This window comes from Zootoca vivipara, chromosome Z (genome assembly GCF_963506605.1).
Source record: "Zootoca vivipara chromosome Z, rZooViv1.1, whole genome shotgun sequence".
In the NCBI taxonomy this organism is placed as follows: Eukaryota; Metazoa; Chordata; class Lepidosauria; order Squamata; family Lacertidae; genus Zootoca; species Zootoca vivipara.
Window position 1 is genome coordinate 16,957,174 of NC_083294.1, and position 72,089 is coordinate 17,029,262.

At 45.6% G+C, this 72,089-nt stretch overlaps 1 protein-coding gene across 2 annotated transcripts; it reads left to right on the top strand.

Annotated features, from left to right (window-relative positions):
* The first annotated feature begins 3,699 nt into the window (after positions 1–3,699).
* On the top strand, positions 3,700–52,975 carry OLFM1 (olfactomedin 1). Of its 2 annotated transcripts, none has more exons than XM_035113493.2 (6): positions 3,700–4,155; positions 32,646–32,795; positions 39,357–39,512; positions 42,118–42,337; positions 49,735–49,841; positions 51,293–52,975. In XM_035113493.2, exons 1-6 carry the CDS (start codon positions 4,090–4,092, stop codon positions 51,965–51,967), a joined length of 1,374 nt encoding a protein of 457 aa, XP_034969384.1. In that variant the 5' UTR covers positions 3,700–4,089; the 3' UTR covers positions 51,968–52,975. The 2 variants fall into 2 exon arrangements, with proteins under 2 accessions (XP_034969384.1, XP_034969383.1); XM_035113492.2 differs by lacking the exon at positions 3,700–4,155 and adding an exon at positions 24,539–25,207.
* The last annotated feature ends 19,114 nt before the right edge of the window (positions 52,976–72,089 follow it).

Genomic DNA, 72,089 nt, shown 5'->3' on the forward strand with positions numbered 1-72,089 from the left:
ACTGGAAAGGCACCCAAGGGTCACCTAGCACAGATAAATAATCCCTGGCAGATGGCCACCCAACTTCTTCTTAAAAATCTCCAGTGAAGGAGAGTCCACCACTTTCTAAGGGAGTCCTTTCCACTGCCAAACAAAACCCTTACCACCAGAAAGTTCTTCCAAATTATTCAGATTCTCCTTTCCTGTCATTTGAATTTCCTTTGTTGGAGGTTTTTAAAGAGAGGTTAGACCAGTGTTTCCCAACCTTGTGCCTCCAGCTGTTTTCGGACTACAATTCCCATCATTCCTCACCAGTGGTCTTGCTAGCTAGGGATGATGGGAGTTGTAGTCCAAAAACAGCTGGAGGCACAAGGTTGGGAAACACTGGGTTAGACTCTCACAGGGATTCTTTAGCTGTGCTTCCTGAATTGCAGGGGGCTGGACCATTCGATGATTCCATGAGTCTGACATGAGGAAGGTGTGTTGTGGTTTGGGATAAATGTCCTCCTTGGCCAAATTGGGAGCCAGTGCTAAAGGAAGCTGTGGTGCAGCTGCTCACCCTTCTATGGATACCTACAGTACTCTAGATTTCCAGAGATCATTCTTTGCAAGCTGTTAGAGCATTGCTGCCTATACATTATGCCTCTAAAGCACATTCTTTACCTCAAAGAAGTCTGGGTACAGTACTTTGTGCCTCACATAATTGTGATTTCCAGAAACCCTGAACAAACAACAGCGCATGGGCGTACCCAGCATGGGGCAGGGGGGGAGCTGCCCCCAGAAGCAGTATATATATATATAAATAAAGTGAAGATCACGTGGCTCCTCAAGAAGCACAAGGCGGCCGCTGCAGCTGCCGCCGCAGTGTCGTCGGACCCGCTGGCCCTGCTCAGCCCCTGCAGCAATGCCTTGGAGCCGTCGTGACTGCGGCCCTGCCTTGCCTCACCCTCGCCCGCCCCGCCACCACCCCCTCTCACTCAAACTTCTGCCCCGTGCTCAGCCGGAGACTCCACTGCCCGTTTCCCTCGAAGCGGGAAAGAGAGACGGCTCTGGAGCAAGTGCGAGCCTGCCTTGGAAACGAACTCCTCCTAGCAAGGCTGCAGTGCGCGGTGCGGCGAGCAGAGGCTGTGCTTGGAAGCAGCGCTCGCCGCGGCTCCAGGAGCCGAGCCGGGCCGGGCAAGCGCAGTCGCTCGCGCCCCTCGAATGGCAGAAGGCGAAGCGGAGTGCTCTGCCAGGCACCCTTCTCTCTGCCGCCGCCAGCCAGGGATTAATTGAACATCCTGAGAAGCGATTGGCTGGAGTCTTGGGAGATATTTGCATGAGCACCAGAGCCGAGGGAGGAAGGCTCCCCTTTGGATTTCTTTCCCCCTTCCCCTCCAAGGGAGGCTTCTTGTGGCTTTCTCTCCCCATCACTCCTCCCTCCCTCCCTTCCCCACGCAGTAGACCCTCAATGCCCACATTTGGAATGAGCAGCTGAGGGAATGAGACCTGGCGCAGTTCGCCACTGTCCCTAGGATCCATCCAGGTGGCTCCCGGGGAAGAGGCACCGGCCGCTGGCTATGGGACAGCAATCCAGCCCTGGGAGCAGCACAAGCGCCGGTCAGAGGAACCTGCCGGTACGCTAAGCAGGGGCGTGGGGTGGGGTGTTTGGAGGCTGCAGTTCTGGTCTGTTTGCACTTCTTTGGGAGGATGGCGATGCCGTCGGGCCCGCTGGCCTTGTAGCCCCACCCACGTTCCTACCCACTTCATGGCTCCTCCCCTCCCGTGCCTTGGCCCCACCCCTAAACTACCATGTCTCTCTCCCCCCCCCCTAGTTTTGATCCTGGGAACGTCCATGCCACAGCGGTCACCATCTTGATAAATTGTGTCCTATTTTTATACAAAAAGTATAAGACACCATATGATTTTCTTCTGAATTTGTAAATATTGGTTGTTGTTTTTAAGCGCACTGCTGCTGCCATTGCAGATAGTCTATCATTAGGGTGTGATTCCTGCATTGCAGGACTGGATGAGTCTGTGGTCACTTCCAACTCTAAATATTCTATGATCCGATGATGATGATGATGATGTCCATATTGCAGTTGGAATGAACAAGCAAAAGGGGGAAGATGCTCTGAGTCAGGATCTCATTGGAAAATCCTACCACTGTGAGTTTCTGGGTGGCAAGAGGCAGCAGCACCAGCATATGGGGAGTCAGGGCTTTGGGATATAGGACACAGTTCAGAGGCATATCTAGGGGTTGATGAAACTGGTCCCCGCCATGGGCACAAGCTCAGGGTGGTGCAAAAATGCCAAAGTGATATGAAGGTAGACCACTGGAGACTATGGCGTGTATAATGTATATTAATGTGGTAATGTGACACCTCTGTCATGGTGGGATCTTGCACCATGGCACAAAGATGCGTGAGTATTTTCACCCTTCCTCCTTGCCAAACAGTTACTCCAGATGCTTCGAGAACTTGAGTAACTTAAAATGTAGTCATTTCTAATGTGGCTATTGCAGTAAAGTGTTTTTTTCCCCTGTGGGGGTGCTGATACAGCTTGCCAAAGGCAAAAGGTACCCTAGGTATGCCTCTGAAACTTCCTTTCTGTATAAGGAAGTTTCTGTATAAGGAAGTTCTGTATAAGGAAGTCATGCTGGTCCAGCTAGCACAGTGGTGTAGACACTGACTGGGAGCAGCAGCAGCAGCAGCAGCAGCAGCAGCAGCTATCCAGAGTTTCCCAGCTCTATGTGGAAACACCACTAAGCTTGAACCTGGGAACTTCTGCAAGCAAAACAGGTACTCTTCCACCAAGCTATACATCATCCCAGAAATATAAAGTATGGTTCTAGTCCTCGTGGTTCTGAATAAAGAACTGAATGAAACAGGGAGAAAGCTGCCTTATATCTCAGCATTAATTATCTACACTGACTGGCAGCAGAGCTCCGGGGTTTCAGGCAGGGGGCATTTCCAGCCCTGCCTAGAGATGCAACTGGGGTTTGAGCCTGAGACCTTCTGCATGCAAAGCAGGTGTCCTGTACGCTGAGCTACCTCTCTTCCACAGAGGGACTGCTCTTCCTGGAAAGGCTATTACTGTACTGCCAGGGCGTGTCCGCTCAGTCGCTGCCCCCACCCACCCACCCACCCAGCTCCTTCACCTTGCATATTCAAAGCAAAGCAGTTGTCATTATTGGAGGAGGGGCACCCAATATGTCCCAATTTATCTCCAGTAAAGGTTCACTGACCGCGTGGACCTGCCCCTGAACTCCCCCATCCGTGGGAATATTGGGGTGGAGAGGGCATGAAGCGTAGCTGAAACAGGAGGTTTAGACGAGGGGCTACGTTTTCCCATTTGGAGCTGGGTGCATCTTCAGACGCGGAGGTCGGACCATAGAGAGCTGCTCTCGATCTGGGGGGAGGGGAAGTCTTTCCAAACACCCTGGACCCCTGGTCAGCCCCCTTCCCCTCCCACCCAATGCATCCACCCACCCGATCCAGCCTCACTTTCCCTCTGTTTAGTCAAATTCACCCCGCCTTGGCTGATGTCACATCCTGCTCCGACAGCCCCCCTCCTCCCAGTCAGTGCCTTGCAAAGCTTCCTCTCTTTCTCTCTTTTTCTTATTTTTAATCCCTACTTTAGCCCCCCCTTCTTTCCTCCTTCCTCCTCAACCCCCCCCCCCCCCGCGCGCTTTTTTTCCAAGGCAAACTTTTGGCAGGAGAGAGAAAGGAGAAAGACACACCATCCTTTGGGGTTGGCTTGAAATCCTTCCTCTCCGATGCTTTTCCGATCAGGGGAGCCATTGAAACACCCAGTGGGGGGGAATCATATAACCAGAGACCGGGAAAGGAAAGAGCTCTGAGAAGACGAGAGATAGAGGGGAACTGGGGGGCGCATTGCCAGAAATAGAGGAAGATGCCCGGGGGCGCTGAAGCTGGTCGCTGTCCCTTCCCAGGGTGGTGCTGAACCTCCTCAAGAGAGGCAGCGAAGCATCCTTTGCAACGGGCTGCGACGGAATCTGGGAGCTGAAGAGGCGGCGGCAGCAGGAAGGAAGAGACCCCCCCACCCCACCAAGCCCCGAGGACGAGGTGGCTCAGTCTATGCCCGAGCCTGGAGCCCCCCGCAAGAGCCATGCGACCCGCCAGCAAGCTCCTCAGCCTCATCTTCCTCCTCCTGATGGGCACAGAACTCACCCAAGTAGGTGCCTTTCACCCTAACGTCACCCCATCCTTCCTTCCCCCCTCCCATTAATGCCATGCACAACCAACACCACTCCACACACACACACACCCCAAAGCACAGAAGCTTTTCAGCTGTCCCCTCTCCACCGTTTTCCCTCACCCCACATTTCCAAACCAGCATGCCATTAAAGGTCATTATTTTCTCCTCCTCCTGTGTGTGTGTGGGGGGGGGGCTAAAATTGGTCTGGAGAGGGTGGGGGTGTCTAAGGCTGATGTATTTCATTTGTGGAGAACCGCTGCATCTTTGGAGATCAGGTGCCTGAATGCTCCCCCGCGCGCGCACACAAGCTGCAACTTCAATTAAAAGTTGAGGTCCTGCCCCAAAGGGCAGAGTCCCTTTTTCTGTTGTGCTTTCGCACTTTTCGTTTGGGGCGAAAGAGTGGGAAGGAGAGGAGACAGAGGTCGGCAGTGGCAGGAGCTATCCAATGTTCTGAGGCCGGGTCCTAGGTGCTTCCCCCACCACCCACAAGCTTGGGAGTGGTGCGGAGCAGGTGGGACGCTAGGGAGGAAGGGGGGAGGGGGAAAATGGGGGCGTTGCTTCTAGGGGAAGCCTTTAAAGGAAGTCTGGCCTGGCAGACACTTCTCAAGTTATTTAGCAAGAGGATCAGAAAGGAGGAGATGGGCATCCAAGACTTGAAACTGAAAAAGAGCTGCAGATCTCAAAATATCTATTATTTCATAGTTTTCAAACCCCTTGGAAGGGACCCAAGGGGTTTTCTACTCCAACCCCCTGCAATGCTTCTGAATATATATGCTTCCGAGTTCAGATTCTACAACCTGTGTCTTTTCCTGCCCTTTCAAGAAAACCAAAGGAAGTGGAGGGTGTTGGGATTTGTAGAGAGTGCTATTCAAATGCCACTTTGATGTTTCTTGCTGGAAGAGTGTGGGAGCCCCTCCCCCACCTTCACCTTCCCCTCTCCCAATCAGGTAAATGAGTCTGCAAGGGAGAAAAAGATGACTTTTTTCATTGGGAGTTATTTGCTTTTCTTCAGCCCGTTTTCCCATCCCGAGTTGGGGAGAGGGGATGGCGAGAAGTCCTCTGGATATTTTGTATCCGAGCTGTGTCTAAAGAGAGAAAGGAAGGGAGTAAATAGGAATAAGAAAAGGACCCTTTCCCCTGTTCAGAGGGGGAATCCTGCCATTTTCCTGCCTTTTCCTTCCCTTCCTTTGTTTCCCTGCCTGGTTTCCTTTGAACCTGAAATGTATTGAAAAGAGCACATCTTTAAAACTGCTTCCAACACAGGTCTGTTAATAATACAGAGGACTGGTGGCTGACTGGGTGGGTGTTAGAAGGTTGTGGGTTTTTTAAAAAAAAAATCAGGGATGGGGAGAAAAGGTTTGGGAGTGGGGAGGTCTGGCTTTTGGGGGGAGGCTGAAGAAGGCTTGCACCTGGCAATTAAAATTTCGGTGTGAGTGTGTGGAGAGAGAGGGGGGGGTTATCATGCCTATCAAGGGAAACTGCGCATGTCCCAGGGTTGGACAAAGGCAAGGGTGAAACGGGAAAGACTTGCCCTGAAATTGACAAAGAGCAGCTGGTCTGTTAATGTGCTGAGACTACACTGTGTCAAAGTATCCTTGCTGAATGGTACAATTCTCTATCTCCCACCTATCCCCATAGATGAATAGGGGAGGCATTTCTTACATGTATTGTCTCAAACTGGTAGCTGATGCCTCTTCCCCACCCACCACCCCCACACCTCCAGTGCAGCCCATACTCCTCCAAATTGCATATTGCATTTATAACCGGAGGCACCTGTTCTCCCCACACTGATCCCCCCATCTTTTTGGTCAAGTACAATGGAGGTATTTGTCAGGGAGAGAGGGAGGGGGACAGGTCCTTGCATTCTGCATCTGGACACAGGAATAGTGAGGGGAGAGGCAGGTGGGAAAGTATATGAGGTGGACAGTCTTCAGTCAGCATCACTCTCAGTTTATTGCACATACCCCAGAGATGGAGGGTGTTGGGTGAACCGGGTGGCAGAAAGGGCATGGCTTGTCTCCTGTGTCCTGAGACTGGTGGTGGTGACAATAATAAGAAATCAAATATCACACACACACACACACACACACACACACACACACACACACACACACACCATGCTTAATTGGGGAACGGCCATGGCTCAAGTGGCAGAGCACCTGCTTTGCATGCAGAAGGTCCCAGCTTCAATCCCCAATGGCATCTCCAGGTGGAGATGAGAATGTTCTCTGCCTGAAACCCTGAGGAGCAGCTGCCAGTCAGTGTCTAACTCAGTACAAGGCAGCCTTCTGTGTTCCTATTCAAATTAGCTTTTTACTCAGAACCATGAATCTTAATTTATTTGGGGGGGGAGAGGGCCACACAGCTCAGTGGCAGAGCATCTGTGTTGTATGCAGAAGGTTCCCCCATTCCTAATTATTCAGAACAATGAGGACTAGGTTGTTACTTTTTGTTTAGGGGAAGGGCCTTAGCTTAGTGGATTAGCATCTTATTTGCATGCAGGAGGTCCCACGTTCAACCCCCAATGGCATCTCCAGGTGGGGTTGCCTGAAGTCCTAGAGAGCTTCTGCTGCCAGTCAGTGTAGACAATACTGAGCTACATGGACCAATGTTTGGGCTCTGCACAAAGCAGCCTCCTAGCTTCCTATTAACTGAATTATGATTTGATAAATGCATATCAGGAGATTAATATTAATGTTCTTATTATTTCCAAACCAGAGCATCACTGATGATGACCACAAGTTGCACCATAGTTTACGGTACTGAAAGCATGTTACAGGGATTCAGTCATCCTTACATAACAACTCTGAGAGGCAGATCAGTATTGTTGTTATTTATCCCCTACAATGCAGGCTGAATGGGGAGAGGGGGTTGGCAGATAGGCCGAAATGAATTTATGGCTGAGGTGAGATTTGGAGGAGGGTGTCTCCTGGTCCTCTGTGCACTCTTGGCCAGAGAAGTGGTGCTGTGATAATGATGGCATTGGAAAGAATGCCTCCGGATGTGTGGGTTTCATTTTCCTGGCTTGCACTGCTCCAGTCCCAATGCAGGCCCACTTCCAGCATCCTGCAGACCTCCTGATAGGACAGTGTCTGCAGGGTGCCTTCTCCTGCACAACACAGGGCTTGGTGGGAGATGTAGGGGATTTTTATTGGTTTATTTCATGAATTTTATACACTGCTGAATTCTTTTAAAATAAAAACAACCTCAACATAGTTTACAAAAAAAAAATAGGTGAATGAAATTATCAATAAGTAAAATTAACAGTGATTTAAGACTTCCAAAAAAGTTAAAATAACAGTACGGTAAAATCAGATTAAAACTTGGAGCAACTTTCTAAACATCCAAGTAGGTTTGTCTAAACACAAATGCTTTTAGCAGGTGCCGAAAAGAGATGAAGATGCGTGCCCATTTTCAATAGGTAGGGAGTTCCAAAGTGTAGGTGCTGTGACACTAAAATATCAATTCTTTACAAATGCACAATGGTTATTATGTGGCACTTGTCACAGTGACAGTTCTACCCATTACAGCAGTCAAGTGGGCATATATGAGGGATGGTGTGACCTTTTGGGAAATCTGCATAAGGCTTTATACACCAGTACAAGCACCTCAAACCTAGTCTAGATTTATTATGTGAATATTGTGTAATGGATTGGAAGCCGTGGTTGTGTGGGCTTCCAGGAGAATAGCAAAGGTGCCTGTCTGATGTAGTTGGTTGTTGGGCATGCAAATAGATCTGAGGTGAGGGCTGTGGAAATATTTCCACTTCCACAGTTCCAAGTTAAAAGCAGCAGGGCAGTGTAGGGAGCTCACTTCTGGAGGAAATGCTTCTCTCACACACAATTCTGACCGTACATCTGACTGGACACTGCTAAAGCTTCTCCAGGCTCCCAGTTAAATCCTGGTGAAGATAAGGGTATAGGAAGATAGCTAGATGGATAGTCCGTCGCTGTATACGGCAACTTTCTAAATTCTATTGTAATCTCGCCCTTTGTTCAGAACAATGAGGACTGGAATCTTGCTTTATAGAGGTGAAGGACCACCGCTTAATAGTAGAGAAACTGCTTTGTGTGAAGAAACTTGAAACCCTGCAGAGCTGTGGCCACTCAGTGTGGACCCCACACTGAGCTAGATGGGCCAATGATCTAACTCAGTATAAGACAGCTTTACTATGTTCCTGGGAAGGGCAGTAGCTCAGTAACAGAGCATCTGCTTTGCATGCAGAAGATTCCAGATTAAACCCCTGGCATCTCCTGGTAGGGTCAGGAATTTTCCCTGCCTGAAATCCCTGCTTAGATGCTGCCAGTCAATGTTGACAATTCTGAGCTTGATAGACCAAGGCTCCTATGTTCCTGCTCCTTGCTTTGCTAACTCAATGCTATTTGATTTCTGCAAAGGAATCTTCCTGGGCTGTTCAAATTGAAGCTTTTGCTCTTTCACCACCTAGCCCAGTTTCTAATTCCTGCACTCTGCAGGGGTTTCAGGTTTCCATTAATCTTGCTCACCTGACACACACAGTCCTCACTAATGGCTTTGTTCCGTACTCCACCCTGTCCCCATTGCCTGCAGGATCTCATTTATATTTCTGTGCCAAATCTACATTTCCAATTCCTTCTCCTGGCCTCTCTCTTTCTCCTCCAAGCCACTGTCTTCCCATCCCTGCTGAAAACCAGCCCAAGAAAGGCATTGTTGACCTTTTAAGGAGATACTGTACAATGTTTTGGTCCACGGGGAAAGGTTTGTGTTTGTTCATGATGGCTCAGAAAAACAGTGTTCATGGCTAAACGCAACAATGTGCATTCTGCTTTCAGAGCCAACGGAACAGACATTGCAATAGTGTAGCAAAGGCGCTGGGTTTACCCAAAGATTGGGGGGGGGGGGGTTGCACGTCGCACTCATGTGACATCATACACGTATCCCAACACTATGTAGGCCAGACCAGTGCATCCTACCAGAAAGCTGCACCAGCCTATGTGGTGTAGGGAGACACCACGAAGGCCGGTGCAGCCTTCCACTAGGGCTCACTGGTCCCCATGGTGTCAGAAGATGCTGCAGGGGCTGGCACGGCCTAGCATGAGGTCGCACAAGCCTGTGCAGCATCTCCCAGGCTAGCGGAGCCTTCTACTGTGTCAGGAGATGTTGCACAAGCAGGTGCAACCTTGCATCTCCTGACACTGTGCAGGCCATTGCAGCCTTCCATTGATGCTACGCTGTGCTCGGCTTGGCAATTTGGCCTTCTCCACCCTCTCAGTATTTGGGGGACTGAGCCCCCTGCTAAGGAATATTGAGGAGGCTGATGACGCCTCAACCCCCTAGAGTCTACAGCACATGCCTGAGTAGAGTAGGAAGATCAGCTCATGAGAGCATAAGAAGAGCACTGCTGCTTGATCAGGCCAACGGCCCATCTAGTCCATCTAGTCCAGCTTCCTGTTCCCACAGAGGCCAACCAGATGTCTCTGATAAAATGGTGAATGAAAGCAGACCCGAGAAGGATGAAATGGGAAGTGGAATTAAAGAGGACTCAGAAACTTTGGAGAACAATATGGATGAAGGATTGCTAAATTAGGAGGGCGAGGTGGTAGAGCTGGAGGCAACAGATGGTGAAATGGAAAAGTCCTTCACACAGGTGTCTCGAGGAACAGATCAGCCAAATGGCAGGGCTGTGATGACGTTGGAGGAGTGGAATGGAGCCATGGATAGGGAGATGGAGAGAGATTCTGAGCTGGCAGAGATAGAGTTGAGAGGGAAAGGACTCTGTGTACAAGTTGGAGTGAATTGAGAGGGGAAAGTTATCAAACCTCTGGTGCTTTTCTTGGAAAAAATAATGAAAGAAGCGTAAATGGAAGGGATAATTTTTAAAATCAAGATGTAAAACCACTGCAAATACAACAGGAAATGGGAATGGAAGATACGGATTTGGGTGCAATCTAATTAATACATAATAAGTAAAGAACTATGGAATATTATTCAATATATTATCACAATGGAGGGACTCTTGTGTGGACAAGGCTCAAAGGACTTGATTTGATTAGAGAAAATCTATTTCTGGCATTTATTAATAATAATTATTATAAATAAATTTAGGACTTTATTGTATAAAAAGGAAAATCTGTTTTGTGTATAAGGGAATCTGGGTCTGAAGACTAGGAAAATATTGCCTAACAGAAAGTTGATCGGTTGGGTGTCATTCTAAAGTGAATATTTTGAATAATTTCCTTTATGTAACTGACAGGTGGGAAACTGGAAATCCTTTATATTTTCCTATTTTTTGTGTTTCCTTTTCTACCCCCCATTTTTGTTTTTATTTAGATTTGTTTATTTTATCTTATTGTAATACAAAGCCTTATTAAAATCTTATTTAAAAAGCAACAACAATGAAAAGAACCAGGTTCGATCCCTGATAACATGCAGCTAAGGCTACGAAAATAAAACCCTGGAGAGCCACAGCCTATCAACAGTACTTAGCTAGACAAAACAATGGTCTGACTCTGCCTAAGGCAGTTTTCAAGGTTCCTGTTTAATTCAGCTATTCATTCCAAACTAAGGGCCACAGCTCTCTCGTAGAGCACCTGCTCTGCATGCAGGAGGTCTTGGATTCAATCCCTTATGGCATCTCCAAGTGAGGCTGGGAATGTCCCCTGCCTGAACCCCGGGAGAGATGGTGCTAGTCACTGTAGGTAGAGTTGAGCTAGATGGACCTGGGGTTTGACTCGGTATTAGGGAGCTTGCTTGCTCCCTACTTAATTCAGTCCTTTATTCAGAACTAGGTGGAACAGAATCGTCTTTAATTTGGTGGTCAAGGGCCATAGCTCAGAGGTAGAGCACCTGCTTTGCATGCAGAAAGTCCCAGATTTAATCCCCAGTGGCATCTCCAGGTAGGGCTGTGAATGTCCCCTGCTGAAGCCCTTGACAGATACTGCCAGTCAGTGTAGACAATACTGAGCTGGATGAACCAGCGACCTGACTCAGTATAAGGCAGCTTTTTACATTCTAGATTTGTCCATTCATAGCAAGTCCATGACTGAGCTGGGTCTTTTCATGCTTTTGATTGCTTTATTCCAACCTGCTCTCATATGAGGTGTGGAAACATATAAACTGAGATGATGCACCAGACATGTCACTAATGACTAGCACTTAGTAATCTGTGTGCAGATCACTTTGCATTCATTATCTTAATAATTTTTATAGTAATCAATTATGGTAGGGTGTGTTTGGGGGCCTTTGCTTTATTTTGCCACCCCTTCCCCTGAATCAAACTATTTCATTCCATTTCTCATTTCTCCAGTCATAACTTTATTCCCAACCCCTGCCGTTTCTGTATCAATATGCAAAAAAGAAATATCGCTCATAAATGTTTGCCTGTGTTTTTGTGCACTTCTCTCCTAATATGCATCCAAACATGTACATTTTTGCAAGAAATTTTCCTTAATCAACATAATGTTACATGCCACCCCAATCTCCGTGAGTGGTGCGAGATTCCAGAGTTTGCAAGCAGGGCCAGATTTAGGTTTGATGAGGCCCTAAGCAACTGAAGGTTATGGGGCCCTTTATATGTCCAGCTGTCCTTTGTCAACAACAAATTGTCACTGTTTTTTGTGTTGAATATATGCTATATGGTAATTTATAGACCTAATAGGTATTTAAAGCCATTTGCACATAACAGATACGAGCCTACACAACACAAAACACTGTTGCTGTGTGTAGGTTTTATTTTGTTTGTTTTTATCTTATATTTTGGAAGTGTAAATCCAGGGGGTTTGTCCTTTAAATTTTTGTGGGGCCTCCAAGTTTGTGGGGCCCTAAGCTATAGCTTGTTTAGCTTATATGTAAATCCGGCACTAGTTGCAAGTGGTTTATTTACACATACATACAACCTGCACCTAGATGGAGAAAGTGCAGGGCATTTACATCCCAAGAGGGTCCTGTTTCTCCCATTTCTGGAGCCTCAGATTCCAAGAGACCCCAAACATCATGTCTGACACTCAGACCTGAAACATAAAACAGACTGCCTGACTTCATTCTCTGGGGCCCCCTCCTGCTTGCAAAAGAAACACTTCTTTTCCTATATTGCTTACCTCATCACCCACTGTAACCCAGGAAACTTTCCCCACCCATCTCTGGTATTGTCTTTTGCTAATTACCCAGAGTTCAGGGCAGGGTGTCCTCACACATCGAGCTCTGCTAGGCTGGCCTGGGTCATAAGCACTAGCAGGGTCTAGAGATTTCCAAGTCTGGTACAGTTTAATCAAACCTTGATTAACTCTAACTTTTACTAAATCCAAAATTTTTTGGGGAGGATCTGGCACCCAGGAGTTTAGGGGATCCTTGTCCCCTCAAAACTTATAACAATAACATAAGCATTTTGGGTCCACATTCTCCTCTAGTGTTGGAGTCAGACTGTGTACCAGCTATACTCGGAGTAGACTCATGAAAAGGAATGAGCCTAAATCAAGCATGTCCACTGCTTCTCTCTCTCTCTCTCTCTCTCTCTCTCTCTCTCTCTCTCTCTCTCTCTCTCTCTCTCTCTCTCTCTCTCTCTCTCTCTCTCCTTAATTTCTTAACTTATATCCAGTGTTAGAAACTGAGATATGAAAGCTAGGAGCTAACTGGCACCTTAAACCTAGGTTATGGGCGCAACAAAGGAATGTCTATGCACACTTTTTTATAACAAGAATACATAGCTGAAAATGAATGAACTGCAGCTAAAATATTATGTTCATTTTTCACAAGGTCTAGTCCTTCCCCTGCCTACCCCCCTAATATTCTTCACAGGGTCTCTTCTCCAGTCTTCAGGGAGTAGCTGGAAGAGGAGAGGCAGAAAAAAGGTCCTCCTTTCCTTCCACTCTCCTTATATCCCTGCCTTTCCGCTCGAAGGATCCCAGAGTGGCAAAGAACAGGCAATAAAATCGTAATAAACATCTTTAAAACAATTATAGTGCAGATGCAGACTGGGAAAGATCTCCATTTCAAAGGCTTGTCAGAAGGGGAAGGTATTCAGTGGATGCCAAAAAACAGTGCTTTTCTAATACCAAAAGGAAGTGAGTTCCAAAAGGAAGGTGCAGCAACGCCAAAGAACTGATTCCTTTCACTGTGCAGAACAGACCTTCTGATAAGATGGCATTTGCAGGAGGCCCTCTCCCACAGAACACAGTAATTGACTGGGTGTGTGGGACTTTATGCACCAAAATCAGCACCTTGAAATTAGCCCATGGTCAGGTGTTGTGTCTACCCAGAGAGCCAGCCAAGAGCCTCCTCCCTTCATCACCAACAGTCCAAGAGAGGGAAGGACAGAATGGATTCCAGGATTCAGCCATGGACTAGAATGACGTGTATGTGTTTTGTAAGCAAAGTTCCGTTTATCTTGAGTGTAGGTAAGTAGATAGATAGATGATAGATAGATAGATAGATAGATAGATAGATAGATAGATAGATAGAATTTCAGTTGTGACTCCACACTTTTATGAAAGTCTTGGTGTTTTCTTCTATTCTGCTATGGTCTACTCTAGGGAATAATGCAATAAACACAATTCACTCATTTGTGTTGATTAAAAACTCTGGAAGCTCATATTGAAGAAGGTCCACTCTTGTGGGGAAATCCACTTCCCTTCAAAAGTGGTCCCAGATATATATATATACGTATATATATATAGAGAGAGAGAGAGGGAGGGAGGGAGGGAGGGAGGGAGAGAGAGAGCCGGCCCCTGGAACCCAGAGTGGCTGGGTACTGAGATCTCCAGCCTCATCTTGGCATGCACAGGATTGTGTTGATTGTGCACTCCCACTTTGTTAAGCAGCATGGAACCAGGTGCCTGGTGTTGTGAAAGAGGGTCTCATCCATGCAGGATTGAGCACCGGAAAAAAGGACTGGACTCTGTGGCCCTCCCCACAGCTCCCACCATGCCTGGTCATTTGACATGATGACTTGAGTGCAGCAACATCTGAAGGGCACCGAGCTCCCTGACCAATGTTAGAAGACTTGGGTCTTGTCCACCTCTCTGCTTGTTCTGTGTCTAGAAAGCATGGGGTTAAGAGGGTTTTTTGCTTGTCCCATGCTTTCTAGCTAGCCACAGGCCTGAGTGGTTTTTTCTGTTTGCCCCACTACTTTCCCCAGGAAAACCCACTGTTTATGACTGAATCAGAGCAAACATCAATCCATGGAAAACCCAACAAGCGTATGCTCTAATTCAGTGATAAAGAGTGGGTTTTCCCAGAGAAAAGCGACTGGACAAGTGTGGAAGTGTGGATGAGCCCTTAACCCAGGGGCAGCAATTCAAATGGGCAAGTTGCAAATTGGATTGTGGTGGATTGAGTTCAGATCTTGCCTCTCTGCCACAGATCAGGCCAACCAGCTCCATATCTTTGCTGCTCAATCAATTCCAGCAATGCCTGTGGCTCAAATCTGGGGCACTAATCATGTCATATGTTATTCCTTGCCACCTGGCCATAAAAGAGCAAAACAGATGAAGATCAGGAAAAATAACTATGAACCCCCCAAATTTAGGATCCTCTCCAAACTGGCACCAAAGTTTTGCAGGATTTTTTCCTGCAGCATTTTGCAGCGAAAAAACAACAACCATGTTTCAGTACTCCACAAGCTGAGCAATTGATATATCAAACACGGGTTTGTACTTTGCATGAACTATGAACCCCGACATTTTGGATCCTCTCCAAATGGTGCCAAAGTGTGAATCCACAGCCAAGCAAATGGAATAGATGGCTTCTTGTTCATAAACTAACCTTGGACCCTCTCCACATACAGAGAGAGACACACACAGAGAGACACAGACACACACCCCTCCACTGGTCAATGCCTCTTATGCTCTTCACCTGTCCAATTCAGTTCAATAGCAATTAGTTTGGCATCACTTTGCACAAGGACACTAATCCTGATTATGAGGACAGATAAGACCAGTAATAAATATGACCTGAGGCTGAAAATTACCTCTCTCTCTCTCTCTCTCTTTATTGGTGAAAGCTGAAGTTGGTGAAATGTGACATGAATTGGCTCATGAGATGAGGCAGCTACCTCAAGTGATGGACTGGAGGGTTGCCATTTGATTCTTCCTCCGTTTCCACGGGTATCCTCCTCTCATCATGCTGATAACACACAGGTGCGGGGAGGAAACAAGGGCAGAGGTGCCTTAACAGGCAAGGCAAGATTTGGGCCATCATTATAATTTACAGCATAGCAGGGTGAGAGGCAGGCAGGCATGATATCTGGGACACAATCTGCTAGCAAAAAACGGAAGTTAGCTGCCAAACAGCAACTGAGCTAAAGTTCAAGGCACTGTTTCAGTTTAGGACCTGGAGGTGCCGATCGACCACTGCACTCTGCAAGTGAGGACATCACCCCACGATGTCCCTTATGCACAATATAGGAATCAGGCTTTTAGTGTTGTGCTGCCTAACTTTGGAACTCCCTGCCCTTGGATGTAAGATAGGCTCCATCTCTGCTGTCTTTTCGGCAACCACTGAAGACCTTTTGAAAAGCCTTTTAAGTGGAGATCTTTCACAGTCTGCATCTGTAATGGAATTCTTTTAGCATGCTTTTATTGCTTAGCTTATCGCTTCCTGATTTCTGCCCTGGGCTCCTTTTATTAAATATAAATTTAAATAAATAAATAAAGCTATCTAATCATCTCTTCCCTGCCTCTTCTTCTGGCTACAGTATAAGGCAAGCTGACCCTATCCACCTTTTCCTCTCTGGTCCTGATTTCAAGGCCACACAACATCTTTGTCCCCTTCCTCTCGGGACATGCTCCAGTGTGGTCCATACCCTACTTAAAACATGGAGTCTAGGTCCTGAATAATTTAAACCCAACAGCACAAATTATGCAAATATTATTTGGTCAGATGCCATCAGATTTGATTTATGAGGCAGACACCTGAGCTGGTGTCATCTCATGGATCAGTCCAAGCTTTGCTTGCGTGAAGACGCTCTATGCCGAGCCCTGTGTGCCAGAGGATGACGCAGGAAGCCCCATCAGTCTCTAGTGATCTTGGGGTGCTGAGACCCCAAGTTCTTTGAGGGGAAGAGTCAGTCAATGACCAAAGTTTCAAGAGAAAGAATAGAAAGGAAAGAAAGGGAGCAGATAAAAGAAAGGACTGCTTCACACAGTGCATAATTAAACCATGGAAATCACTTTTTCTGCAGAAGGCAGTGATGACCACCAACTTGGATGGCTTTAAAAGAAAATTGGATAAACTCATGGTGTTTTCGTAGAAAGCTACCAATAGCTACGAGCCACAGTGGCTCTGCTCTGTCTCCACAGCTGGAGGCAGCAATGCTTCTGAATGTCAGTTGTTGGAAATAACAGGAGAGAAGTTCTGTTATTGTGCTCAAATCCTGTTAGCTGGTTTCCCACAGGCAACTGTTCAGTCACCGTGAGAACAAGATGCTGGAATAGATGGGCCCAGTCCACAAGGCTCATCTTATATATTCTCAAAGCTTACTCTCCCACCCCAGTCCAACTGAATGACTATTTTGCAATTTGTCTTGCGGTTCACATCTTTAGCAACTTTCCAACTGATCCAAGTTTCATTTTGCTCTTAAACAGCACAAAGCCTGATCAGCTGGAATGTTGCTAAAGATCTCACGAAACCCCCAGCTGCTTAGGCATTGCCTAGGGAGGGCTTATTCCAATCAACTGAAGCCATGGTTCTCAAAGCAAACAGGGGCTAGGGAGGGCTAGAGGGCTTTAAAAGAGGTTTAGACAAATTCATGGAGGAGAGGTCTGACAATTGTTATGACAGCTATGTTCGTCCTCCACAGTTGGAGGCAGCAAAGCTTCTGAATGCCAGCAGCTGGAAACTGCAGAAGGGGAGAGTACTGCTGTGCTCAGGACCTGCTTTTGGGCTTCCCATTGGTTGGCCACTGTGAGAACAGGATGCTGGACTAGATGGACCACTGGCCTGATCCAGCAGACTCTTCTTGTGTTCTTATGTTCAGGGAGGTACTGAAAACTTATTGTAGGGAGTTTTTCCCTCTCTTTTGCTGAGTTTGCCGTGGGGGGGGGGACGAATTGCAAAAAAGAAAGGGAATAGGAAGAATGGATTTTGTATGTGGACCTTTGGGAAAGCAGGATGGTCACGCCCCATCGATATTTGCAAAACCATACCAAAGTAGGCACCTCCTAATTCAATTTCAAAATCCTGATGGCGAGCCACCTGTTCCCATTTAAAATTAATTGTCATTTTTTCATGTACTCAAAATGAAATGAAGACTTTCCCCGTCAGCTCTGCTTTATTCTGGGGCCTTCACTGCTCAGCCTACATGCTTCTGCCATATGTGGCTTGTTCCATTGCTGATGTAAGGACCAGCTGCTCTGAGAAAGGAAACATCCTCCGCACAGAGCAGAGACATCTGCCAAGTGGGAAGAGGAGCATCACTAGATGGGCTTTAAGGATTTCAAAAACATCAAAACATGTCTTGATGTCCCTCTGCCAGTCCTCAGAGTGGCAGGTGGTTGGGTGGGAGGCAGGTTGGAAACAGAGCCTAAAGTTGCATGGAAGAATCCCAGTTTCATTTTGGGGTTACCAATTGCAATTTCAGAGGAGCAGAAATATTTATTGACAAGAAGGAAAGAAAGAAAAACAATTCACACGAACTCATGCAATACTAGGCTGCATCAAAAGAAGTCTGGTCTCCAAATCAAGGGGCGGAATAAGACTGCTGTATTCTGCCTTCATCAGGCCCCACCTGGAGTCTTGTGTCCATCTCTGGGCACATTAGTTTAAGAAGGATATTGACAAGATGGAACATGTGCAGAGAAAGGTGACTAAGATGATGAAGGGTCCGGAAACCAACCCTTAGAAGGAATGGTTAAGGGAGCTGGGTATATTTAGCCTGAAGAACAGGAAACTGAGAGGAGCTATGGGGGCAATCTTCAAATACATGGAGGTCCGTCCCATGGAAGACAGAACAAGCTTGTTTTCTCCAGTCCTGGAGGGTAGGACTCCAAACCAATGGATTCAAATGAGAAGAAAGGGGATTCTGACTAAAACTTAGGAATAGCTTTCTGGGGGTGAGAGCCATTTGACAGTGGAATGGATAAGCTCAGAAGGTGGTGGACTCTCCTTCACTGTGGTTTTTTAAGCAGAGGTTGGATGACCATCTGTCAGGGAAGCTTGAGCTGTGATTCCTGCATTCAAGGGGGTTGGACTGGATGATTCTAGAATTCATTCTCTCAGGCAATTGTTTTAGGGCTGCAGAGAAAAGTCTTTCTCAGTCATAAAATACCTGGGGTATTGACAAGAAGGAAAGAAAGAAAAACAATTCACACGAACTCATGCAATACTAGGCTGCATCAAAAGAAGTCTGGTCTCCAAATCAAGGGGCGGAATAAGACTGCTGTATTCTGCCTTCGTCAGGCCCCACCTGGAGTCTTGTGTCCATCTCTGGGCACATTAGTTTAAGAAGGATATTGACAAGATGGAACATGTGCAGAGAAAGGTGACTAAGATGATGAAGGGTCCGGAAACCAACCCTTAGAAGGAATGGTTAAGGGAGCTGGGTATATTTAGCCTGAAGAACAGGAAACTGAGAGGAGCTATGGGGGCAATCTTCAAATACATGGAGGTCCGTCCCATGGAAGACAGAACAAGCTTGTTTTCTCCAGTCCTGGAGGGTAGGACTCCAAACCAATGGATTCAAATGAGAAGAAAGGGGATTCTGACTAAAACTTAGGAATAGCTTTCTGGGGGTGAGAGCCATTTGACAGTGGAATGGATAAGCTCAGAAGGTGGTGGACTCTCCTTCACTGTGGTTTTTTAAGCAGAGGTTGGATGACCATCTGTCAGGGAAGCTTGAGCTGTGATTCCTGCATTCAAGGGGGTTGGACTGGATGATTCTAGAATTCATTCTCTCAGGCAATTGTTTTAGGGCTGCAGAGAAAAGTCTTTCTCAGTCATAAAATACCTGGGGTAAAGAAGAACATTTAAAAATTCCTCCTGAAAGTCAATAATGTTGGAGACAGGCACACCTCACAAGGGAAGCCATGCCACAAGTGAGGAATTTGCACTGAAAAGGCCCTGGCAGGGGTTAAAACCAGCTGGTTAGCACCCCAGCGGTGTCACCTCCAACAATGCCATGTCTGTCAATCATAGGATATTATTGTTACAGGTATTCAATTCAGGCTTGTGTGTGCACACTACAATTTTTATTGCATTGTGTTTTGCTATGTTTTATCATATATATATATTGTAAAGAACTTTTGAGACTTCTTTTTTTTTAACGTGTATTGCAATATGCAATAAATCAACTCAAAATCAAAGCCCTGTACACGTGCGAATCACACACAGAGATACAAGAAGGGTTCTCAGAAGTATTTACGTAAGCATCTAAAGACAAGTTGAGCATAAGCCATCCGTGTGATGCAGGAGTTACTAAAGCTAATTCACTCTTAAGGCTGTGTTAACACAAGTGTCATGTCCAGATCAAGAGAAGCCATAGTTTCATTCATATTTGGAGCTGGTCAGATTAGTCCTTGAGCTCTGCATCAAGGTGTGGGCACCACTTTTTTGACAAAGAATTGACATAGGAGCCTGTCCAGAGAGAATGCATAAACCATGATGTTTATGCAAAGGCTTTATTAAAGGAGAATCAATGGGCATCAAGAATCAATGGGCATCAAGAACCCAAAAGGGAGGTGCTGTAGCTCAGTGGCGGAGCAGAACACCCCAGGTTCAGTCCTCAACTGCCTCTCCAGGTAAGACTGGGAGAGATTCCTTGCCTGAAACCTGAGTCCCTGTCAGGCAGTGTAAGAAATCCTGAGCTATGTGGATCCAGGGCAGTAGAAGGCAGTTGCCTATGATGATTTATTTACACATTTAATCATAAAATATTTATTTACCACTATATCACAAAACAGGTGGCGCTGTGGGTTAAACCACTGAGCCTTGGGCTTGCCGATCAGAAGGTCAGCAGTTCGAATCCCTACAACGGGGTGAGCTCCCATTGTTCGGTCCCTGCTCTGCCAACCTAGCAGTTCGAAAGCACGTCAAAGTGCAAGTAGATAAATAGGTACCGCTGTAGCAGGAAGGTTCCATGCGCTGCTCTGGTTCACCAGAAGTGGCTTAGTCATGCTGGCCACATGACCTGGAAGCTGTACGGCAGCTCCCTTGGCCAGTAAAGCGAGATGAGCACCGCAACCCCAGAGTCATCTGCGACTGGACCTAACAGTCAGGGGTCTCTTTACCTTTACCTATATCACAAAAATATATATTAAAACAGTTTACAATAGTAAAGCTAAGACATAACAATACAATAAAAGCTTAACAAGCTAAAAACAAGAATGCTTTAAAAATTCTTTTATATACAGTATTGTAAATAACTCTTCATTCCTTTTTTATGAATACAGCCTTTTTTCGGGTGAGAGCTGTAGCTCAATGGTAGAGTATCTGCTTTGCATGCAAAAGGTCCCAGGTTCAATCCCCCAGTGGCATCTCCATGTGGAGCTGGAAGTGTCCCCTGCATGAAACCCTGGAGAGATGCTGCCAGTCAGTGTTGGCAGTACTGAAAGAGATGGACTGACGGGCCGACTCAAAACAAGGCAGCTTATCAATAAATAAATAAGCTGCCTATACAATTATATTTATTTATACTCCATCTTTTCCCCCCAGACAGGGATTGAAGGTGGCTTACAGCTAAAATAAGGACATGGGGGGAATAATTAAAAATCAATTAAACATTAATAAAATAAAATTATATCTATATACACAGAGAAAGAGAGATAGCTATAGCTAAATAAATAAATAAATAAATAGAGACGTATATAGAGATATGATATATTAAAAACATACAGGCCATCCCAATCAAAACAGCACAGTACCACCCACCTCATTAAAAGCAGTCAGTTCCCAAAAGCCTGTTGGAACAAGAAGGTCTTTGCCTACTGGCAAAAAAGCAGCAATAAAGGGAGGCAGCCTGGCTTCTCCAGGGAGGGAGTTCCAGAGTCTGGGAACAGCTTGTTTATTTAGAACCATAAGGACTGGGATCTTAGTTTTGAGGGAGAACCATAACCAAGTGGCAGAGCACCCATTTTTCATGCAGAAGGTCCCACGTTCAACCCCCACTGACATCGCCAGGCAGGGCTGGGAGAGATTCCCTGCCTGAAACCCTGGACAGCCACTCCCAGTCAGTGTAGACAACCCTGAGCTAGATAGACCAAAGTTCGGAATTGATATAAGGCAACTTCCTTTGTTCCTATTTAATTCACCCCTTCCTTCAGAACTCAACGGTTTGGTTCTAACTGCGGCACCTCCTGGGGGGAGACTGCAATTCCAGTCTATCCTAGAAGGTGGCACCAGAGCCCAGCAATTCCTCAACATCTCTTGTGGCAGATGTGTGTCATCCCTCCTTTACGGTCCTTTGTCTGCAAAGAGAACAGAAACTCTGAACATCTGGGTTTTGAGGGGAGGTTACTGTTTTTGTTTTGTTTTCTTGAGCAAGCCTCTGGGAGGAAAGAAAGAAAATGAATTATTATGCTGTGCTCTCTCCCTTGGCAGCAAAATATTGCACGTACTTGAGCAAATATTAGCCCCTCCGGAGTTCATGGAGAATTTCATAGGGAAACGGGTGTAGGATTGCAGCCTTTTCTTCTGGTATCTGAGGAGTTGAGGAAGAGTTTGGTATTGGCATTGAGGGACACTCTAAAGTGACATTTGGGGCTTCTGATCTTTAATGATAAATTCAATGGGGAAGCTTCATTTCACAGAATCATAGAGTTAGGAGGGACACAAAGGGTCATTAACTCCAACCTAAGAATGCATCAAAAGAGTCAGTGTGTGCCTCACCAGGTAGCTGTAGTGTGTGTGTGTGTGTGTGTGTGTGTGTGTGTGTGTGTGTGTGTGTAAAAGGAAAATACCAGTCGGTCCTGTAACTCCCAGACCACCTTTTTGAGGAACATAACTCAGTGGCAGAGCATCTGCTTTGCATGCAGAAGGCCCCACGTTCAGTCCCCTGCCTGAGACTCTGAAGAGCCAATGCTGCCAGTCAGTGTCGACAATACTGAGCAAGTGGACCATTTGTCTGACCAGGCAGAAGGCAGCTTCCCATAGTGCTATTAGATTCAGCTCTTTACTCAGAACTATGAGGACTAGGATCTTATTTTCTTTTTATGAGACAGGGTACAGTTCAATAGTAGAGTGCTTGGTTTGCATGCAGAAGGTCCCAGATTCAGTCCTCTGGCCACATCTCCAGGTAGCGCTGGGAATTCTCCACAACTGAAACCCAGGAAAAAGTTACTGCCAGTCAGTGTTAACAATACTGAGCTACATACTAGAGCTTTGTGTCTGACTCGGTATAATACAGCTTCCTATGTAAAAAGAACAGCAGGATTGCAGATCCTGAAGAGAACTCATGATCCAATGCAGCTCATGATTAGACCAGATTGAATCATGTCAGCCTGTTTTGGAATCTGACTTTGGCAGAAACCTCTCCCATCCCTTATGTGGACTTTTGCATGACTGAGGTGTGTCACCAACTGTACAAGGGCAGGTGTCATGTCTGTGGCACCACCCACTTTTTCCTCTGGCATAGCCCATGATTTACAGGAAGGGTCAATTGTGAGGGGAAGTGGCCCTTGTGCTGAATCAAATGTTCATAGCCGTTTGGAGAAAGTAAGATGCTTGCATGATCTTTGACGACATTTTGGTTGGGCTCATTTCTTGGTCCAATTAATGGATTTTTGAATTTAAGGAACAGGAGACTTTAAAGTTGCTGAGGGTGGAATGATATTTGCAGGGAGGGACACGAACACCAGAAGAATCCTGCACCTGGATCAGGCCAGCACCCTGTTCTCAGAACAGCCAACCTGAGTGCAACAGACATTCTCCCTACCTGTGATTCCCAGCAAGTAGAAGCATAGAATCACAGACTTGGAAGGGGCCCTGAGGATCCTCTAGTCCAGGGGTCAGCAAACTTTTTCAGCGGGGGGCCGGTCCACTGTCCCTCAGACCTTGGGGGGGGCAGACTATATTTTGAAAAAAAAAATGAATGAATTCCTATGCCCCACAAATAATCCAGAGATGCATTTTAAATAAAAAGACACATTCTACTCATATAAAAACACCAGGCAGGCCCCACAAATAACCTAGAGATGCATTTTAAATAAAAGGACACATTTAACTCATATAAAAACATGCTGATTCCCGGACCGTCCGCGGGCCGGATTGAGAAGGCAATTGGGCCGCATCCGGCCCCTGGGCCTTAGTTTGGGAACCCCTGCTCTAGTCCCTGCAATGCAGGGATAAGCAACTGTCCCATACCGGGATCAAACCTGTGACCTTGGCATTATCAGCATCATGCTCTAACCAACTGAGCTAGAGATGACCCCCCAAGGTACACTGTCTCCAACGGTGGGGATGTCTGGCTGCAAGATCAGCACAGAAGCCCATCTAATCCACCAGGCTGTTCCTATAGTGGCAAAGCAGGTGTCCCAATGGAATGCCCACCTCAAGACAGACCTGAGCACAACAGCAGCTCTCCCCACCTGTGATTCCCAGCAACTGGTATTTAGAGGCATCCTGCTGGGAGCAGAACATATGTAGCTGGATTAGACCAAAAAGGGTCCATCTAGCCCAGCATCCTTTCCAGACAGTGGCCAACCAGATGCCCTAATGGAAAGAAGTCTACAAGCAGGATCTTAGTGTAACAGAAACTCCGCAGTTGTTGTTCCCAGTCATCTGGTATTGAGAGGTAGACTGTCCCTGGGCATGGAGGTTCTGCTAACCCAAGAGACTTCCATAAGAAAAGCCCTGCTGGATAAGGTCAGTGGCCCATCTGTTCCAGCATCCTATTCTCAAAGTGGGCAGGCTGATACCCATTATGGGAAACCTGCAGGAAGGACCTAAGTGCTACAGCAACTCCCCTCACCTGCAACTCCTAGCAAGTGGTATTCAGAGGTAGAGTGCCCCTGAGCATGGAAGTTCTGCTATCACAATAGACTTCCATAAGAAGGGCCCTGCTATTACAGGCCAGTGACACCCATCCTGTCCATCATCCTGTTCTTTCAGTGGCCAACCAGGTACCCCACAAGCAGGATCTGTGTGCAACAACGCATTCCTGTGCTTTCCAGCAACTGGCATTCAGAAGCATTGCTGCCTCCTGATGCAAGGAAGCTGGATCCCTGCTGGATTTTTCTTTCTCCCCTTTCCCTTTCCGCTTAATCTGATATAGTTCCTAAAATTTCTTCTCCGCGCCTTACCAAGAGGTCCCCTCCTTTCTTTGCTGCTGAATGCCGCCAGGGGGCGTCAGCGGGCGTCTGAAAAGGCCGGGCGGGAAGAGGAGGGAGGGAGAAGAAGGTGGGCTCTGGAGGACGGCAGAGTAGAAGGATGCTTTAACACCAGCCTGCGCTTGCTGGGCACGGCGGCTCCTCCTCCCCTCTCTCTCCGCCATCCGTTACATCCCCGCCCCGCTCGCCCAGGCAGAGCCAGCGCAAGAGGCGCAGGAACAGGGGATGCTTTTGCAGAGCGGGCGCCGTCCAGGTTTGCAAAGGCGAGCAGAAGCAGAACCGTTAGCCTCCGCCCCTTGCGTCTCCATCTCTTCAATCTCCTGCTTTTTTTGCAGAGCTTCCTGACAACCATCAGCCTGGTGCGACGCCCAAGAGCGGGTGAGGAGCGCACAGGAAGCCTAGAGGGAGCTTAAGAGGTGGTTGTAGTAGCCACCAGGTAGGGACCAGGTTGCCAGGCGCCAGGGCGAGCGGGATGTGGCAGGGTTGGCCGGCTGGTTTGGGTGGCTGGTGGGCGGCGGAGCCCAGCCTGGCGCGAAGCATGGAGCCCGGCTCAGAATGAAGGCGGCGGCGGCCGGGCTGCCCGTCGAGGCGAGGAAGGGGCGAGTCAGAAGAGGAGGAAGGAGGTGGAGGCGCCCCCCGACGACGCGATGTCGGTGCCTTTGCTGAAGATCGGCGTGGTCCTAAGCACCATGGCCATGATTACCAACTGGATGTCCCAGACCTTGCCGTCCCTGGTAGGGCTCAACACCACCAAGCTGACTGCAGCCTCCGGGGGCACCTTGGACAGGAGCACTGGGGTGAGTTGCCCCTTTCTTTGACAGGGGATGGGCTTGAGGGCGGGTGGGAAGGATTGAGCAGCAGAGGAACATGGACCCTTAGACCATCGAGCTCAGTAGTGTCCACACTGACTGGCAGTTGTGGCTCTCTCCAGGGTTTCAGGCAAAGGACCTTTGGAATTGAATCTGGGACCTTCTGCATGCAAAGCAGATGCTCTACCCATTCAGAAATAGCTGTTCCTGGTGAATGTAGGAAGCTGGCTTATCACACCCTTGGGCCATCTAGCTCAGTAGCACTCAGACTGGCAGCAGTAGCTCTCCAGGGTTTCAAGCAGGGGATTGAACCCTGGACCTTCTGCATGCAAAGTAGATATTCTTCCGCTGTTTAACCTTAAGAGCTAGTCATACCCTTGGTCCCTCTAGCCCAGTCCTGCTTGAACTAACTAGAAGAGGTTGTCCCAGGTTTCTGGCAGGAACATTCCCAGTCCTGTCTGAAGAGGCCGTTGCAGGGTCAAACACGGGAACTTTTGCATGCTAAGCAAGTGCTTTCACTAAGCTATGGTGGCCTTTCCCCAAATGGGTGGGTTCTTGCAGAACTGGGACCCTCCAAACTCTCTCCTCCTAGCAGACACACCTTTAGGAGGACAGGGTGGGTGCTGGCTGGCTAGAAGTGTGTAGATCACCTTCTGCCACCTGTGGTCAACTTGGCAGGCATCTACCCAATAGGGAAGGTTACATAGACAGACATATTGCATTCAATCCATCAGAGTCTTGTTAGTAGGTGGGTTGGAGAGGGGCATATATCTTGTGTCACTCCCTTCCTCTCTTTCTAACTTAAAATTGTGTGTGTGTGAAATCCTCCACCCTATAAGCAAAGTTGTCTTAAAATACTAACTTTGCTTATAGGGTAGATGGTTTCACACACACAAACTCTCACACACACCATTTAGTCACCTCCCACCACCTAAATCCCCCCCTATAGATTATCAGATGCAATTTTTTTACAAAGGCTTGCCATTGCAGGCCTCACTGCTTTAAGTCCTTAGCAATGCCCCTGACCACCAGCAGCCCTGCCTGCAGTTAGACATTTTGGCTTTCAAAGACTTCAGCTCTCTTTCCTCCTCATCCAGTCCTTGGGTGTCTTAAGATTGGGAAGTGGCTGAGGCTCCTCTTTTAAAAAGAAAAAAAGAAAAAGCAAGCAGTGTTTTTTTTGGGGGGGGAGGGGCTCTGCCCTCTCCTCTCCATCCCATCCATCAAAGTCAGAGGGAGGAGAATGTGGTACCCAATTTTTGCATCTGTCCACACACATGACCTGGTGCAACACTCTCTAAATGAAGGGATGGTTTGCATACCATCCAAGGACTGAAACATCAAGTGAGGTCTTGGAACACCTGAATATGTTTCCACGCGTCCAACAACACAGAAATCCCCCCTAAAAAAACAGAATCACAGGAACTGTAGTTTTATGCCCCACAGGATGACCATTTTCAGCACCCTTCACAAACTACAGTTCCTGGATCACCCAGGGAAGGACTATGCTTTAAATACATGGCATGTATTCAATCATGTACAATGCTGGCCCATGCATGCAGAGTTTCATTCACACTTCTTTCAAGAAATGGCTTGTTCACCTTCATGTGTGAGCAGGTTCTGGGGTGAGATTTGGAAGTGTGCTGTGCAGCAGGACAGCAAGCGAGCCTCATAGAAAGAGAGCTTGCATCAGGGTCCCAGTCCTGTGCATGCTTATACATATGTCCCATATAAAGATAAAATTGGTGTGTGGAAAGATGGATTGAGTGGTGATTGTGATTGGTGGGGAGCATTGAAATACCCACTCTAAGGGGAATCCTCTTAGTGTTGGTCTAACAAGTGGACTTAATGCAGCGGGTTTGGAGTCTGTGATGTGCTTTACTGGTGGGGGGGAGAGCACTTTGTGGCTGAGAGCATGAAACCCCCCCCCCATAATCCTTCTCCCTAATTGTAAGCCCAGTGAACTGTGGCTGACCATGTTCATTCTCCTCCTTCCTGTTTATCAATCTCTTGGCCTGTGCAATGTCAAAATTGTGGTGTGTTTTTTTATAACCACCTTATGATGTTGTGCAAGAAAACGTTGTACAGGTGGAGAAGTGTGATGGGGCCCACCAGTTCCCACCTGTCGTCTCCTCCATGACCACCACTCCCTTCCTACCCCACCCCCCAAAAAAGAGGCATGAAGGATATAGGAAGGAGCCGTCTTGATTTATGCAGCAATTCATTTTATTTTTTCATCTTCCAAATGGGAGGTAGTTTTTGTCCAGGAATTAAGATGGCAGGGTGCAGTTGACTCTGGATTAAGCCCCATCGAAAACAGTGAGACGTCCTTCTGAGCAAACAGATGCTCAGATTTCTGCTGCAAATCACGCTGTTCATTGCAATATGGTGTGTGTGTGTGCTGCTCAGAAATGATTGCTGACTAGGTCAATTACTGTGTGTATAGGGTGGTGAAACACAAGATTTATAAAGCAGCTGTAAATCGTTGTGTGTGGGGGGGGGACTAAAAACAACAACAACCAACAACACCATGTCCTGTATTTGCTATTAAAACATAGGCTCTTTAAGGGATTAGAGCAAATGAAATTGAAAGAAGCAAGCTGTAGCGTGTGCAGAAAAGGGCAGCCAAATTGATAAAAGGTCTGGAAACCAAGCCTTATGAGCAATGGTTGAGGGAGTTTGGGATGTTTAGCCTGGAAAAGAGGAGAATGAGAGGGGATATACCAGTAATAGCCAGTTTCAAATATCTGAATGCCTGTCACATGAACGATGGAGCAAGCTTGTTTTCTACTGCTCCAGAGGGCAGGACCCAAATCAATGGATTCAAGTGAGGAGAAGGGAGATTCCAACTAGACATTAGGAAGAACTTTCCAACAGTAAGGTCCATTCGACCGTGGAAAGGACTTCCTTGGAAGGTGGTGGACTTCTTCACTGGAGATTTTCAAGCAGACGATGGATGGCCACCTGTCAGGCATTATTTAGTTGTGATTCCTGCATTGCAGAGGGTTGGGCTGGATTACCCCTCCAATTCTACAGTTCTACGATTCTACGAAACCAATATGCTTTTGGGAATATTCCCTGTTGCTGAGGCTGATGTGCCATTTTTACAGTAGATGTCTCAGCTGAGCAGGGAAGATGAATGATCTATTCAGGGTCAGGAAGAGGAGAGGGAAGAATCTGCTACCCAAACTCTTTTAGACTGTTCCCTCCACACACTTCAGATGAAATCCCCCCCCCCAAAGAAATCGCTCGGTTGTGATCATTATGGCTATGATTTAAGGTGTCGTTTTGTTAGCCAGTTTCCTGGATTTAGGTTATTTTGGAAAGCAGAAGTCTGATGTGGCTGGAGAAGGGTCTGGTGTCTTTTCAAGGTGTGGTTTTGGTAATTTGGAAAAGGACCAGAGTTCTTGCATATGTGAGCCCCTGGATTTGAAAAGTACATTATTATTATTAGTAGTAGTAGTAGTAGTAATTAATTAATTAATTAATTAGGTATGTATCCCACCTTTCCTCCAAGGAACTCAAGGTGCATAGTTCTCCTGCCTATTTTATCCTCGCAACAACCCTGTGAAGTAAGTTGGGCTGAGAGTAAGTGACTGGTGTAAGAGTTTCCTGACTGAGCGGGGGGGGGGGGTTGAACCCTGGTCTCCCAGATGCTAGTCCAACCCTCTAACCACTATGCCATGCTGGCTCTATTAAGATATTGTCTTCCTATTTCCAGGTGAGAAAGACAAAGGGGAGTTTGAGAGAATGTGACTCTTTGGAATCAGTGCCAAAAGGGTGTGTGTGTTGTAATTGAGACAGGATAATGTTGTTGTGGGGGTGGAAGGGGTGTGTTGATGTGGGAAGGGGAGACAGTGTGTGAAAGCAGAAGACATTCCAAGCTGGGTCAGGGATGGTTTTGCTATGTTTCCTGCATTGCAGGGGGTTGGACTAGATAAGCCTTTGGGGTCTCTTCCAACTCTACAATTATATGATCCAGTGATCCCTGACCATCAACCATGCTGGCTGTTGGGGCTGGTGGGAGCTGTAATTTATTTATTTCATAAAATGTGTATACTGCTTGGTTGTATAAAACCTCAACATCTGGAAGGCACCAAGCTGGAGTCAACTCTGAATGCAGAATCTGGGGTCTCAGTCCTCTATCTCCTCTTCTGAAACATACAGATTAAAAGTGGAAAGAACTATTTTCATTTGTAGGATTTTTTCCTTCTCCGTCTCCTCCTCCCCCCCCCTTTGGTGAAACAGACTGACCATAAAGATGCTTTTAAAGTGGTTAATTATTTACAGAGGTACAAAAATAGTCCCTAGAGCCATTCTCTGGAACTCCAAGTACTGTACCTGGAAAATTTGGACAAGATGTTTCTCTGTCCATTCTAAAAGAATCACAGTAAACGGTAATGTGCAGCATGATTGCAAATGGAAAGGTGGGAGTTGCCCAGTTTATCTCACCATTGGGTTCTAAACAACCAGGTTCATACCCTCCTGCATTTCTCTGATGAAAATAGGAATGTCCTATTCCAGTAGAAGAAGTAGTAGTAGTAGTACCCCGGACATCTGACTGGGTTTCCCCAGCCACTCTGGATGGCTTCCAAATAATAATAATAATAATAATAATAATAATAATAATAATAATATGCAGGGTTGCCTTCGGGTGTCTTCTAAAGGTTGTATAGTTGCTTATCTCCTTGGCTTGGGGGCCACAAAACTCCATACCTTCCAACATTTCTCCGATGAAAATAGGAATGTCCTAAGGAAAAGCAGGACATTCTGGGATTAAATCAGAAACCGGGGTGGCTTCTTTAAATCCAGGACCGTCCCTGGAAAATAGGGACACTTGGGGGGTGGGGTCTGCAGGTTTCACTCAGAGTAGACCCACTGATATCAATTGGCCAATGTTAGTCACAAGAGTTGATTTTAATAGGCCTGCCCCAAGTATGACTAATGCAGCATACAACTTCATGGAGGAGAGGGCTATCAATGGCTACTAGCCACAATGGCTATGCTCTGCTTTCACAGTCAGAGGTAGCAATGCTTCTGAATATCAGCTGCAGGTGGGGAGATGGCTGTTGCACTCAAGCCATGCCTGTGGGCTTCCTATATTGGTCATCTGGGTGGCCTCTGTGAGAACAGGAGGCTGGAATGGGTGGACTAGATGGCATAAACCAGCTACAGAGCTCTTCTACCTCCACTGTCAGAGGCAGTGTGTCTATGAATACCAGTTGCTGGGAATCACGGGGCTCTTTGCACCCAAATACGTCTTTCAGGCTTCCCAGGAGAGGGTTGCAGCAGCGTAGCGTGGGTTGCCATGAGAGCCAAGCGGGGCCTGCCCATGCAAGGGGGAGCCTGGCTGGCCAATGCAGCTTGTGGTGGGCAAATCCCCCTAATGCCCTCAGAGAGGAGTGCCAGGCTGGGCTGCACTGGGGTGTTCCATTCCTACCTCCCTCCATCTGTGCCCACTCACCGTGGGCCTGGGCTGCTCCCGCTGCTGTCTGGGGAGCGCAGTCTGCTGAGCGAAGAGCAAGTGCCTCTGTGGTTGCCGGCCTCTGCTGGGGTCGCGGTGGTGAGGCCAGGCTGGGCTCTAGGGCTCAGAGACCCCTTGTAGGCAGGCAGGTTGGCAGGCATGAAAGCCCAAAGAGCCAGGAATGAGGCCTGCCAGAACTTGCATGGGTGGCAGCCCCTGATGGGCTGCTCTGTCGCCTATGCAGGGCAGGACAGGAATCCCCACAGAAGCTGTAGGGGTGCCTGGTTGTACGCTCGGGGCCATGTCCCCCCTAGTGTCCCCCATGCTATGCCACTGTCTGGTTGTCCACTATGAGAACACAATGCTAGACTACGTGGCCCCACTTTGGTCTGATCCAGCAGAGCGCCTCTTCTGTTCTTTAATTCTTGGCAATGTTAGATGTGGAGATTGATGGGTTTGTGTTGGGCAAGGAGGGATCTCAGAAGCCCCCTTCCTCCAGCTTGAAGCATTGTGAGGCTCTAAACATTACTTCTCCCATGAGTTCACTTAGGTGGTCTTAAGTGAGTCACACCCACACACCCAAAGCCACACATCCCGCCATCAGCTGCAAGACAGGGACAAGAAAGATTTCCGGCCTACCCAGTGGTGTTGCATGAGCAAGCAGCGCCCGGGGCAGGCACATGTGTGATGGAAGGGTGCATGTGCACCAGGGGCAGGCAGGGCAAAGAGGGTGAAGGAGCCAGACGTGGCACCACAGCCAACCCTATCAGAGAGACCCTGCACCGCCCTGGAGCCAAGCAGGGGCACACTGGCCAGATGATGTGGCATTTCGCTGGTGCGAAGCAAGTGCCCCCACGCTGGGACCCCATCATGGTCTGTCCCAGTGCTCTGCTCCACAAGCATTGGTTCCACCAACATCAGGAGAGTACCAGGCTAGGCTGTGTGGGGGTTGCCTGCATGGGGGGGGGCCTGCTTTACGCCACCTCAAAAATCTGCGTCCAGGGCAATGGCCTTCTGGCATCCCCATGCTACGCCCCTGGGCCCACCTTACAGGATTGTTGTATAGATTACTGAGATGATGTCTGTACTCTGAACACTTAGATGCTAAACATCTTTATCTGTAGCATCTGGATGTGTAATACTTTGAATTATATGATTATCATCCTTTCCATTAATTGTCACTCAAAACATGAAATAAACAGAATACAAAATTCAAAATAACACCAAAAGTATAAAAAGAACATGATGGACTAAAGCTGTCCATCCTAGAAAAAAATCAAAAAGGACGAACCCTACCCCACCTGTCTGAAAAAATGTGTTGTTGTTGTTGTTTTAATCTCCCCGGTAGAAGCTGGTAATACCGGTGACATGCATTTTTCTCTATGGCAAGCCCTCCTTACAGAACAACAGAGTGGCAACAGGGGGAACGAGACCTTTCAAAGATGGCTTCAGAAATCCAGGGTCAGAGAGAAATCCAGAGTCAGGAAACCACCACTGAAAAGGCCCTGTTCCTTCCATAATAACTTGTTTCTCTTCTTCCTCCTCCTCCTCCTCCTCCCTCCTTTTTCAATCTTTGATCCATTTCCTTATCTTGTCAGTCCTCCCCTTTCTACTTTCTTTCTATCTAGCTCCCTATTGTCTGTCTCTCCGGTTCGTGTGGAGGATGGGGAGAGGGCTTTCCTTCATGCATCTACCCACATTGCCAGTTTCCCCACAAGCATTTGGTGGGCTGCTATGGGAACAGAATGCTAGGCTAGATGGCCCATTGGCCTGATCCAGCAGGCTCTTCTTATGTTCCTATGGACCCTATGGAACCTTCAAGTCCAGAGGCAGTTCCTAGGTTCTGTGAGGTATTTGGCCCCTATGAGAACAGGACGCTGGCCTAGATGGCCCCTTCTGGTCTGGCCCACCTCTCAGGTTCTTATTCTGTGTTCTCTTATGCTTTCTTCCCCTATGCCAAACCAGGTGTTGCCTACCAACCCAGAGGAAAGTTGGCAGGTCTACAGTTCTGCTCAGGACAGCGAAGGGAGGTGTATATGCACAGTGGTGGCCCCCCAACAGACAATGTGCTCGCGCGATGCCAGGACGAAGCAACTGCGGCAGCTATTAGAAAAGGTAACCAGGTGTCCCGGAAGACAAGAGGGTGGGAGGGCCTAGTGGCTACTCAGGAATGCAAATGGAGCTGAGCTTTAACTACTGCAAAACCAAGCATGGATTTGAGATAAAGATTGCCCAATTGCTCTCTTGTTGTTGTTTTCTGGAGGGGGGAAGGAGTTAATATTTGTAACAAAACTTCAGCTTGAATGTGTGTGTTTCCCTATGCTTGCCATGCCCCACAAGTACAACCTCTAATGAATTTTGGTGATAGGTTAATCATCTAAAGTTTTAAGTTAATTAATTGGTGGAACTTGCTTTTTTTATTTAAAAAAAACACACAACAGGGGTTGTTGTCCCTCTACCTTCCACCAACCTACTGCTATAATCTTTAATGAACTTCAGCAGTAGATTAATCTTGCTTTTACATGCAGGTCCCCCTTTCCGAACACAATGCATCCTGTTTGCTAGGCAAGCATTCACATCATGAGCTGATTATTTCTATTATTTCCTGTGGGAACATTTCTCATCCAGGATCTGTCCCTGCCACTCTCCAGGGTTTCTGCCTGAAAATACCTGCTGTTGACCAGCAAAGCAAAAACAAGTAAGGGAGTGAGCAAAGTCCAGCTGCTCAGATATGTGAATCAGTTGTGCATGGAGCGTGGTTTCGGGGTGATTCTTTATGTTCGGGTAACTGAATTGCAGATAATTAGTGTGCTGATAGTGGGACCCGCATGTATTTTTAAAGGGTTGTGTCTCCCATCCTTACTTCACTCCAGAAATACAATATTTAATGAACTTCAGTGGTAGGTTAATCAACTTAACTTTAGTTGATTAATTGGTGAGGCTGAAAGTTGGGAACTTGTTCCTTTAAATAAAAAAAGGTCTATTATTATTATTATTATTATTATGTTAGGAAATAGAAAAACTGGTGATGAGTTCCAGCTGAGTCATCCTGAATGTCACCCAACAACTCTCCCTTCAGTGTATAAAATGTCAGTTATTTGCAATTTTATTTCATTTGAACCAACTTGATTGAGAAAAGGGCAGTTGGTAAAATGGCTAAAATGTTTAATCTTTGCATAAGGTTCACAGGTCACAATTTTGAAATTCTTGCTTTCGATCAGTAGAATTATACTGGTTAGAGAACTCAGACACATAATACCAAGTCCAGTTGTAAGGGTCAAAACCTGGGTAATTATGAAATTGTGAGCAAAAAATATATATGCATAAAATCACACAAACACCCTTCTCCAGTTCTGAACTGTGATATCTTTATAGAGGAGTTGGCATTCTCCCTTCTGCAGGTGCCTTTTATGAGATATAACCCTTCCACGGTCAAACTCTAAATACCAATGCATGTCTGCTGCCAAACCCTGCCAAATTTCAAATATAGCAATTGCATGTCATGGGGTCCTTCTCACATTTTAAATACCTGAGCACCTAGGAGCATCTACCTAGGGAGAATATCTGACATTTAAAAACTTGCAGGGGAAACTTACTGGGAAGAGCAAATTTCGTCCTGGCTTTAGAAGAGATCAATTAATTTGCTTTCATTAATTTGCCATGCTTGGATGTTACGGTGCTGAAAGCCGCAGGAAAAAAATATTTTTGAAAGCTTGAGGCACTCTGATGCATTCTTGTTAATTAAAACCGTGGAAAGATCAAAGCCTGGGTGTTGTCCCAAATAAATCAGCAACAAGAGTGGGTGAGTATTATTATCATCATCACATCTCCAATTGGCATGGTTTGCATTGCTCTCCATTCACAGAACGCTTTAACATTTTCAAAGAGCCAGTCGGCCCAATTTTTCCCCCGATATTAAAAAAAAAAACCATAGGAAGGAAGCAAAATTAAAATGGAGCACCATGCTGTTGTCTCTCTCCTTCTGACATTAAAGAAAAGCTCGAGTAAGATGACAGCATGGCCCACATCAAATGCTAGCCAAAAAGAAAAAGGAGTTGTGATATGTAGAGATGTATATTTTACACCAACACTCACGTGATCTGATTTTAATAGCCTGCAGGGCAGAGAGATCAGAAGAATCTTATTAAGGGATATAATCTTGGGATCTAGGGATTCTTTTCTTAATGGTTTCCACAGATCATGCATAAATTCTTATGAAATGACATCTTTTCTGGGCCTCCCCCCCTTTAAATTAATTGGATTCTTGTGGGTGATACCATTATCCCTGGCATTTGGAAGACTATCTGCCAGGATTTGATTAATCATAGCTGGTCCAGAATTTCTGAATCTATACTTCTGAATCCTTGCATAGGTTCAAGCTGATGTCCATTTGAGCTGTTGGTTCCCAAAAAAATTCTAGCCACCGACTCCTTGCTTCCATAAACTCATCCCCTATGCCCCCTACCATACCCTACAAAAAAGAAAAAATCAGAATAGCAATCTGCATGAACCACTAAGGAAGATAAATAAAATAAAATAAAATTCAAATCAGTCTCCATGAATTGCACACCTATTCAAAATCCAATTAAAATTATTTAGTTTAATTAATTCAACAAAATTGGTGAACTTGATCTGTTGATATCAGCTTTTTAAAGTCTGGTAGTATTTTACCCCTCCAGCATGCCCCTGCCACCCACTTGTCTCTTAGTACATCCCAGGTAATCCCATCTCCCCACAGTGGATGGTATTACCTACTTTGGGAACCATTGATTTAAACGAACACTCTATTTCTGACTGTGGACAGCCATTTACTTCTGGGAGGTTATGTCCACTGACAATGGCCTCCGAATGATATTCAGAGGTATAGTTCTCCTGAGCATGGAGGTTCCATTGAATGGTTAGAGTTCGTAGCCACCCAGCAGGCCAAATCCTCTGTGAAGAAAGGTGGACTCTTGTAACTTTTGTATTATGAAAAATCACACCATACTTCATGGAGACGTTTTAAGTGGCAGTGCTATCATAGCTAGACCTCTGGGAAGGGAAAGCAAGCTTAACTATGAATGATCAAAGATGGGCTAGCCTTGGAGTGGGGGCTTGTACTATACTCCCAGAGGGGGAATTATCCTCCCAGGAGACTGGCCTGTGACAGAGATTATCCCATAGCTGAAGGCATTTTGAAGGATAATATGGTCCCTTCTCCCCATCCCATTTGCAAAAAGTGATGGATCCCATGCACAGAAAATGGATCCTCCCTTTCTCATGACAACAGAACTTGTGGCCATCCAACGAAGCTGGATGTTGAAAGATTCAGGACAGATAAAATGAAGTCCTTCTTCATGCAATGCATAGCTAAACTATAGAACTCATTCCCACAGGAGGCAGTGATGGCCACCAACCTAGATGACTTTAAAAGAGGATTAGACAATTGCATGGAGGAGAAGTCTGTTGATGGCTACTAGACACAAAGTGCTATGCTCCGCCTCCACGGTCAGAGGCAGCAGTGGGAATCTGGTTGGCCACTGTGAGCACAGGACAATGGACTAGATGGGTTATTGGCCTGATCTAGCAGGGCTCTTCCTATGGAGACCTATTATGATAGCAGAACCTCCATGCCCAGGAACAGTCTACCTCTGAATACTAGATACTGGGGCATAAGAACTGGAGAATACTATTGCACTCAGGCCCTGCTTGAGGGCTTCTCATTGTGGTTGACCCCTCTGGGAACAGGATGCTAGAACAAATGGGCCTACTTTGGCCTGATCCAGCAGGTTCTTTTGGTGTTCTTGTGTTGGTTTCCTTATGCTATTTCCACATCACCATTTTTGCTTTTAAAGAACAGAATAGGGGCTCTTGTTCATCAGCCTCCCACACAGAGAGAACTGCAAAAAAGAGGAAAGGGAAAATCTAATTGTGTTTGGAGTTTGGAGAGATTGAAAGTATAATATACTATTAGTGGATTGTTATAGCAAGGCATGTCTGTAACAACTGCAAATGAAGGTGGTTAAACACACACACACACACACACACACACACACACATGATTCAAATATATATAGAGAATCTCCTAGAGTGGCCTTTCACAACATTTTTAATAGAAGGTTGACATTTCTATGAAGGGGTGTAACCCTTTAGTTTACAAAACATGAAGGCTGCATACAGAACTGGATTAAAATAACCTTAAAAGTATTTCTGGGCTAATTGTTGCTCAATGTTGTAAACGACATAGATGAAGGTATTGAGGGAATGCTCGTCCAATTTGCAGATGTCACCAAACTGGGAGGGTACTCAATGCTGCAGAAGTCAGAATTGAGATTCAAGATGGCCTTAACAGATTGGAGAACTGTATCAAATCTTACAAAGTAACATTTGATAGGGACAAATGCCATGTTCTATGCTTAGGCAGGAAGAACCAGCTGCACAAATATAAGATGGGGGTGCCTGGCTTGTCAATAGTACATGTGAAAAGGATCTAGGAGTATTAGTAGATAACAAGCTTCACATGAGTCAACAATGTGATGCAGCAGCAAAAAAAGTTAATGCTATTCCAGGCTGCATCAAAAGAAGTCTAGTGTCCTGACCAAGGGAAGTAATAGTACCTCTCTATTTTGCCTTGGTCAGACCACACCTGGAATACTCTGTCCAGTTCTGGGCACACAATTTAATAAAGCTATTGACAAGCCAGACCAAAGCTAACAAAAGAAATTTCAATGGAAAAAATGTCAGGTTCTGTATTCAATAGGGTTGCCAGACTCAATAGAGGACAGGACTTCTGTGCCTTTAATTGCCCTGCTCTCTTTTGAGTCTGGAAACCTTAAAGAGAAATCAGCAGACCCTTTGCTTGGAAATTAAACAAAGGGTTTCTCTTTAAGGTTTCCAGACTCAAAAGAGAGCAGGGCAATTAAAGGCACAGAAGTCCTGTCCTCTATTGAGCCTGGCAACCCTAGTGTTCAAGCAGGAATAAGAAGCTACACAAATACATGATGAGGAAAAGCTGGGGAATGTTATGTGCTGTGTGTTATGTACTCAGCCTAAGTGTATAAAATCAGGCTGCTTACACACCATACATTTAAAGCATACACAAGCATGAACACACACACACACACACAGAGAGAGAGAGAGAGAGAGAGAGAGAGAGAGAGAGAGAGAGAGAACGAACGAACGAACGAACGAACGAACGAACGAACGAATGAACGAACTTGGGAACTATACTTTACCCACCACAGCTGCCAGCTTCTAGCACCCTTCAGAAACTACAGTTCCCATGTTTATTTGTTTTTTTAATGGTGGGGTTCTTTAAATGAATGGTGCATAGCCAGGCTTGGTCTCATTCATTAGATGGCTTTTTACATGGCACCCACCTCTTCCTGAGTCTCTTCTTGTGATTGATGCTGTAATATATCAAGGTGAGTTCATGGTGCCTAGCAACTGTCTCTATCGCTGGGGTTCCCGCTTTATCTGTATCCAGCAATCGATGACTGTCGGGTGTAAATGAAGAGGTGATCATTCACCTTACAGTGAAGACATCCTTCTTAGTCAAACACACCCAGGCGGTAATGAATCGCCTCCTCTGCTTCAGAAGACAGGTGAGTGAACAGAAGAATGAAAAAAGAGGCTCCATGATTGTCCTCATTTGCACCAAAGATGATAAGTTTAACTGATTATAAGAACGTTGGGGATGGGCCATAGCAACTACATGCTTATTCAGAACCACGAGGACTAGAATCTTGCTTTACTGTATTTTTAGGGGAAGGTTGGTAGCTCAATGGTAGAGCAACTGCTTTGCATGCAGAAGGTCCCAGGTTCGAGGCCCAGTGGCATCTCCAGGTAGGGCTGAGAGAGAGATCCCTGTCCGAAATCCTTCCAGTCTGTGTTGTCAATACTGAAGGAGCTGGATCAGTGGCCTGATTCTACATACTAACACAGCTTTCTGTTTAATTCAGCCTTTTATTCAGAACTATGAGGACCAGAATATTCCTCCGTTTTTAGGGGAAGGGCAATAGCTCTGTGGGTAGTGCCTGTATCCTCGCCAATTTCATGGATAATAAAGTGAAACAGCACCATAAGTTCTGTCCATCCAGTCCAACATCCAATTCTCACAGTGGGCACCCACAACAAGAACACTTGCCAGATGTTTCTCATTCTCTGGTATGTAGAGCTAATACTCCGTGGGCATGGAGGTTCTTCTATCACAATGAGCATCTATGAAAAGAGCCCTGGTGGATCAGGCCAATGGCCCACCAAGTCCAGTATCCTGTTATCCAACCAGATGCCCACGAGAGGAAGCCCCACCCCCCAGCAGAATTTGAACACAAGTGTCCTCTCCATTCCTGTAGTTTCCAGCAACTGGTGTTCAGAAGCATTTCTGCCTCCAACCATGGAAGCAGAACATGGCCATTATGGCTATTGATACCCTTCACCTCCATGAATTTAATTTGTCCAATTCTCTTAAAGCCTGTGATTCAGAGGGAATATGGCTTTCAGCTGATAGCCACTGATCAGCATGGATTTGTCCATTAGAGTACCAAGCATAAGTAGAAACATATTCACTATTTTTCTTCCATTCACCTGTCTGTTGAAGCTGTGTTGTGGGGTGGGGGGGAAACTGGCCACATCTCAAGTTAACGGCTTCTGTTTATCTTCTGTGTGTCCCTCCCTCCAACCCACCTTTCTGCTCAGGTACAAAACATGTCCCAGTCAATAGAAGTGTTGGACAGGCGGACCCAGCGGGATCTACAGTACGTTGAGAAGATGGAGAACCAGATGAGAGGCCTGGAGTCGAAGTTCAAGCAAGTGGAAGAGAGTCACAAGCAGCACCTGGCCAGACAGTTCAAGGTGAGCTTGCTACTTGCCCAAGGGATGAGACTGAGCAGCCTTTGGGGGGGGGTGGTCTTAGCTCAGTGGGTAGAGGGTTTGGTTTGCATATAGAAGGTTGCAGGCTCAATCCCCAGCTAAAGCTGGGAAGTTGCCCTGCCTGAAACACCAAAGAGCCTCTGCCAGTCAGTGTAGGTAATGCTAAGCTAGATGTACCAATGGCAGAAAAGGGCAGTTTCCTATGTTCCGATTGATTCAACCATTTATTCACAACCATGAGGACTAGAACCTTGTCAAAAGAAAGGCACTATCTCACTGGTAGAGCATCCGCTTTGCATGCAGAGGGTTCCGGTTCAATCCCTGACATCTCTGGATAGGGTTGGGAAGAGATTCCCTGCCTGAAACCCCAGAGAACTGCTGCCTGTCAGTGTTGGCAGTACTGAGCTAGAGAGACCAATGGTCTGACTCAGTATCCCACAGCTTCCTGTATTCCTATTATTCAGCCCTCTTATTCAGAATTGTGAGAGCTAGAACCTTTGTTTGTGTGTGAAGGGGTGTAGCTCAGTGGCAGAGCATGCACTTTGCATGCAGACATCTCCAGGTTCAATCCCCAGCAGCATCTCCTATTATGGCTTAGAAAGTCCCCTGTCTGAGACCCTGGAGAGCCACTGCTAAGTCAGTGTGGACAATACTGAGCTAGATGGACCAGTAGTCTTCCTCAGTATAAAGCAACTTCCTATCTTCCTACCGGTATTTAATTCAGCCTCTTTTCCAGAACCGTTAGGACTGGAATCCTAGTCTCCTCTTACCTGGAGGTACCTAGAGCTAAACAGGGCCGTCTTAAGCATATCTGGCGCCCTGGTGCGAAGATCCCCCCACCGCCCCGTTTCCCAGCGCGGCGGGCGGGCGCGGCGTGGGGCCCCCCTTGCAGCCCGGCGCCCTGGCGCCCTGCACCACCCAGCCTTGCCATAGGGCCGGCCCTGGAGTTAAACCATTTTAGGACTGCATCGCAGATGCGCTATCACTGAGTTATGATCTTTCCTCATAAAAAGGACGCAGGGCTGTGCACTAATAGTGCAGTTTACAGAAAAGTCATGATGTGAAATCATTGGAAGGGTCACACACACACACACACACACACACACACACACACACCACACTGATGTATTCATTTAGAAGGGGAAGGAAATTGTCCAGCTGCTCAGACTGGCTATTGATCCTGCAGGAATTATAGCCCCTGCACCAATTCTATCCACAACTGAATTTAGAAGGGGTTTTTGTTTTGTTTTTGAGAGGAACCTCTTAAACCTCAGCGTCCTTTCCCCTTTACAACCCTATCATTGACAAAGTCACTGTGTGGATGAGGCAGAAGAGAAGGATCCCATTCAAAGCCACTTTAAGCAGAGAATTCTGGGAGTTCTAGTTTGTTAAGGGTATGCTGAGAGTAGTTAAAAGGCCCCCTTAGTCTCCTCTCAGTGTGGTTTAACAGTCAATGCCTCTTTCAAGGGAACTCTGGGAATTGGAGCCCTTTGAGGAGAAGGGGGGGCGTGTCTCCTAACAACTCTCGGGCACTCTGAACAAACTACAGTTTCTAGTAAATCCATAGCTGTTTAAAATAGTATCACAGTGCTTTAAACATAGGGTGTAACTGTGCCCAAGCCATGAAAGTGTTTTCCTTTTCTTGGGGGTGGGCTGGGGGGGGGGGAATCTGTTTTTCCAGATTACAATCCCGCTAACTGCATTGACTTCCAAGTAAACCCACGGGCTTGCTTGAGAGACAAGCACAGTTAGGAAGACCAGAACCCATTATTTTATTTTGTCTTAATTGATTAATTCATGTTTAAAAAAAGAAAAGAAACAGTCTGTTAATAGCTGCTGTCTGTTTAAAGAGGTTAGCAAGCTAGCTGTTCAACCGCCTCTCATTTTCTTGCTTTCAGGGCTAACTTAAAAGAAATTTTAACACCCAATGTCGCACTGACTGAAGAAGCCGTTCATTCCCCCTCCATGTAACCATGAAAAAAAAAGCAGAAAGCAGAGAGCCTTCCCCGCCATCCTTTGATTTCCTCTTCATTTGATTATTCTTAATTCTTTTTGTTTCCGTTTTTTGGCAAATTAGCACCATTATTCCAGCTTCACAAACAGCCGAGAGTTCTAACTTTTGCATGTAAAATGTTAGAGATGCATTTCATGACTAGTTTTGCAAAAATCCTTGTTGATGCATTAATTATTTATTATTATTATTATTATTATTATTATTAATTTATGGAAAAGGGAAAAAAAGAATTTGTGTATGTGACTGAAGCATGTAACCTTAAGATGTTGCATTCTAAAAAAAAAAAGAAAAAAAATTCTAAATAAAGGCCTTTTTTCCCAAATAAGACGGTGTGCTCCAGACTGTTTAATATTATATAATATATTTATATTTATATATCCTTTCCACATTTGGACACCCACCCCCACCCCTACTCAGCAAGCATTAATAATACTAATAATAATGATGGTCTTTTGTTGTGAGGGTGTTGGAGAAAGCGCATCCCAGGCAGGCAGCTCTCTTAGAGGTAGGCAAGGGGTGAGCAGGGATTTTGCAGACCAGAGCATTGAAACCAAGCTTATTTTAACCTTGCAGGCGATTAAAGCGAAAATGGAGGAGCTTAGGCCCCTGATCCCTGTGTTGGAGGAGTACAAGGCCGATGCCAAATTGGTTTTGCAGTTTAAAGAGGAGGTCCAGAATCTGACGTCAGTTCTTAACGAGCTCCAGGAGGAGATTGGCGCCTATGACTACGAAGAGCTTCAGAACAGAGTGTCAAATCTTGAGGAGAGACTCCGGGCTTGCATGCAAAAATTAGGTAGGCCTGCACGACCCAAGCGAGCAGGAGGAGGAGGACCTGCCCTGGTGGAGGAGAGGGCTGGGGGCACATGCCTCTAACCCGTTTAATGTCAACCAGTCACCAAGACTCAAGAGGTTTAGGAACCATGTGTACAGAGCCAAGCTTTATGTCAAGAGGACATAACCCTTCCTTGAGGGGAAGGGGGTGGTAGCGCAGTGGGTAGAGCATCCGCCTTATGTGCCAAAGACTGCCCGGTTCGATCCCCTGCATCTCGTGTTAGGGCTGGGGGAAGGCTTGCTGGAGAGCTGCTGCCAGGCAATGTCAGAAACACTAGCTGTGGTTCCTGTACTGCAAGAGGGGAGGGGTTGGGACAAGATGACTCTTGGGGTCCCTTCCAACTCTACTACAGGTGAAACCCGGAAAATTAGAATATCGTCAAAAAGTACATTTATTTCAGTAATGCAACTTACTATTTTTTAATTTTAATTTTAATTTTGACAAATGCTTTCTTTTGGAAATTCCACAGTAATACAATTACAATTATTAAAATAAAATTACAATTACAACAAATAAAGGCTTGACAGATCTTGCTTTGCATGTCATGCATCTGTCTCATATATTGGTTTCACCTTTTAAGTTGCATTACTGAAATAAATGCACTTTTCGATGATATTATAATCTTCCGAGTTTCACTTATGTTATGATTCTATGACCTTGACAGATGGTGGATTCTCCTTTATTGGAGGTTTTTAAGCAAAGTTTGGGTGGCCATCTGCCAGGGATTCTTTAGCCTTGATGCCTTCATTCCAGGGAGTTGGGCTAGATGGCACTTGGGGTCCCTTCCAACTTTACATTTCTATAATTATATGATTCTACTTGGCAAGGTACACCAATGGTATGAAGTAGCTTCTAATGTTCCTATTTAAGGCAGCCCTTTATTGAGAACAATGAGGACTAGAACCTTACTTTATTCTTAGAAGGAGGACCATAGCTCAGTGACGAAGCATCTGCTGCTTATCGTCCCAGGAGGTCCCAGGTTCAGTCTCTGACCTGTGTAGCTAGAGCTGGGGAAATACCCTTTTCTGAAAGCCCGGAGAGCCTGTGTCCATTTGGCCCTTTAATTCTGAACAGTGAGGACTAGAAATGTAATATTTAGGGGAGAGTCCATAACAAAGTGGCAGAGCATGTATTTTTGCATGCAGAAATCCCCACGGTCAGTCCCAGGTGGTGCTGGAAATGCCCCCCCCCTCCGGTCTAAAACTCTGGAAAGCTGTTGCCAGTCAGGGCAGATAATACTGAGCTGGGTGGGGCTTGTGTTCCTAACCCAGCACCTGTTTTCAGTGCCAAGGTTGTAGCTATTGAAAAGAGAGGGAGGGAGAAAAAGAGAAAGAATGAGAGAAAGCATAGGCAAAGGTGCTCATGAGGTGGTGCACAGTGCATTTCCTTGAGTCTCCATAGGATCTCCACAGATCAGGAATCAGGTTTCCAAACTGGGAGGTGTTGTTTGTTTAGACTCCAAAGTATCAGGCAGCATGTTTCAGCTGCTCTGTGGGGCTTTGGGTCAAGTGATTCTTGGACAAAACGGTGAGCCACTTTGGGAAGTGATAGGGAGTACTTCAATATGTGTTTAGGATGTGTGTGTGTGCATTTGCTGTACAGAGACAGAAGTGAAACATTCCACTGAACAAGGACCAAAATATGTTCTTTGGCAGGCATAGGCAACCTTGGCTCTCCAGATGTTTTGGAACTACAACTCCCATGATCCCTAGATAACAGGGCCAGTGGTCAGGGATCATGGGAGTTGTAGTTCCAAAACAGCTGGAGAGCCAATGTTGCCTATGCCTGTTCTTTGGCAAGCACTCTGGACATGCTCAGAGATACTCTCCTTTTTATCCAGTTTGCAAAAATAAGTCCCAGCTACCGCATGGTTATGGTTCCAGCCCCAACATGTCCTAGATGACTATAAGCTGGTCTGTGAACTTGGAGACAGAGATGCTCTTGCCTTGGTCTACATCACACATTCCTGGAACGCATTGCTCATTGGCTACCGTTGGGTCAAAGTTCAAAGGAGAACCTTGAAAGGAAACATATGATTCAGGTAGCAAGGATATTGTTCATTAACTGCACACGTCAGCACATTCACACAGTAGGGAGATTTCGGAAGCATTGGAGTGATGCCCCCAACTCTGTGACCTTAGGCCCTGTCTGTTTTCCTGGAGGGTTTCTGCTCTGCCCTTCAGTTTCCAACAAAATAGGTGGCAAACGGGTTGAGAATGCTTGGAAAGGATGAGGTGGAGCCTTTTCCTTGTTTCCCGTTACTCCTGTCTCAAAGTGATCCTCAGGCCAAATGAATCAGTTGTAGCCAATGATACTCCTACTTAGAGAAGACCCGCCGAACTGATGGACGTGGCAAATTTAGGTATATTAATTGCAATACCTCTTTTCTGAGTAGAACTTAAGCTGGATGCAACCATAATTGTCCAGTGTTGTTTATTGATTATATGCCACTTACATGCCAAATTGGCCTCTAAGCGGTTTACAACTCTAAAACCAATCCGTAATTAAAATAGGCAATAGCAATTCCATTGGGGCACTAAGACATCCTTCATTAAAGTAGACAATTAAACAAGCAATTGAGAAGCAAAACAGTTTTTGAAAATCAAAAGAGGTAAAACTATAAAACCAGAAGTTTGGTTCAGGGGAATGGCTGAACAGGTGTGTTCTCAGGAGTCAGCAGGGCTCATATTCCAAATCACTGCACTGAAGACCCCTAGTCTGTGTGGGAATGTTAGGGATGTGGATTAGGATATATTATTAGATAGATCCTATCCAAGCTTGTGTTAGCAAGCTTCCAATATCAGCAGAGTGACATTCCCCTTTTGTGCGCAGCAAAGCATGTGCGTTAGGTTCGCTAGAATCTCTATAACAATATTACACTTTATACTTCAATATTACACTTCCTGCCAAAGGTCCCCCTTGTCCCTCTTAAAAGAAATACACAACACAGTGTTTATAAGATAGAGTTTACTTACAGTTTCATCCTGAGTTAACAGCATAATCTCAGAAAGGCAGGTTTGCTTAGAAAAATTACAAGTATATATACATCTAGAGTCTACTTAGTAAAGTGAGACTCCATGTGGTCTCACTCTTAGCTGCAGGCCTAGAGTGAGAACCATCCTAACTAGAGATTCTCTGGAGATGTGTTCCCATCGAAGGAGGAAGTAGCTAAGAGAGCGAGTGATTGCAGGCTAGGGCTCAAATCAGCTAATCTCATCTGCATATCAGGAGGGGACAGGAACTGACCTGTAGTCAGGTGTCCCTCCAGGTGATTTCCTGTTAGTGGACTCTCTAGGAACTGTTGTGACTTGTCTGCCCCAGTGTTCCATCCCACAGTCTGCCCACTTTCTGATTCACCAACTCTGTAACAAGAGGCAAATTATTATCTTCTATTTCACACACACACACACTCATCAGAACTTCAAAACCTGGGTATTGAGTACCTTGACAGACTGAGATCATTTTGAAAAAGGATTAGATGCATTCTCTGAACCCACCTGGGGGGGGGGGTAAGTTTTCAGTTTGGGACAGAGAAAGGCGTAAAATTGTACATTCATTCAGAATGAGAACCAAAGCATTGCTCTCATTCCACATGGGCTTTATGACACCTGGGGATGTAACAGCATGGCCTCAACCTGCTCAGAATGCAATCCCCAATAAACTGAGATGTTAGATCTTAGCAAATGGCACCAATTGGGGCAAGGAGGAGAAGGTGTCGATACAGGTAATGTGGAGATAGGAAAGAGTCACAGAAACTGTGCGCAAAGCCTTTGGAGAGTGGTTGTTTCCCCAAGGCACCTCTTTCCACACTGAAAATGATTGCACATTATCATTTGGTGAAGCCAGTAAATGGATGCTTGGTTCATATATGTGTGAATGCTAGTAAATGAAGTTTATATAAGAACATAAGGAGAGGACTGCTGAATCAGGCCAATGGTCCAACTAGTCCAACATCCCATTCTCACAGTGGCCAACCAAATGCTCCAATGGGAAACTCAATCTGGACCTGAGCAAAAGAGCCCCCTCACTTCCCGGGGTTTCCAACTGGTTTTTAGAAACATTGTTCTCTCCAGCTGTGGAGGCAGAGCACAGCCATCATGGCTGGTAGCCAGCAATGGGCCTCTGCTCCATGAATTTGCCCAGTCCTCTTTTAAAGCCGTCCAAATCAATGACCATCACTCCCTCCTGCAGGAGTGAGTTCAACAGTCTTAACTATTTGATGTATGAAGCACATCCTTTTATCTGCCCCAAGTCTCTATCCACTTTCTCCATGCCATGCATCATTTTAGAAACTTCTATCATGTTGCGTCTTACTTGCCTCTTCTCTAAACTATAAAGTCCAAAATGCTGCATGCAGCCTTTCCTCCTACGAGAGTCACTCCATTCCCTTGATCATTTTGGTGGTCCTTTTCTGAACCTTTTCCAACGTCCTGTCTGAGGTGAGGGGATAAAAACTGAACACAGTACTCCAAATGTGGCCACACCATAGAATTGTAGAACAGCATTATGTTTCAATTCAGCAGTTTTATTTTCAATTCCATTCCTAATTATGTTCCAAGGTGTACTTTGAGCCCCCTGTTTTGAGGGCGAGGTGCACATAGATTTACGGAACTGGTTGGGGGTTTGTGTCTTATTTCTGTGTTCCAAATAACAGCCAGGGTCCCAGACAAGAATGCAGGAAGGAAGGCCCATGGAGGGCTGTCTTGAACCAGATTCTTGCTGGAGAGGGTTAGGACCCTGGACAGAGACAAAAGTACAGAGTGGAGTATATGTGGAGCACACATGTCAAGACCATGGACCTTGCAACTGACAGCAGGAAAGCCCTATTTCAGGCATGGCCAAACTTGGCCCTCCAGCTGTTTGGGGGCTACAACTGGCATCATCTCTAGCTAACAAGACCTGTGGTCAGGGATGATGGGAACTGTAGCCCCCAAACAGCCATGCCTGCCCTATTTGGACATGCTCGGAACTGATCCTGGGACCTTTTGCATGTGAAACATGTAAAAAAAAATCCAATCTCAGTCTCCTGAACTGCCCTAAACTGAGTCCATCAGAGTCCATCAAAGAATTGATCCATCTAAATCCATGAGAGAGGAAGAGGAGTCTTTGGACATCTCCCAACACCCTTAACAAACTATAGAGCCCAGAATTCTTTGGAGGAAGTCACGATTGTTTAAAGTGACATCATAGTGCTGATGTGAACATAGCATAGGCAGTCCTAACAGCATTGAAAACATCAAGCAAGGAACTCTCAGTTAATACAGTGGCATGCCAGTCATCAAAAATGCCAGCTTAGATGACTAAGAAGCACTATAATTTTTGGCTCAATAGCAGCTGGCAAATATCAGTCATCCAACAAATCAGTGGTTTTGTAAGCAAGAGTGTAAACATGAAAGTGTTTTCTCTGCTCCATCATCAAAAGTCCTGATTCTGGTCAATTTCCTTTCTTTGCTCCTTTGCACCATTAGCATCCCAGCTGTTTTCAGAACAATTTCCTTTCTTAGGAGTGCCAGGAGGCAGTTTTCTTAATAAGGCTGCTGTTTGTTAAGAGAAGGAGGCCACTGGATGTGGCTGACAATTCTCAATTTAATTACCATTAATTAGAGAAGGAGGAGGGAGTCATAGGCACTGTAACTGCTCTAATGCACCGTGGTGGTGATGTCAGCTGCTGTTTGGAATGTGCTGTTCAGGTCTCCACTGCTGCCCATTGTTTAGCACTTTCACAGCTGACTCGAGGTTACATTTTGCTATCCAGAAAGAATCCTAGAATTGGAGATTTGGAACCCCAGGGGTCTAGTCCAGTGTTTCTCAACCTTTTTTGGGCCACGGCACACTTGTTCCGTGAAAAAAATCACGAGGCACACCACCATTAAAAAAGTTAAAAAATTTAACTCTGTGCCGCCCTATATTATAATTATGACTGTAAGAAACACTTGCCAAATATTGCTTTCCGGCGGGTCAGTGTTGTGTATTGGCGGCCGCCAGGCTCGTTTGCACTGAGCTTTGGGAAAGAGGAGGAGAAATATTGCTTTCCGGTGGGTCAGTGATAAGTATTGGCGGCCGCCAGGCACGTGACAATGCAAATCGCCCTTCTCGTCGCCGCACGTCGCGGCACACCAGCCAGCGTCTCGCGGCACACTAGTGTGCCGCGGAACAGCGGTTGAGAAACACTGGTCTAGTCCAATCCCCTGCAATGCAGGAGTCACAGCCAAAGAATCCCTGACAGATGGCTATCCGACCTGTGTGGATGATCATTGGATCATCATTGGATGATCCAGAGGAGAACCCTTGCTGCGTCTCACAAAACCAATCTTTTTGTTTTTGTTTTCACCTGAGCAGTTTATGAGTGTTCCGTGGCATCACAAACACCCTGGATGGTGATAGAATCATAGGATGGTTGAGTTGGAAGGTTCCCAAAGGGCCATCTAGTTCAACTCACTGCAATGCAAGGGGCTACATGCCTATCTGGGTGCAAGGTGCACTGGAATCCTAACATCCTGTCTCTCCTTCACTCACTCATCTCCAGGTAACAAATGGGAAAGCCCTGAAACCCTGGAGAGCTTCTGCCAGTCAGTGCTAACCATGCTTATCTAGATGAACCTGTGGTCTGGCTCAGTTAAAGGCAATTCCCTGTGTTCCCTCTTGAAAGAGGAGTGCTTTCTTTGCAAACTCAGTTTTTGAAAAGAGGGGATTTGCTTGCAGATGGATAGAACAGAAGCTAAGAAGAGCCCAGCTGGATGAGGCCAATGGCCCATCTAGCCCAGCACCCTGTTCTCACAGTGGCCAAGCAGAAGTGCCGTTGTGAAATCCATAAGCAGGACCTGAGCACAACAGCAGCACTCTCCCCACTTGTGATTTCCCAGCAACTAGCATTCAGAGCTAGACTCCCCTTGGGCATGGAGGTTCTGCTCTCACAGTTGACCTCCACATGGAGAGCATTGCTGGGGGCCATCTAGTCCAACCTCCTGTTCTCGCAGTGGCCAACAGATGTTCATTATGGGAAGCCCCAAGCAAGACTGAGCACAATAACAACTCTCCCCTCCTGCAATTCCCAGCAAATGTTACTCAGAGTATGGCCACCAGGGTTAGAAAAGGGTCTACTCAAGATACAGTGAAGTGTATTCCTGTATAAGAATTCTGCACATGGTCTGCTAATGTTTACAGGCGCATTCCTGTTCACATTCAGGGATAGTCCTCCAGCCAAGGACCTGACTGGGTGGCATGTGAAATGGAAAGCCATCCCTATTCCCCCCCCCCACAAAAAAAAATATCCAAAGATAATGGTTGATTTAGACAGGGCACCATTTTTAAAAAATCACATAGTTTGCTCACTCCCATTGTGTTCAACCTTTCTGCAGCCTGTGGGAAACTGACAGCAATAAGTGACCCAATCACAGTCAAGACATCTGGATCCAGGTTTGGCTCATGGATGACAGACCCACTAGCTCCAGAGGGTGAGAGCAAGGTAAGATGATGAACCTCACTGCACCTATAACATGATCCTGAGCTTCTTCCTTTGATCCCATACTAAACCATGGACAGAATGACAAGGGATATTTGACCGTTCCCATTCACAGAATTATGCTTTCATGAAAACACACACACACACACCTTTTCATTGTTTCTCAAAATGTGTCCATTATTTCTCAGCTCGGGGACAGATTCCCGAAGGAACTGCCTTGTCCTTTATATTCCTATGCACCTTAGATGGGATGCTGCAGAGAGTGTCTCATGCCCTTTAGTATGTACTAGAAATGGGGCTTTTTAAAGTCATCACTCGATTGCAGGGTATTTAATTACTATATTGCTCTACAGGACATGCAGTGAAATGTGTGAACTGACTCTGTAGAAATATATTCCATCTGTAATGGTATTGTGGAGACCCCAATTTCCCAACTGAACCCACAAGCTGTCGATTAGCATTGAAGCACATGGTTGAATTAGTTCTTGGTTCATTCTTGGTGCTATTTACAACAGGCAGCAAAGCAGAGTGTTGCATACAACTACTCAGAGTAGAGTCTGCTAGATCAGTGTTCCCCAACCTTGGGCCTCCAGCTGATGTTGGACTACGACTCACATCATCCCTAGCTAGCAAGACCAGTGGTCAGGGATGATGGGAACTGTAGTCCAAAAACAGCTGGAGGCCCAAGGTTGGGGAACACAGTGCTAGATGAAGCTAAAGGCCCATCTAGTCCATCATCCTGTTCTCACAGTGGCCAACCAGATGTCCATTATGGGAAACCAGTAAACAGGACCTGAGTCCAAGAGCCCTCTCCCCTCCTGCAACAACTAGCATTCAGAAGCTTCTGACTGTGGGGGCAGAGCACAGCCATCGTAGCTGGTAGTCATTGGTAGCCTTCTCTATGAATTTGGCTCCTCTTTTAAAGCCTAGGTTGGTGGCCATTACTTTCTCCTGTGGAAGTGAGTTTCATAGTTTAACTATGCTCTGCATGAAGAAGCCCTTCATTTTATCTGCTCTGGATGTTGCACTATTCATCTTCTTGGAATGTCCTTGAGTTCTAACCTTATGAGAGAGGGAGAGAGAGAAATCTCCATGCTGTGCATAATTTTATAAACATCTATCATCTTACAGTTTCTCTAAACTAAAAAGACCAAAACGCTGCAAACTATTTTTTTATTGTTGTTGTTGCTGCTGCTGCTGTTTGTCCTACACCCTAAGGTCCCAGGCATTATAACAAAATAAAAAACCATTTAAAACAACTGACAGACACATATATAAGGTAGCTCCTAAAAATATGCACGGGGTATATTTTTGTCAAAAGCCTGGGTAAAGAGGGTGATGGATCTACTCTGAGTAGGACTAACTTTGGACACAACCTGGTATCTATACAGAATGTTTCTCAAACACCTTTTTTCCTTCTTCCTAATGCTGATATCTGTATGCATTTTCTGTAGGTCTGGTATATGGACAGCTATCACAACAATCGCTTTGTCCGGGAGTACAAATCCATGTCCGATTTCATTAACACAGACAACTTCACCTCTCACCGCCTCCCACACCCATGGTCTGGGACAGGACAAGTGGTCTATAATGGCTCCATCTTTTTCAACAAATACCAAAGCCACATCATAATCAAATTTGACTTGAAAACGGAGACCATCCTTAAGACTCGTAGCCTGGACTATGCCGGGTATAACAATGTCTACCACTATGCCTGGGGTGGCCACTCGGACATTGACCTCATGGTGGATGAGAATGGCCTGTGGGCAGTCTATGCCACCAACCAGAATGCGGGGAACATTGTCATCAGCAAGCTGGACCCCAACACTTTGCAGAGCATCCAGACTTGGAACACCAGTTACCCCAAACGCAGCGCTGGAGAAGGGTTCATCATTTGTGGCACATTATACGTCACCAATGGTTACTCGGGAGGTACGAAAGTGACCTACGCCTATCAGACCAACACCTCCACTTATGAATACATCGATATCCCCTTCCTAAACAAATACTCCCACATTTCCATGTTGGACTACAACCCCAAGGACAGAGCCCTCTATGCGTGGAACAACGGTCACCAAATCCTTTACAATGTCACCCTCTTCCACGTGGTCCGATCAGACGAATTGTAGTCCACTTTTTTCGTCGGGAAAGGAACTGAACCCTTTAACAAACAAAACAAAACAACCTGGAAGGGATACATACTATGGAAATATATTTTAAAAGAAAAAATAGATATAGAAATGGAAAACAGCTGCCAAAATGTCAATGTGGGAGTCTCCGGTATTTAAACCTGCAAGAGATCTGTACTCATACCTCTCCGAATTTTCAATCAAACATCTAACTCGTGTTATAGACCTTTGGGAGGGGGGGAATGAAACCAACTTATTTGCAGCTGGAACTGCACTTGACAAATTAATTTTCAGTTCTTGGGTGTCTTATTTTTCAAGGGCAGGTGGTCTGTCTGTTCTCTTTCCCTACTGTTCTGATAGCAAAGTTGTAGTTATAAAGTACAAAGTAAAAGGCGATGACTGTTGGGGGGAAAACTTTATCATGGGGATGGGGGGGAGGGGGGACACCTGATTCTTCAATTGCTCTCTTATTTTTTGGTGCATTGCATGGACAGTTCCTTCCATCACAGCCAGCTATGATGAGGTGTTGAAGTTGACTCACATCAACAGGCTTCTCAATTTTAATTTTTTTATTTTGCTTTTAGAAGGAATGTTGCAGGTAGATATTGTCTCCCATGGCGCTTACTCTCAAGTATTTCACTCTCTGCTTCTTCTTTTTTTAAAAAACAAACAAACATCTCCCCCCTCTGTGTTTTATGTCACCTTTAGATTCATTGTCCTGGGACCCAAAGTAGCTAATGGATCTGTGTCTCTTTAAGTAGATATAAATACACAAATAAAAAAATTGAAAAAATATATATAAAAAGGTATGTATTATGGACAAGTTGTTGTACCCAAATATTTGTTTGAACATGTATCCAGCCAATATCTTGTACAATGTTATGTCTGTTATTAACCAGAGGTGGTAAAAAAAACAAAAAACTTTGTATGTCCAAGTTTATGCAATGAATGTTGTAAATGCCAATGATGTCATTTGGATTAATAAATGAAGGTTTCATATCTTAAAAAGTGATTAAAGGTGTGGTGTTTAAATTCATAGCACCATAGAACTGTAGAGTCAGGGTGTATGGGGTGTACGTATGGGGCGTTAGAAGAGGGGCAGTACCTCTGGTGGGGGACACGTCTTGCTTCTAGGGTACTTCATACACCTTGGTTCCCCACTCTTACCTGTGTCTCCTAGAAGCTGTCTGCAAGTGACAGCAGCCACATCCCAGGAAATGGCTTTGACTGGCTGGCTAAAACAGCTGAAGGTGGGTCTCAAACCCTCAGTAAGTTAGGGATTTCGCCTGCATACGAAGACAGGCTCTGGTAGACTGAGTGGACGAGACCACTAGTGGGCCAACGGTCAAGAAGGCGGTTTCTGCAGCTGGGGCTTGTCAATCTGAGAAGGTAGCCCTTCTCAGAGAAGAAAAACTGTTCCTAAACCTTTATTGCCCTGTGGGATATATTTGGGGAAAGAAAAGGCTTATGGAGTAAACCTACACAAATTTGGAGTGGGGTCCCTAAGGCGGTTGGGTGGCGCCTTGTACGTCTCCTTTGGGAAACTTCTCCAGCCAAGTTGGTACCAAATGCATTGCTATAGTTTCCTTTAGACTACATCAGCGAGGCTAAGAGGGGTGTCATGTTGTCTGGGCGCCCCAGGACCTCCATACACACTGTGCGGCTAACCCCCGAGGCACACTCCATTGTCTCTCAAGGCAGATAGACGCCAACAACCGTTAGAAGGGATCCCAGAGGTCATCCAGTTCAACCCCCTGTCATGCAGGAAACACCACAAGCCTGGGGGAGGGTGGGGGGAGGCCCTCACACAGGCTATACAAACCTTATTAGTTTGCTTCAAACAATTCACACTTTTGGTGTAATGAGAACCATGGGTTAAATTACACAGTGCTTGGGTTCATGTCTTGAGGAGCACACACCCCACATCTGGATGTGCTGAGAAAAGGTGCCAGGCGCACTGGGTTACCATAGCAACACCAGCCAGGTCGACTGCATGCCTTTCTGAGACATTCACCCTCCCATTGGTCCAGGCTGTATGCCTATGTGTAGAGACGAGTATCATAGTCTCCAGGGCATTGCTTTCATGATGTCTAGTCCTGTTGCATGTTCATGTCCTGCCCTGTTTTGCTGACAGGATCTCACTCTGAATATGTGAGAGTTAAGGTAAGAGACTGTGGGTTTTTCATAGTTAGCCAGCATGATGATAGTGCTAGTGGATCTCTCCGTACATATGTATCTTTACTTCAAAGGCCATAAGGATTGCACATAGTAGATCGCAATATTTAGCTTTGTCTTGCATCTGGAGACAATAAACACTTGGTTACTTTGAACTGTGTGGGAGAGGAGTTTTCCTCTTAATTGGGGACTCTGGAAGAGGATCTTCTGCTGGGAGCAAGAAATCTCTGAAGACTCTGCTGGGGCTCCACATACCCTGCAGATAACATCACACTGGTTGGGGTGTGGTGAATGACCAACTTATTTCCACAAGTCCCAAGACACACAACCTAGCTAATGGAGATAGCTAATGAACAGCACTGGCTTTGGTTACAGGTAGGTAGCCATGTTGGTCTGCTGTAGTCAAAACAAAATTTTAAAAAATATTCCTTCCAGTAGCACCTTAGAGACCAACTAAGTTTGTTCTGGGTATGAGCTTTCGTGTGCATGCACACTTCTTCAGATACACTGAAACAGAAGTCACCAGACCCCTATGTATAGTCAGAGGGTGGGGAGGGGTATTATTCAGAAGGGTGGTGGGAATGGGTATTGGCTGATAGGAGTGGTAAACCTGTTGACGACTCCACCCTTCTGAGTAATACCCCTCCCCACCCTCTCACTCTGTTGACTTCCGTTTCAGTGTATTTGTAGAAGTGTGCATGCACACGAAAGCTCATACCAATGACAAAATTAGTTGGTCTGTAAGGTGCTCCTGGAAGGAATTTTTTAATTTGTTACGTGCACTGGCTCTGCAGAGCCTTCGTGCCTCACCTTCAATGCTGCCCCCAGACTATGGGAGCTTTTCAAACAGCCAAAGCATACCATCCGTTCCCTGTGGCCCCTCTCTGGTGTGCAAGTTAACTGAATTTGGTAGCTGTTGGGAGCATCCACAGCATATTACTTTTCAGAAAAGCAGAGGTTTGTTCCACTGGGAGAGCTGACAGATCTTTAATTACCAGCAGTCATTACTGCATTATCATAATGAGAGTACACACAGAATTCCCTTTCAGCCTGCCAGCTGTTCTCTTGACTTGGAAACATTTCAGCCCTCTGGCATCTGCTGCTTGACTTCAAATCATTCTTTCTAGGTGGCCTGAAAAACCACAGTCAGTTGTATGGAACTAAGTGCATGGCACTGGACGATCAGCAATGATTGTGGCAAGACTGTGTACTTGTCACCAGGTTCTCCGGTCACGCCATGCACCTGATGTCAACAAAGGATCAAGATACATTTGTGAGGTTTGGGAGAGTCACAATTTGCGAGCAGGATCCTGAAATTTCTACCTGGCTCACCTTTTACCGTAGATTTGTATCTTATTTGTATCTAGTCATCACAGAATCATAGAGTGGGGAGGGACCCCGAGGGTCCTCAAGTCCAACCCCCTGCAATGAAGGATTCTTTTGCCCAACATGGGGCTTGAACCCATGCCCATGAGATTAAGAGTTTCATGCTCTACCCACTGAACAAAGGCTTGACAAAATGAAAATTTTATCTGTGTTTTGCATTTTTATTTGTATGCCACCTTAAGTCCCAGTCCGGGGGAAATGAGGCTTGTAAATAAGAAAAAGAATAATAATATATAATGAATGCACTAAGTTTAAATAAACTTCATGATGTGGAAGCAGCAGAAGTTTCACCACACACAAACACAGACTCAGACTGATGTCTCCGTTTAGATGGGAGAGGCTGGTGGCTAGTGACTCTTCAGGAGAACGCTGGGTTGGATTGAGCAGTTGCTGACTCTCAATATTATGTAGTTTCCTGTGTTTCAATGGAACCTCATACCCATCACCCTCCTTGGGTGACAAGGAGGAGCAGATCCTAAGTCTCTCCCTACAAATAACATCTCCAGTCTTGCCATGAACCAGCTTCACTAAGTCTCTCCCTTTTGCTTGAAATGGTCCTCGGCTCTCCGCAGGGAGAGAGAGAGACAGATTCATCCTGGGCAAAGCAGGATTTGGATTCCAGGGCCATATGGTTCTCCTGCAGCAGGAGGAATTGAAAAGGAAATTGCTCTCTTTTCAGATAATCAGCTGAGGAGGGTGGAGGGAGAAATGACAAGAAGGCCATCTACTTAATGCACGCGTTCTGGAGACTGATTGACGTGTTGTAACAACATAAGCCTTCCACCGAGCGATAGAGAATCCCCTAGCTGCTAGAGTTAAAGACTGGATTGCTAGCTCTGCTCTGAATGACACACAAACGCACACACACAGAGGATTAGATTTCTTCAGCTGGAGACAGAATCAATAAGGTGATTATGACCTTGTTTTTCTTGCTACGGTTGGGAGATATCCGTGGAGCTGGGGCTTCCAAAGACGGGAAGGGGGAAGCATTCGCAAGGCAAATTGCAGGTCTGAGGCTGGATAAGCCTATTTTTTTTCAGCATGCTGTAGCAGATGGTAGATAGACTAATAGAATAGTAGAGTTGTAAGGGCCCCCCAAGGGTCAACTAGTCCAATGCCCTGCAATGCAGGAATCATGGTCCTCCTGGCAAGGCAGCTCTAACCTCTGCTTGAAAACCTCCAATGAAGGGGAGTCCACCACCTTGCCAGGGAGTCTGTTCCACTGTTGAATGGTTCCTACTATCAGAAAGTTATTCCGAAGATTTAATTGCAATCTCCTTTCTTGCAATTTGGCTCCATTGGTTCAAATTCTGCCTTCTAGAGCAGCAGAAGGCAAGCTTGTGCCATCTTCCATATGTCAGCCCTTTAGATATTTGAAGGTTGGAGCCCTTCCAATATTCCAGAATGAAGACTGTTAAATTTGGCCCTGCAGAAGCCACAGCAATACTTAGGGAAAGTCAGATTATGTCCTGTTGGCATAGGAACTTATACTGAGTCAGACCCTTGGTCCATCCAGCTCAGTATATTGGTGGACTTGTAAAAGAAAAGCTAAGAAATATTGGATACAAATATGTACATGAGGTCCAGCTCCAAGGGCCTTCTGACAGTTCCCTCACTGCAAGAATTGAAATTACAGGGAACCAGGTAGAGGGCCTTCTCAGTGGTGGCACCCACACTGTGGAACACCCTCTTGTCAGAAGTCAAAGAAATAAACAATTACATGATTTTCCAAAGGCATCTGAAGACAGCCCTGTATCGGGAAGTTTTCAATGTTTGAGGTCTCACTGTGTTTCTTTATTATGTTGGAACCTGCCCAGAGTGGCTGGGGCAACCCAGTCACATGGTGGGGTATAAATATTATTATTATTATTATTATTATTATTATTATTATTATTATCATCATCATCGTCGTCATCTTCATCATCTTCATCATCATTACTACCACTACTACTACACTGATGCAGAATATTTTAAAGTGTAACATTAAAATGAAGCTTGCTAGGAATAATGGATATAAAATTGAACATTACAGTATTTCAATACATGATCACAGTGGTGAAACTTTTATATGCACAAAAATGGAAAGATTCATCATTACCTACGATGGTGGAACAGTTATTGAAATCATAGGACTTAGCTGAGATTAGGTGCTTAATCACAGAAAAATAATTGTCAATATTTACTAAGGATTGGAAGCTCATGCAAACTTTTTGCATGAAAAAGAAAACAAGCTTAAATCTGGGTTTGAGGATCAAAATATCAGCTTGTAGAAAGAGGAATTGTTGGGTGTTATCTTGGAGTGGATGTTCTGAATAATTTTTTTGTATATAGATGACAGATGAAGAAACGTAAGTTCTCCTTCCCCCCCCCTTTTTCCCCCCTCTTTCTTCCTTCTTTTCTTTCTTTTCCCTTTTCCTTCTTTTGGTTTGCGTTTTTATTTGGATTAGTTATTCTTTGGTGAGAAGCTATTGAATATTAGCTATGAACCATTGTAGATTTCCTTTTTGATTTTTAATAATAATAATAATAATAGTAAGATTATTGGAAAAAAGGAAAAGTATTGTCTACAGTCCCTGGCAGCAATGGCTCTCTGGGGCTTCAGGCCGGATTTCCTCCCAACGCCTACTTCCTGATGCTGGGGGTTGAACCTGGAACCTTCTCCTTGTAAGACAGATGCTGTAATGCTGAGCTATTGCCTTTCCCCCACAAGGACTGACAGAACCACACTGAGGCCTTTTCCTCCAGGGCACAGTGATGTCGAGCTTTAGGTGGCAACTTCCCACCTAAAGGTAGGCTTGTCCCTGTTGCAGCATCAGGGAGAGCAGCACAGAGTGGCTGCAGAAAGTGACCCACTTTCCAAACCAGCTGCATGCTGATGGGGCAATCCAACAGCAGTCAAGATCTCCATGGCAACAGCCTTTAATTGCTTCCCGATGCAGATTTTTTGGGATCACTGGTAAAGAGGTGTGGTGATTTTATATATTTATTTATTTATTTATCCAGATAAATATCTGTGTGTTGCTTCTCGGGTTAGGGGTGGGGGGAGGGGGCATGTATAAAAGTAGATCAGTGAAACGCACACACGTAGCCTCACCACAGCCCAACCTACTTGGGGTGTGGGTGGAGAGAGTGAGGAAGGAAGGGGAAAGCTGCAGACTCTGGTCCCAAAGCACCCATTCCGTGCCTCTCTCTCTCTCTGACAGACATGGAACCGTTTTTTCCAGACAGTCCACCTAGCTCAGTGTTGAACCCACAGACTAGCAGCAGACCCCAAGGATTTCAAGACACAGCGGGGTCTCTCCCAGGACTACCTGGAGAGATGTCACTGGGGAGTGAACCCAGGACCTTCTGAATGCCAAACAGGTGGAAATAGGGAACTTACTCCCATAGGAGGCAATGATGGCCGCCAATAGCTAAGTTGTCCTTCAAAGAGGATTAGACAAATTCATGGAGGCCGATAAGGCTATCAGTGGCTACTAGCAACAATGACTTGGCTCTGCTTCCACGGCCAGCGACAATAATGCTTCTGAATATTGTTCTATGCCACCCCAGTCGCCGAGTGGTGCAAGATCCCAGGGGCTTGGGTTTCCCAGGTTTGGGGCTTCTTTAGATATGAGACACAGCGGAGACTCCTGGGAACTGTAGCTTGTTAAGAGTGCTGGATATTTTAGGGGTAAACGACAGCTCCCAGGATTCTTTGGGAGAAGCCATGCGCTTGAAGTATGTACAGTGCATATGCAGCCCAAGTGTATCAAATATCTGTCGCAATTGTAATATGTCCACAAAAGTAAAGCTGTGATTTACCAGGGGCACATGCCAGATAAAGGGCTTGTCTGGGGAAAGGAAAAGCTAGGTCAACAGGGCACAGAGTGAAGCAGAATGAGGCTTTCCCCCCCCCTTGCAATGTGCTCCATTCCCTTGCTCCCTCCCCCTCCCCTTTGCTCCCTGGATGATAGATGCTACCGGGTGTTTGTATGGGCACCATAGAAACTGGATGGGTATGGTTTAATTACTAAATCCCCCAGGTGCATTCTTGGAAAGATAAATGGATGCAATATATATATATATATATATATATATATATATATATATATATATATATATATATACCTATTGCAGCTCTCCCTGTATCTATATTTAGAAACCATTGCTCCCCCTTTATCCACATATGGCACACAGTCAGTAGCAGCACAGTTCAGAGAAGGTGAGCCAAGAGATGCCACAGGACTGCAGGTGCTTTTCTTCCCCAAAGCTTTTCTTTGCTGTGAAGACACTCAAAACGAAAACACAAAATGCTATTGTTAGGGAAGTCATTTAAAACAGCACAGAGTCCAAAGAGAAAAGCCCTGGCCTCACTTTACTGAGCAAACAAGAACAGCCTATAATTATTATTATATTTATTTGTATCCCACCTTTTTCTCGACCAGGACTCCCAGATAAAATACAAAAAGCTGAAAAAATATTGATAAGACCACCATTAAAAGCTAATAAAACAAAATTAAAACAACATAAAAACAAATCTTATTAAAATACAGATGAAAACAGCACAGCACTGTTGAAAGCCCTTTTCTTAAAATGTAGCTAGTTCACAATAGCCTGCCAGAGTAAAACAGTCTTCACTTGACAGCAGAAGGAGAACCAGGAGTGAGCCAATCTAACTTCTCCAGTCTAGCTTCTCCTGGGCCTGAGCTGTATGGGGCTTTATAGGTCATAACCAGCTATTTGAATTGTGCCCAGAAACAGATTGGTACCCAGTGGATTAAGAGTCTCATGCTCTACTGACTGAGTTTACAAATGTGAAGCAGGTACTGTGTGGTTCCTGGAACAGTTCCAGTTCTGCCAGCTGAAGTGGTATAGTGGGCACAGGTAGGATGAGGTGATCTTACAGGTCAACTGGTCCCAATTTGTTAAGGGCTTTATATACTCATGGGAACACCTTAAACTTGGCCCAGTAGCAGATCAGAAACCTGTGCAGGTCTCTGAGCAGGTTTTATATGTTAACAAGGCCTCACTCCATGCTGCAGCATTCCACACTAACTGTGGCTTCTGGATCAAGCGCAAAAGGAGACCCACATGAAGCGCATTAAAGTAATCCATGATTAAAAACAGTTTGCAACAAATTACAGCCACAGGAAAAGATCTGTGTTTTGGTCTACATGGTTTTGTTTTGTTTTGTTTGGAAAATGCAAATGGTGAAGTCTGCCTTTCTATGCAGAATGATGCAAACTTCTCTCCATCTCCTACCTGATATGCATTTATTAGTTTTCTAAGTGTTGCGAAGCTGGTGAGGCAACTTTGCACTGAGATGGAGTAACCTGTAGACTTGCCAGTAGGCTTACAATTGAAAATTCCTTTAATCGGACATTTTGGCCAGAAAAACACACACGTGCCTTGATTAGGGTGGGATTACTCCTTTGCAACACGGATTATAGTTCAAAATCCAGGAACGCCTCTCATGTTTGGAAGCCACAGCAGGAAAAGCTGGCCCTTTCAGAGACTCCTCTGATGGAGCCCAAACACTGGGGATTACAAATCATTCCTGAAGGATAAAGCACTGGTTAAGGGGTTCAGAAGTAAGGCTGTAGATTAGTGGTAAAGCATCTGCTTTGCATGAAGAAAGTCCCACGTACAATTCCCAGCAACATCTCCAGGTAGGGCTGCATAATATTCCCTGCCTGAAATCCTAGAGGGCTGTTGCCAATCAGTGTGCAAAATGCAACAGAGGTGTGGCTCAATATAAAGCATCTGGACTAGATGGGCTACTGGCCTGGTCCAGCAGGGCTCTGCTTATGGAGGTCTACTAAGAGCATAATAACACAAGAGCCTGCTGGATCAGGCCAAACTCCCATCTAGTCCATCATCCTGTTTTCACAGTAGCTCACCAGGTGCCCATTATGGGAAACCAGCAAACAGGAACTGAGCCCAAAAGCCCTCACCCCTCTTGCAGTTTCCAGCAACTGGTATTCACAAGCATTCCTGCCTCTGACCATGGAGGCAGAGCATAGCCACCAGGGCCTGCAGCCATCGACAGCCTTCTCAATGAATCTGTCTAATCCTCTTTTTAAAGTCATATGGTTTAATTATGCACTGTGGTAGCAGAACCTCCATGCCCAGTCTACCTTGTAATGACAAATAATGGTGAAGGACAATTGGAGAATACTTTTGCACACAAGTCCAGTAAGGACAGGTTGCTGCACTAGATAGGCCCCATTTGGCCTAAACCAACAGGCTCTTCTCATGTTCTTATGAGTGAATCTTTTGGTTCACCTAGGTAGGTATTGTCTACACTGAGTGGCAGCTGCTCTCCAGGGTTTTCAAACACTGAGCCTTTTCCAGTCATATCAGGAGATGTCTGCTTGCAGTCCAGTGCAGCTATCATCTTGCTCCAAAAGACTCCTAGTGTAACTGCTGCATTATTTTAGCTCTTGCCTCTTCCTTACCCTGTTGAGTGAAAAGAGAAGAGGCAGGTTAGCAAGTAAGGATGCTTCATCTCTCTGCTCCTTTGCCTCTGAAAAGTGACTCTCCCGACTTGCTCTATTGTAATTTATTTCACATCTTAAGCCCTAGAAATAAGCAGCTCAGAGGTTTCCCTTGCATTCCTCGGCATTGGGGGGAAGGGATCTGTTTTGGCAGATCTTCCTAGTATAAAAATACAGGGTTGGGAGCATTGAGGACTAGGCACCATCTGCTTTGCAACAAGAGGCACCCAACTGATTAACAGGTGCAAATACTACATTATAATTCATTGGGTCCCTATTAGCTCTCTATTGGATTTTCCAACATATCCAATTAATGGGGTGCAAATCAGCACCCTAACAGTCCTCAGTGGACACCCATTAGCTCTCAGTTTGATTTCCTGAATTGGCAAACAAGGCACATTTGACACAAGCAGACATTGCTGGATCTGTCAGATCGTTGACCTTTGCATCTGAAGCAGGTCACTCTGCTAATGAACTTGCCCTAAGCTCCTGGCAGCTCATATTCTTCAAGTGCCCAACTCCACAGATTTATGCCCACCCATCAGTGTTATTGCTTAATTGGAAAATAGATTAATTGTCTCTTTCAATGCAGCTTAATTGGATTTGCATTCACACCCTCAGGTCTTTCCCCCATGCAGAGTTCCCTTTCCTATGCATAGAGGCAAAGGAGATAATAGGGCCATCAATCTGGAGAGGAAGATGGGCTGGAGGGGTCTCTCTGTGTGTGTGTGTATTTGTGCACCACAAATCCAACTCAATGGTGTAACGTTGGAAAATGTTGATCACTTCTCCTACCTAGACAGTTATCTTTCCACAAGGGCCAACATTGATGCCAAAATCCAGCATTGCCTGAGCTCTGCGAGTGCGGCTTTCTCCTGATTAAAGTGCCGAGTGTTTGAGGACCGGGACATTCACAGGGAAACCAAAAACCTGTTTACGAAGCTATGGTATTACCAACCTTACTATATGCTTGTGAAACATGGACCACTTATAAACACCATCTCCAACTCCTCTAAAATTTTTCACATCACTTGGAAAGACAGGCGAACTAATATCAGCATACTAGGAGAAGCAAAAATCACCAGTGTTGAAGCAATAATTCTTCAACATCAACTTCGTTGGACTGGTCATGTTGTGCGGATGCCTGATAATCATCTTCCAAAGCAACTACTCTATTCTGAACTTAAAAATGGAAAGCGTAATGCTGGTGGTCAACAAAAGAGGTTTAAAGACTGTCTCAAGGCAAATCTTTAAAAATGCAGTATATAAACACTGACAACTGGGAAACGCTGGCCTGCAAGCGCTCCAGTTGGAGAACAGCCTTTACCAAAGGTGTCATGGGCTTTGAAGACACTGGAACTCAGGACGCAAGGGAGAAACGTGCTAAGAGGAAGGCATGCTTGGCAAATGCACACCGTGATCAACTCCCACCCTGAAACCAATGTCCCCACTGTGGAAGGACGTGTGGATCCAGAATTGGCCTCCACAGTCACTTACAGATTCGCTGTTAAAACCGTGTTTATGGAAGACAATCTTACTCAGCTATGAGTGATCACCAAAGAAAGAAGTGTGCAACATTAGGAAGAACTTCCTGACAGTAAGAGCTGTTCGGCAGTCGAATTTGCTACCAAGGAGTGTGGTGGAGTCTCCTTCTTTGGAGGTCTTTAAGCAGAGGATTGACAGGCATAGGTCAAGAATGCTTTGATGGTGTTTCCTGCTCGGCAGGGGGTTGGACTCGATGGCCCTTGTGGTCTCTTCCAACTCTATGATTCTATGAGTGTGTGTGTGTGTGTGTGTGTGTAATCTCCCTTCAATGTCATATTGATAATCAAGGACAAGATCAAACCCAGGTGTTAAATTAACTGCAACTCTGAGAAGAATAGTCCCTGAATGAATCTGAAACAAAACCCCATGCATATTCCAAACATGACTATGGCATTGTTCCATCTGTTAGGAGATGAAGTGGATTTGCCATGGGGCATCAAGAGGAAGAAAGTTGAAGGGGAACCCCGGTGGTATTGGATGGGATCCTGGAATTGTGCCTTGAAGCTGCTGCAGAGACTATTTTGGAACCGAGGTGGGCTCACAATTCAAGGGAAGGCGAAAGCTCTACATGGGAACCTCAAGAATCCCTGGCAGATAGCAATCCAAATGCTCTTTATTATTATTATTATTATTATTATTATTATTATTATTATTATTATTATTCTAGGAGTCTATTCCACTATGGAATGGCTCTTACCACCAGAAAGTTATTCCTAAGGTTTGGTCAGGATCTCCTGGTTTTGTCATTTGAAATGATTGTTTTGTGTCATTCCCTCTGGAGCAGCAGAAAGCAAGCCTGCTGCATCTTCCATGGGGGAGCACTTCAAATATTCAAAGATGGCTATCATGTTCATGTCACCTCTCAAAAGTGAAGAATAGGAGAGAGCTGGTTAGCCACAGGAGACTCTTTCAGATTTCAACAACCTTATCAGTGACAACTCCATTTTTTCCTAAAACAAAAAAACAAAAGAAGACAAAAACTCCAACCCATCTGTGAAAGGTGAGTCATCAGAGTGTCTGTGATGTTTTGAAAGGAAGAGCTAAATTTGGCCCGGGAACTCACAGGCTTCAACACAGATTTCTTTCTTAATTAGGACTAGGTGAAATCTAAGCCTCAATTAGAGGTGGAAATAACACCAACCAAGGCCCTGAAAACTTTACACAGGTCTTCCGCCATTCCCCACCTGCCTTTTATACTGATTAGTCTATGGCTGATCTAATTAAATGTCAACGAATTTGCATATTACTAAGACCTCCTGATAGGGGGCCATTTTCTTGTACAGCAATGCAGAGGCTCATTTGCAGTGTAATAAACAAATGCTCAAATTCTCTGCTAAATGAGAAAACATCTTTTTCCTGTTTTCTTCCTTGTTGTTCTTTCGGACAGTCAGGCACTAAAATTAAAACAGGCCCAGTAGGCCACTCACTGGATGGAAGCATACAAAGTAGTCAGAGGTGAGATGGAAGTGTATAAAACCAGGGGTCAGCAAGGTTTATCTTGCCTGGGCTGGATCTGTCCCGCGGAGATCCCTCTGTGGGCTGGATTGCACACATGATTTTCGGCGTCTGCATCTGCGCAGGCACAAATTTTGGCACCACGGAAGCAAGTCCCTGCACCACGCTGCGCCGGTTTAGCACAGCACGCAAGCGGGCAGCTCAGTTCGAGGGCAGCTCGTGGGCAGGGCCAAGCGACCTCCACAGGCCGCTTCCAGCCCATGGGCCTTAAGTTGCTGACCCCTGGTATAAAACTATTGTTGTGATTCCTGCATTGCAGGGGATTTGACAAATGACCCTTCTAACTCTTTAATTTCATGATTACAGTGGTACCTCGGTTTACAAACACAATTTGTTCCGGAAGTCTGTACTTAACCTGAAGCGTATTTAACCTGAAGCGAACTTTCCCATTGAAAGTAATGGAAAGTGGATTAATCCGTTCCAGGCGGTCTGCGGTCTGCGGAGTACTTAAACTGAAGCGTACTTAACCCGAGGTATGAGTATAATTGGTTCTGGAAGTCTGTATTTAACCTGAAGCGTATTTAACCTGAAGCAAACTTTCCCATTGAAAGTACTTAAACTGAAAATACTCAAACCAAGGCATACTTAAACCGAGGTATGACTGTATGGAGAAAATGGACAGAGAGAAGTTTCTCTCCATGTCTATGTGGGAAATAATATTGCAGCCAAAATAAATTTCCAGGTTTTGCTAGATAAGCAAAGGGTTAAGACACATGGAGTTCCCACGCAACTCCTCCATCCAGCTGAAGAGAAAGGATGCTTGTCCTGACCTCTCACAGACTGGTTTTTTTTATCTCAAGCATGTGTTTTTTAACATAAGATTCTCCCTATCTTGTTTTCACTGCTGCTTTTTGCTGGAATCAAGCCTGAAAATTTATGTAAGTAAACAACATTTCCCCCCTTACATTACATACTTCTGTGGAATTCTTTTGTTTAGTGCAATAAAAAGGAGGTGATCCAGTCTTCAAAAGGACCATTAAAAATTATTAATAAAGTTAAGCAACTTTGTCCCAGAGATTTCTACATTTTAGGCTGCAAAGGGATTGCAGTTTTAAACCCTGCTAACTGAATGTTAAACTCACATGTGAGTAAGGGAAATAATAAATATGATCTATGTAGCTCAGAATTTCTACACTGACGACCAAGAATATCAGGCAGTGGTACTTTACCAGCCCTACCTAGAGATGCTGGATATTGAACCTGGGGCCTTCTGCGTGCAAAACAGGTACTCCATCTCTGAGCCACAGCATGTCCCCAGAACAGATGGTTTCATCCGTATAGGTGGTTCATATTCCTTAAATTTGCATTCATTCTTGATATAGTTCTAATTCACCACCCAACCATGTCTGAAAACTACCTCGTTACCTTTTTAAACAGAATTAAATTAAGTTAAACTTTTCTCATCAGCAGTTGCAGACACTACTGGGAAAATACCTGCTCTAGCTAGCTTTTTATATCTATCCTATTAAAAAGACATATATTTATAAAACATCTAGTCCACTCACATTGGCCAACCAGGTGCCCATTTTGGTCAGGACTTAAGTGTAACAGCAAATTTCCTCACCTGCAATTTTCAGCAGCTGTTTTGCATCTGATAATAGAGGGGTGGGTTTAAGAGTCCTGCTGAATCAGGCCAATGTCCTGTCTAGACCAGAATCCTGTGGCTGAAGTGAGGTGGCAGCAGCGGTAGCAGAACTGCCTCTGTTGAGGGGTGGCACGGAAGAGGAACAGGGCTACCTTCTGCCCACACTCCTTCAAGTCACAGCGAGCACAGACAGCGCTGCCCCACAATGCTCCGTGGCACCTCATTTGCATGCATTGTGGGGCAGTGCTGTCTGTGCGCGCTGTGACTTGAAGGAGTGTGGGCAGGCACTACCCCACAATGCTCTGTCGGCAAACCTTCTGTCAGGGCAGCAACTAGGGCTCCCTGGACTGCCGTGCCACTTCGGCCGAGCAGGCGGAGGCGGAGCACAGCTGGCAGCATCCCTGCCTGATACACTTAAGAGGGCCCTGGTATTAGCCTCAAAATCCTTTACCCTCTCTCAAAAAGGGGGGGGGGCAAGTTAAACCAAGCTAATTGTTCATGTTTAAAAGGAAGATTTACAGCTGTAGCGACAGCTCAGTTTCTACATTCAATTATTTTAAATTATGCCCACAATTATGTTGCATTAATTTGCGCTGCATATGGTGGGTTGCGTTGGTTTGGGGAATTGATGCAGTTTTGAGGCTAAATTGATGTTGCTGCTCCTTGATAGGATAGAGATTGATCACTTAGAAATTTGGATCATGAAAATCATAATTAATTGGAGCAATATGGCCGTGCCATCTCTCCTGCAAGTCAATTGTCTCCACCCATTTGGAGATGACTTGTCTTGCACTAAGGTCACAGTGACATCCCGCTTCTAAGATTATACATCATTGATGCAAGGAGCCTGCCAATCAGTAATCACACAGTTCAAATATGGAGTTAACTCTTTATTAGCAATAACACAGTCTTCACAGATGTGGTTGAGTGTCAGGCAGCCTAATGAGCAATTGTGCAGCTCATTCCCAGTGGTCTTCCTCCCTAAAGATCAGTTGCCAAGACTGAAGTCCCTGCCTACTGATCAGGACTTTTCCCAAGCAATTGGAGACTACGCCTCCATACAACCATCATCTCCTCTGCCCTTTTCATGCCTCTTTAATTGCCTGATTAATTATGTTATTCATCCCCATTCATTTATATGCAATGAAAGCACAATGCAGATGAAGGGACAATGTAATCATTTATGTATTCTTTTGTGGACTAAAAGCAACAACAGTGATTTGTGCTAACATCATGGGATGAATAAATGCCAGCATTTTCTGCTGCCATTTCATCAGAATGCTTTAACAGCCCTATTTATGAAGAGGAGGAGGAGGAGCAACTACATTTGTAATCTAGCTTTACTACTATAGATAAAGATGGCACAAAATGGCTTCCCCATTCTCATTTTATCCTCACAACTATCTTATGACATCACATTCACAAGAACAGATATCACAATAAATTTATGTTCCTACTTCTCTACCAAGTCTCTGTTTTTTTAATTACCAAATGTAAAAATGAAAGAGGATGTCAGCACACCACAGTAACTCTAATGGTTGGGGTAAAAAATCTCTTTTCTCAGGGTACATCAGGGGTCGGCAAACTAAGGTCCACTGGCCAGATCAGGTCCAATTGCCTTCAGGATCCGGCCCATGGACTGTCCGTGGATCGCCGTGGGGATTCTGTTCATTCGGGCTGCACCAATTTTTTCTGTGCCATTCCATTTCCCCCCCCTCCCTCACACACACCGCGGCAGCGCCTCCTCCCTCCCTCCTCCTGGATTATCCCCGCCCTGCCTAGAGGAGGAAGGGGGCTGGACCGAGCTGGCTGAGCACCATTTTAAGCAGCCCCTCTCTGGAGCCAGCCCTTTCGCACCACTCATCTTCCCTCTGCTGCTGCTGCCGCCACCCTGGTACTCTTGTGGGCCAGAGAGCAGAGTGGATGAGCTCGCTCTGCCTACCCACAAGAAGCAGCTGCAGTGGTGGTGGTGGTACCCACGACAGCCCTGGGAAGGTAAGTGCAGTGGCTGGGGGTGGGGAGGAGGACTACTTGCCCCCCTCGCCTCTTCTTCCAGCTTCCCCCCTCCCCGGTGCTGCTTCTCCAGCCCGCCACAAGGTCTGAGAGACAGTGGACTGGCCTGCGGCTAAAAAAATTGCCCACCCCTGGGGTACATCCTTCATTGTCCTTCCATTGATATTTAAAGACCTGCTCAGCCACCTCAGCACAGCCAAGGCTCACCAAGCAATTGGTGGTAGTATTTTAGACTCCCACCTAGTTCACACCAAGAATTGTGACACAGCCACACAAATGATTGACAGTTTACAGAAAGCCTTTGGAATTATTGGCAAGCATTCTCATCAAGCTTGGAAGAAGGAACTGTTAGTAGAATCATGAAATTGTTGAGTTGGAAGCAACCCTGGGGATCATCTAGTCCAACCCTCTGTAATACAGGAATCTCAACTAAACCTGCTAAGGTCGTATTGAATCCCAATTCCGTCTGCTATGGCATTAGCTAGCCCTTCCAGTCTGCTGTCATCTGCAAATTTTATGTGCATCCCCTCAATACCTTCATCTAAGTCAGGCATGTCAAACATGCGACCCTCCAGATGTTTTGGCCTACAACTCCCATGATCCCTAGCTAGCAGGACCAGTGGTTGGGGAAGATGGGAATTGTAGTCCAAAACATCTGGAGGGCCGCATGTTTGACATGCCTGATCTAAGTCATCTATAAAGAGGCTGAACAGCAAAAGGTCCAGGACAGAGTCCTGCAATACCTCACCTGTCACTATTTTCCAGGCTGAGTAATCATTAGTAAGCACTCTTTGAGTTCAGTCAGTCAACCAGCTACAAATCAACATAACAGTTCCCTCATCCAGCCCACATTTCCCCAGCTTCTCCACAAGCATGTCAAAAACCTTACTGAAATCAAGATACACCTGCGCAAGCAGAGGATATGACCTCACAGAGTGCTCTCTAGGAATCTACAGAGAACTCCATGTGTTGTAAACCTTTGCTCACCTAGCAAACATGATATTTTGACTGGAGCATCATTTTCCCACAAACCCCTTCTCAGGCAAAGGTATAACAATTTCACACACATTTTATTAAACAACCCAAAATCCCAGCTTGGCTTGAAGGTTCTTGAACCTGTATCTTGGCAGAGGTTTGGTGAGAAGATCAGCAGTCATCTCTCTGTGTGGCATACTTTGGTGTATGGGATGTTAGTTGCTTTGGCTACTTAATAAGGTTATGTTTGGTATGCCTATCATCCCTGCAGGATCCATAATTATAAAAATAACAGTAATCTTCTCCCACCATGTCATGGCTGGAAACTGTTGACTTGCAAATTGAGGTAAGGAAAACTCCATTAAGCATATTCCGAAAATGAATTTAGAGGCAACGAGGAGTCAAGTATTTTGCAACACCGTCAGTACTGCTGGGATAGCTGTTAAGATAGAACAGATAGGCACAGTTGCATTATGCAAACACCATTCTTTCCTGAAATGAAGGAATTACTGCTAGCCAACTCCCACGGCTGTTGACAGCCCTTGATTGTTCCAAATTAGGCCAGCCAAGCACTCATCCACATTGCCCAGGTACTGCAACTGATGCAGATGTAAACTGCCTTATATTACAGTTTCGACAGAAAGCACAAGAAGCAAAAGTTGTTACCTTTCCTGAAAAAGAGGAAACTCAAAGTATTGATAGGGGCAATAGCCTTCCCATTGGCACATCTTCTAGGCCTTTGTGAGACAAGGAGGCTGTACTAGATGGGCCCCCTTTGGCTTGATCCACTAGCACTGGCACAGAGCTGGAGGAATCAGTGCTTTTGAATACCAGTTAATTGCAGGAGCAGAGAGTTGCTCTTCTGCTTGGTCCCAGCTTGGGGTCTGCCCTTTGAGATAACTAGTTGGCCGCTATCCGAACAGAATGCTGCACTCGACATACTATTAGCTTGATCCTGCAGGGATCTTCTTATGTAGGGCACCCTGTAAAGGTAGACTACTAGGGATGTCCTGTGTCTATGTAAAAGGTAAAGGGACCCCTGACCATTAGGTCCAGTCGGGACCGACTCTGGGGTTGCGCGCTCATCTCGCATTATTGGCCGAGGGAGCCGGCGTATAGCTTCCAGGTCATGTGGCCAGCATGACAAAGCCGCTTCTGGCAAACCAGAGCAGCACATGGAAACACCGTTTACCTTCCCGCTGTAGCGGTTCCTATTTATCTACTTGCATTTTGACGTGCTTTCGAACTGCTAGGTTGGCAGGAGCTAGGACCAAGCAACGGGAGCTCACCCCGTCGCGGGGATTCAAACCGCCGACATTCTGATTGGCAAGCCCTAGACTCTGTGGTTTAACCCACAGCGCCACCTGGGTCATAACTATGTAAAATCAGGGGCCAAAATGGCAGCTCTGTCATTTTGCACTAATATGGCAGCTTCCAGGTCAAGCCCAATGGAAGCCCAACAGAAAGTGCATTGCAGCAGTCCACCTGGAACTTGACACAGAAGCCTTACCACATTTTCAGATGCTTTCCCCCATAGTATCCAGATGCTTTGGTTGCTAACCCCACCACCACCACACACACTCCAGTCTGTATACATATATTTGACCATATTTTTAAAAATATGTAAGCCATTGTTTATTCTGCACTAATTTTAATCTTTCTCTTCACTTACATCTGCCAGTTCCTCTGGTGTTGACTTATATCTTACCCATGGGTAATAACTCCTCGCCTTTCTACATTCTCAGCTATAAATCTCAAAGCACTTTAAAAGGGAGCATATTAAGAGCCGGAGAGAAGACAGCTTTCTACAGTTCATGAATATTAAAATTTGGAGGTTTGAACCCTTTGATGGATCTCCTGGCTGCTCTTTTGCTCCCTTCCACAATTTATGTACCGTACCTTTACATTGCATGGTTGGTTTCCTAAGAAAAAGTCATAGGAGCGTTACATGGAATCATAGAAATTATAGTTGGAATGGAATATGAGGGTCATGGAATCCAACTCGCCACTATGCAAGAATCTCAATTAAAGCCCGCTTGAGAGATGGCCATCCATACTTTGCTTTGAAACCTCCAATGGAGGAGAGAGTCTACCACCTTCCAAGGGATGGCAGCCCTTCAGCTGCTGAACAGCTCTTACCATCAGAAACAGTGCCTCATACCAAATGTAAACAAACTGTGGAAAAGACTATGAATTGGAAGTGGAAATGCTGTATGTACTTCTTTTTTACACAAGAAAATCTTTAATAAAAACTGATTTTTTTAAAAAACAAATGGAAGTTCTTCCTGATGTTTAGTTGGAATCTCCTTTCTTGTCATTTAAAGCTATTGGTTTGGGTCCAGGAAATCCAGCTTGTCAGTGACCTAAAACCAGAGCTTTGTCTTTCAGCTGGAGCTCACAAAAGTTCAGTTCCGGCACCTCTCGGGTGAGCGCCATTGTGGCTAAAAAA

What these genes read in the sequence shown, in the direction of transcription:
- OLFM1 (XM_035113492.2), top strand. Translation starts at nt 25,058, where the DNA reads ATGTCGGTGCCTTTGCTGAAGATCGGCGTGGTCCTAAGCACCATGGCC. An exon ending in CCTTGGACAGGAGCACTGGG is followed by an intron (nt 25,208 to 32,645) that starts GTGAGTTGCCCC and finishes ATGCCAAACCAG; the next exon opens with GTGTTGCCTACCAACCCAGA. An exon ending in GGCTTGCATGCAAAAATTAG is followed by an intron (nt 42,338 to 49,734) that starts GTAGGCCTGCAC and finishes ACCTTTCTGCAG; the next exon opens with CCTGTGGGAAACTGACAGCA.